At 46.2% G+C, this 71,415-nt stretch overlaps 4 protein-coding genes across 9 annotated transcripts in view; 3 read left to right on the top strand and 1 right to left on the bottom strand.

Annotated features, from left to right (window-relative positions):
• Positions 1-12,421: 12,421 nt before the first annotated feature.
• LOC119389768 (organic cation transporter protein) lies at positions 12,422-23,879 on the top strand. The gene is made up of 11 exons (XM_037657158.2): positions 12,422-12,708; positions 13,560-13,650; positions 15,049-15,288; positions 15,984-16,180; positions 16,917-17,159; positions 18,012-18,146; positions 18,907-19,007; positions 20,184-20,301; positions 20,765-20,837; positions 21,821-22,108; positions 23,139-23,879. The coding sequence occupies exons 1-11, from the start codon at positions 12,437-12,439 to the stop codon at positions 23,535-23,537; spliced, it is 2,157 nt and encodes a 718-aa protein (XP_037513086.1). The 5' UTR covers positions 12,422-12,436; the 3' UTR covers positions 23,538-23,879.
• Positions 23,880-25,969: 2,090 nt separating this feature from the next.
• On the top strand, positions 25,970-47,434 carry LOC119389766 (pescadillo homolog). The gene is made up of 15 exons (XM_037657156.2): positions 25,970-26,059; positions 26,415-26,494; positions 26,858-27,011; positions 28,510-28,619; positions 28,887-29,014; positions 30,093-30,226; positions 30,313-30,429; positions 30,501-30,557; positions 30,724-30,810; positions 32,754-32,884; positions 33,466-33,591; positions 37,144-37,322; positions 41,069-41,164; positions 43,723-44,084; positions 47,333-47,434. Exons 1-15 carry the CDS (start codon positions 26,036-26,038, stop codon positions 47,396-47,398), a joined length of 1,851 nt encoding a protein of 616 aa, XP_037513084.1. The 5' UTR covers positions 25,970-26,035; the 3' UTR covers positions 47,399-47,434.
• Positions 47,435-50,922: 3,488 nt separating this feature from the next.
• LOC119389767 (pyruvate dehydrogenase E1 component subunit beta, mitochondrial) lies at positions 50,923-53,981 on the bottom strand. The gene has a single exon (XM_037657157.2). The coding sequence runs from the start codon at positions 53,682-53,684 to the stop codon at positions 52,590-52,592; it is 1,095 nt and encodes a 364-aa protein (XP_037513085.1). The 5' UTR covers positions 53,685-53,981; the 3' UTR covers positions 50,923-52,589.
• Positions 53,982-55,970: 1,989 nt separating this feature from the next.
• Positions 55,971-71,415, top strand: part of LOC119389763 (sodium/hydrogen exchanger 1) — a 295,572-nt gene continuing 280,127 nt past the window's right edge. For 3 of the 6 annotated variants that reach the window (XM_037657149.2, XM_037657145.2, XM_037657146.2), the window contains exon 1: positions 55,972-56,392. The gene's annotated coding sequence lies outside the window, so the exon portion shown is untranslated. Of the gene's footprint in view, positions 56,393-71,415 lie in introns of all 6 variants that reach the window. The other 3 variants (XM_037657148.2, XM_037657143.2, XM_037657147.2) reach the window with 2 other exon arrangements.

Below are 71,415 nucleotides of genomic sequence, written 5' to 3'. Positions count from 1 at the left end.
TACCAGACTGTAAGGTCGTTCACAGTATACTACAGATGTCTTGGTTAGGGCTCCCAGTCGGCTAAGTAGTATTCACATGTGCTGAGGCTTTGGGCGGTCAGGACATGTGATTTATCAGTCCCCCTAAACCACCCTGATCAGGCCGCTCCGACTTCCATATCGTGCAAAAAATGCGACAGCCCCGTGCACGCACTGCGGGCTGCGCTGCCGCGCAGACCTCCACCACTTAATATGACAATGTTCAAGGAGAACGTCCATAGAGGCTTTGCAATGCACGGACTACCGTCAAGAGCTGTTACGGATTCCATCGCGCAGTCGGTCCAGATATTTGTTCTTCTTACATCCTTACTTTCGCGACATTTGCTCACTTTCATAGCGTAGAGTAAGCTTTAAACCTGCAGCATGGTCAACCAGAAGCGTGGCCACGAGAATACGAGTTCATCTGCACCACATGCCCGGCCGCATGGCAGCGTCGTATTTAGAGTATCTAGTAAAATAATGAGCGCACTTTCGTGTGGGAGATCGCGCTTGCACTCTAGTACAGCATTGTTGTGAAATCAATGTGTAGATCATAACCAGTTTTCCACAGCTTGATGAGTAGTAACGAACGAACGATTGATTGATTGATTGATTGATTGATTGATTGATTGATTGATTGATTGATTGATTGATTGATTGATTGATTGATTGATTGATTGATTGATTGATTGATTGATTGAAAAATTGAAGTCTAGTAAAGAAGAAATACAGAAATCCCAATGAAAATGAGCTCTCTCAACAACTGCACCAAGATGCCGAAACTACAAAGAATTACAGTAACGCGCAGTCATTGCAAATAAAATACTATTATAACAAGTAATCGTCGCAGCATCAGCAAAGCTAGTAATGAGTGCGATCGACGAACAGATGTAAGAGCCCTCGTCACACAGCGTTGCACGAAATATAGTCGGCCGTTATAAATAGTTGACATATGTTGTAAGTCAATATCTGTTCTTTTTGCATACTTTCTTTATTGCAGTACTGCAACTCCTTGAACCCATACGAAAATGCAACCATCGACGTGACACAAAACGTGGTGGTCGGGACGTCTAAGAATATTAGGGCCACGGACGCCCTGAGCACGTTCGAATCCCGAATCACCATCAACTCCAAGGTAAAGCGTGAACACGTTGCATGTATGCGTCTTTCGTATATTGTTGCTGGGGTGCGCTACGCCGACGCAGAGGCGGGAGAGGGAGAGGTCTTTACATTGAAAAGTGGCAATCTCTGTCTGGAGCACTGTTGTTAGTGCAATCAGTTGCAAACTTTTCTTCGTGATCATGATTGCTTAAACGTAATGCTAATAATAACTAACCGCATGTATTCTTAGTTATTTTGATCATGTAGTTAGTTTGTTTGTTTGTTTGTTTGTTTGTTTTGTTTTTTGTTTGTTTGTACAAACGTTTGATGTCGCAAAATTGGGTTGATCTGACCGATTTATTAGAGAAGTGAAATTTAGTCGTTACAATTTTTCTACGTTACATGCGTTTAAGCGGAACATTCCTCGAGCCTTCAGTTACACCTTATCCATGACGTGCACTAAAGAGAGGGAGAATCCTGAACGGTGAGGACATCGAACGAACATGACGCATCTGCTTACAGAAAGCCCCCACCTTTTCACACACCCTCGCATGCGCGCACCTTTTGTCAAGCTTTGCTATAAAAACCCGGCACCGTACCAAAAGAATCGCTGGCGCGTATTCAATGGTAGCTTAGAGCTAGCACCGATTATCTCTCCCTCACACTCCCACAGGGAAGGCTAAGTGCTAAGAAACCGGTCTTCATTCACCCTTTTGCAAAGGCTAACTTCATCAGTGAAGGCTAACTTCACCGCAATAAGTTTCTATGTGCAGAGAAGCCCGCTTCGCAGTTTTCTTTGTGCTTCTGACGGTGCCCGTTCAATGGCCGTTGCGACAATTCGCGTTTCGCCGACGTGTATATGAGACGCATATGTTGACCTAATAAGTACTGGACAGCTAATTTGGTTTTTAATTGGTTGCTGATACCTTACTACAGTTGTGTGACATCAACAAGATGTTCGGGAACCTGGAGCTCGGCTTGGCCGTGTTCGACCTCGAGTGCGAAGACTGGAAACGCAGATGTCCGGCGCCCACCGCTGGCATCTACTCCACGTACCGATTCCGGAATGTCAGCCTACAAGCACAAATGCTGGCGAAGTCCGGAGTGGCCAGCGTGTGTCCGTAGATGGTCAACAGCACATGCATTCCGGTGCCTCGACGCTTGATCGTACCTCGCGTATAAACGACAACAACGCAATATTCGTGCAACGAAGTTACGCGCTCCCTTTCATGGATGCGTGAGCTCGTGAACAGCGAGCAAGGAAACGAAAACTAACCTGTGCTTCCCGTTTCGCAACTGGAACACCGCACCACTCCAGTTGCGAATTCTGTATTCAGGTGCCATTGGTGCGCTTTACGTATATGCTGACAATATTTGTTTTCTCTCTTGTCTAGAAACACGACCGCTGGTGCGAGTTCAATGAACTACGAACACAGGGCATTTGAACGCTGTTGTGACCAAGATGACGAAGACTCGTGGTGTTTTCTGCGTGTGTTTGTTCATGTGCTACACCGTATAGATATGGGTCACGTACACTTCTTGCGTCCAGTGAAGGCATACGCGCGGCCTTTCTGATGTGCTCATTTGCGTTGGTTCATTGCTACGTTGTTGTTGTTTTTTTTCACTTGTATTCCGGGACACTTAAGGTTTAAACGCGATCAGCATATGTTCGAAATCAGATTAGAAGGAGTAGTAATATTTGTCCAGCGCACCTAGTAACATCCCTATGGTGGTTCTTCGATTGCCAATATGATATACTGCGAACAAACGTGTGCGTTTAAAAGAAATAGCCTCACTTTGTCGCTTGGAAGAGGGAATTACGCAACGTTACACATGGTTAGGTAAACTACGCAGGGCTTAGTCTCCCTTGATTGGAGGAGGGGGGGCTCACAGGCGGTGATATATATATATATATATATATATATATATATATATATATATATATATATATATATATATATATATATAATGAGAGACGTGCCGTGGCTCATACGCCATACTTTTATTCTATCGCACGAGTCACTTCTTCCTCGTCGGCTTCTACCAGACATCACTGCCTTTATACGTCACAGGATTCCCCCTCCCCCCGAAAGAATGCGCGAGTTTAACAAAACATGAGCAAGCAGAGTGTTAAAGCTAAAATGTCCAAACGCGGAGTAGTTCGATGTCACAAGGGAGTTCCGTAAAACTAGCACATAGAGATTCACAGGAGAGACCAGCAGTCCAGGAATATCAAGGAGAGCTCTGGGGGGCGAGGCTGGCTGTTGCGCTCGGGACAACACAAGTATGCCTTGAACGTTGACACTGATGATGACATAGCAGGTATTTGAGTGAGGAATGGACCAGGTTCGAAGACTTTGCAGGATCGACACCTCGGATTTCGTAGACGTCGTATTCTTCGTTGTGAGTGGTACACAAGCCGTGCATGCAGTTCGCGTGCCCGTTGATTGAGGCTGATTGGGCGCTGCCTCTCTTCCTGCAGAGTAGAAGGGGTGGTTTCATGTCTTTTTGAGAGCTTTATGCGATGATGTCGCAGTTGTTTAGATCGAAGGTGCAATCTTGATTGTTGGTGCAGAAGGGCGGGTGTTTCGGCGGTGTCTTCTCCTCGGGCTTCTTTTCAGAATAATTTCTTTAAGGCGTGACCGAGGTTTCGATGACGTTTTCTTTCGTCGTCGCCCATGTTGAAGTGTGCGCTGTAGTTTGATTTCGTCCACTTGCTTGTGCTGGTCTTGCTGATGAGGGAGCCCTTTATGAACATGACTCTGAATTTTTTCGCAAGTTGATGTGACGTCCACTAGGTAGCTGGTACACGGTGAGCTGTTGTATTGCTTGTCAGGCTGTGAAGGCTGGGTCAATTGTGAATGCGTGTCACTTTGCGGAGCTGTCGATCTGAGAACATCCGACGAAAAACCATGCTCTGGAAAGTCGTCGTATGGTCTGGCTTCGTGCAGGTTCACCAGCTCGTTGAGAGTGAGTGTAGGCATCTTTTGAGGTGTGTCGTCAGGTTTATCGGCAATATTGACGTCAGGTGATGCAAAGTCACATTCTGGGCCTTGTATGCGACACGAAGTGTCGAGCGCACCTGGGGCTTCAGTAATGGCTTGGAATCTATCGGGTAATGAAGAGGTAGGCAACGGCAATTTTCGCGCCGAAAGAAAACCTTGTGGAACGTTGAGTCTTTTGTGAAAATTGCTTGAATGCACCTCAGAGAGCTGAGGCTTTACTTTGCATGTTGAAGATGGTAAATTCACGCTCGGCACTCGAATACGTGAAGACTCCCTGTGATTGTGACGACTGAGTTCGAATCTATCCAGATGGTGGGCTATAATCGAGTCTTCGTCGTAGTTTTTAAAACGGGTGGTCATTTCTTCTTTGATTTTTGCCCATGATTCATTGTTTTCAAATATGTGTGTGAGGTAAAATCGGAATGCCTCACCGGTGACGTAGTCATTGAAGTTGGTGACCATCTCCCGTTCCGACCATGATGCAGCGGTAGCGTGGAGCTCGAATAGGTCGAACCACTCCTGTACGGGTCCATCGTCCGCTGATCCGGTGTACTTGGGGATGTCAAGGTCAGTCGATGGTTCGGTCATGATGCTGGTCGCTGTGTTCAACAGGATCTGCTTCGGTGGTCTGCATGCGGTGAAGGTGTCTTGCTGAGGTCTTTGCTGATGTGCGGCTGATGAGGCGGCTGCCAGGTCTCCATCCTGTCGACTTGTGTGACGCTATGAATGAGAGACGTGCCGTGGCTCATACGCCATACTTTTATTCTATCGCACGAGTCACTTCTTCCTCGTCGGCTTCTACCAGACATCACTGCCTTTATACGTCACATATATATATATATATATATATATATATATATATATATATATATATATATATATAATTCAATCAAGCACCAAAAGAAATCGGCATTTTGGAAATGATTTTGCAAAAATAACTAGGGATCTAAAGCGTTAAATATATCCGAGCTCAAAGCGAACAACATTAATTAACCCACTGCATTGAGAACCTGAGGCACGGCAATGATACATAGTTTCACACCTGCTTGCCTAAAAAAAGTAGGCAGAATACAGGCGTCTTTGTCATTACACCAGACTTTTTCTGCACTAAACGATTGAAAATTGACTGGTAACCTAAAGAGAAAAGGTGAGCCTTCAGCGACCTTCAGCAATTCACGAGTGTGCTTCGTGAAACGGTATGCTGTGCCAAGAAGCTTAGTCGAACAAGGTGGTGATCCGTGCTGTGCAGCGTCTCGGGGAGTTGCATTCAGCTCTAAGAGGATACCTGTTTTTTTCTGTTCTGCTGACGGCCCATCAAACGAATAATCGCGATTAAATCGTTATATGGAAAATCGAAGAGATAATCTTCCTTACAAAGCACTACTGCCAAAAAAATAAACTCCAGCGCTTTTCAAATTGTCCCCCACCCCGACTTTAGGCCCTGAAACCAACACCAGTCGTCATGTGTTTTCATTTTGGAAGGAAGTTAATTTTCTGTAGTACAGGCAAACAAGTGGACAGAGGAGGATAGCGAACGCTGCCAGCCCATATATAATGAGACGGGTGTGCGATGCCCGAGAAAATCCGGTTTATTAGTAAACTGTTGCAAGTAAACTGCAAGTAAACTGTTTTGTAATATTAAGCCTTGTCAGCCTCAATCTGGGAAATACCGCGTGATGGCTATGAACAAAACCGTTCTGAGCATGACGACGACAACCACCTCACTTGTTCTTGCCTTCGCCTAGGCTAGCGCGCGAGCCACCAAGTGTGGATGGTGAAGATCATTAAGAGCACTACTTGCTCGCGGGAGCACGATCACTAACACAAAATTGAGACAAATAAATCATATGAGAAGTCGACTATGCTTTATAAACTGTACCGAATTTTAAAGATTACTCTTAGGAAAAGATATCCTGGATGGAAATGCGCTCTCCAGAGGTGGGAACTTCCATAATGCATGCAACATTAAAGCGTGACGCGATGTACAGATTAATGAGTAGATTTTATTCGTAACATGGCTCGTGTGAATTAGGCTCCCGCACGTGACAATTCGCTCTTCACCCACTTTTACTTTCATTCTTTTTTGCACGTTTAAACCACAATAAAGAACCAGAATAAAGATTTCCACTCTATGTTTTCCCTAGCTTCATTGTCGTTTCGTTTCTTGTAATTGTAACTAACGAAAAATTATAGACCCTCAGTTTCCCTTGTTACACCCTACTCATTGGTGGAATGCAGTGAAATTTGAACGCGATAGCGGTAAAGAGCTCGTTTCGCAGAACTTCTGGCGTCGGTGTCGTTGGTTGTGAGCAAAAAATCAGCGTTGTCCGTGACCGAAAAATCAAGAAAGATTAAAATTTAAAAAAATAAAAATCTTTAGTTCGAGTCAGAATCGAACCCAGGCCTTCTTCGTGACAAGCAGGTGTCCTACCACAGAGCACGCCATTTTTTTCATGGTATTTATTACACTGAGTATTAGAATGTCCAATAAGAGCACAAATAAAGCAAACAAAAGTAGAATCACATAGCGACAATAAGCGCTCAAGCGTTACTGAGGACACACTCGATGGCTAACACAACGTGCAGTAGAACAGTGAGAGTTCTTCACATCGCATTATATAGAAAAGGTGGTATTGCTTGAAACTGCAATAGAAAAAAAACTATATGAATGTTATGTAGTGGGAGTAGTCTCCTTAACGCATTTAATATTGCGTGGCAGAAGCGTAGAATCGTGCCAGGCGTCAAAACATGCGACTTGCGCAACGAGAGGGTGTTTTAAAGGCCCACCCATTACAAAGCGCTTATACATATTTAATCATCATCAGCAGCAAAAACATCAACAAAGTGAGCGGATGCGTAGGTTCGCGTGTTGTCTCCACTGACCTCCACTAGAAAAGTGCTTGCCTTACAAAATTTATCCGGATACTTACACTAGCAGCTCGTGCCCCCGTTGCGGAGAGATAGCAAATTTAGGGCACATGCTCTGGCGATGTCCTTCGTTACTGGGCAGTGATGAAGCCAACCAAGCTAAGTGATGCTCCGCGATCAGAAGCCGCAACAACGGGGATCAGCTTTGGGCCGTCCAGAGAGCCCACAATGCGGCGCTCAGGCTTAGCCTGCCCGTCATAAAGTGGGAGGAGCCCATTGCGCACTAGTCGCGTCTATCAGGACTACTAATAAAGTTTCGTCAACCAACCAACGGAAGCGAAGTGGGCCCTTCGCTGATTCGCAAAAAGGAGGAATTATGGCGCAGTGGGCACTGCGCAACTGTACTTGCCGTACGCATTCTAGGATAGTTTGAAACGGCCAATGTTACACGCACAGACGTTCGTTTGCTTGCGGTACGGTTGAAGCATGCACCGAGAACTGAAGCGAGGCTAGCAGTTGAGAAGGCGATGCGCACGTGGCCTGATTACTCTATCGCGTTGTAGAGGTGAAACTCAAGCGTCCTCCAAGTTTATTTTGTTTGCCAAGGTGCACTGTTATAATTCACCTCGGCGGGAATGTATTCATTGGCCTCGTGGAACTCGCGGAACATTAAAGAAGCCTCGAGGTCATTCAAGGCTTTTCAATATGACGTGTCGCGATCACGTCGGTTCAAATGCGTACCATCACTGCAGTGATTCCACTCCTGCGCCAACTGCGCCAAAGTGCGCCAAATTGTATTTACTGCGCCATCCTGATAATATCGACGAAATTTGCGCCAAACTGCGCCAAAGTCTCGGGTTTGGGGACGTCTATCACCGGCAATCGCACCGCCGGCGCGTCAGAACATGTGCAGCTCGATCTTGGGGCTGCCAATAAAGTCGCAATCATGGACCAAGAATTGTTCCGCTGAATAAATAGCGCTTGCGCGTGCGTTCCGAGTAAGCCACGATGCCATGCACGGTGCCGACGCAGCTTCTGTTCTGCAAGTCGGCTCGACAGCAAAACGCGCTCTCCGCAGAGGCTCGTGATGTCTAGGCCTATCGGTAGCGAGAAAGTGCGACGGCGATTCATCGGCGGACGTCGTCTGTTCCAGAAACGCTGCTGATAGCTCGATTCAAGCGTCGCACGGCACGTAAGGAAAGCAATGTTCAGTAATAACTACATGAGTGCCGCTAAAATGTCTGTCACTTCTGTTTCCGGACATCGCGGAATGAAATCTGGGATCGCTCGCAGTAGATATATAGGACAATATCGAATTTTCCTTTGCTTCGCGTTTATGGGAGCACGCGAACGGTGGAAACGCGTTGACACTTTTCCTCAGATATACTTTATCCATGGATCTTCATCCAGAACAGCTTTCTTGTAATTCCTTCCGCCAGAACGTCCGAGTTTGTAATCACTCTGCGGTAAATACACCCTAAAAGGCCCTGCCGTTTCGAGCTCACGTGCTAGGGTCCCAATTCGAATGTTTTACTTGTTTTTTTTTTAAATGTCATCTCATTAGTAAAATCATATCTCCTGGTCGGAGCAGCGGCAAATGCGCAGCTGTCAGTAGCGGGCCCGTCGCTGACGGCCCACAGTGAAGCGGCTACGCCATGTTACACGTCCGCCCCTCGCTTTCGGGGGTCAATAGCTAACGGTTAAAAAACTCAGTTTCGCTTAAGAGCGAAGCAATGAATGCGATACCAAAAAATTGTATTGTGAAACGAAGTAAGACTAGCAGCTAACTCTTTTGGATCCGATCTCGCGTAACTCAACGCTGGTTTAAGGGAATATGGTCCCTCCAGGAACCGAAGCGTTTTCTTGCTCTGAGTTCTCCAAACGCGAAGTAAGCGTTGAGAGCACAGCAAGTTTACGAGCCGTCTCCTGATGCCTCGAGACAGCGCGCGCGCAAGCGACTGCGCTCTTCGAACGATGCGCCCTCCCCCCCCCCTTCCGCTCCCCTGGCGTCCCTTCATGCTCCTTACGAAAGACTGGTGGGTCGTTTCCTCTCTGTTTGATGAGCAATCGACGGCAGGCCCGCACGCGGGAAGATGTTATCTCATGCGCTGTCCGTGCGGCGGAGACAGACGGCCGGTTAGTTTAATCTCCGCTTCAGCCGCGTTCGTGGCCAGCGCTCGCGAGCTTTTACCCGCGGCTAGAATGCGCGTGATGATGTTATTATTTTGGACTTTATACGGAAAATTACGGCGACGGCAAAAATCCGCCGAGAGTGTCCATATAATTGCTATCGCAAGGGTCAATGTACGGGCAGATATTGCCCCTCCCCCCCCCCCCCCCCTGTGCGCACGCCTATGCTCCTGGGATGATTTTTTCCATGAGATTTGCAATGAATCGAAATATTTCTAGCCTTCATAAGAGCCCCATAATAATACTCAGGTGCTTGAATGTTAATGCAATATGCTTCTGTATTGCACTCCAGGATGTAAAATTCGCTGCTCCAAAGTGCTCCCAGATGCAAAATTATCTGCCCCAAAGTGCTCCAAGATGAAAATTTTGCTGCTCCAAAGTGCTCCAAAACAGAAATTTTGCTGCTCCGAAAATTGCTCCAAATCAGAAGTCCTCGGTAGCATCACTGTCACTGACGTCGGTTTTACTGCACCTGAGAAATAAGAGCTGGCGTACTGGCCACACACATCTCAAGAAAAACGTAAGCGACGAACCGAAACTGTCCTGCAGAAGTGGGGTTCGTTGAGCTGAGGTTGTTGACACATTTGTAACTGGCAAAAAACAGCGCCAAAGGAAACGAAGAACAAGCGAAGCGAAGGACCATGCAGCGCTCGTCTTGTGTTTTTCTTCGCTTGTGCTTCATCTCCTTTGCCATCGTGCATCGACAGGCACATTAATTTAAAACGCCATCCTCCCCGTCAAATGAGAAGCAATGAGGTGAACCGAACTTCACGCATTCCGCCTGTCTCTGGTCAGAAGGTATTGCCATAGGCGTGTGCAGGATTTATCATCAGGGAGGGCGAAGGTTCATCGCAGCGCCCCCCCCCCCCTCCCTTCTAAGTCAATATATGGGGCAGACTTTGCGGCCCCCTCCCTCTTAGGTGACTAGGGGGGCGGCAGCACCCCTCCCCCCCCCTGCGCACGCCTATGGGTATTGCTATAAGTGCGTCGTATGCGAAAGGGTCTAAAGGGCTGACGTACAGAACAAAATCGTCGTGTAGTTCATTTAATGCTAATACTGCTCTTAGCCCTCTTAAGCTGCTGCATCGACGAACTATTTACTGAGTGGTAACTCGGGACCTATGCCGTGGCGAATAGGGACCACGTGCGCCTTATTTATGCAAAGATGACGTCACTGGGGGCGTCAAACATGGGGGCAGCTTTTAAGAAAGCCCCTTTCATCGGCCGCTTTAAGCGGCGTCCCGGCGGGCCGACATTCAAAACGCCCTGCCTCACCCTTTCTGCACCGCTGCGGAACGACGACCGCATGCTTCGGCAAGCCGCCACTGCACATCAACACATGTATGTGCGTGCGTGTTGTACGCAGCGCGTACACACAGACGCGCCACGTGCGACCAAGTCGCACGTGGCGCGCCTTGCTCTCAACCGGCTTCGACTATTGTCGTCCGCAAGCGACCCGTCGCGTGCGCCCTTTGTTTGTGCGCCCTCGTGTTCGTATACGTACGCCACGGTGGCGCACCCTTTCTTCGTCAGCGTCCCGAGACGCGCTCGAAGTCTAGCTGTCCGGGGCTTCTGGCCTCGAGTCGTGGTCTAAGCGACGCCAGCCACGTGTGACCGTGACGGCCGCGCCCAGAGGTCAGTGCACGGACCGTGCAACGGACAGGTAGACGCGGTAGCGCGTCGCGGAGACACGACGACCCTTCCTTGATTGGCTCGCCACTCGCCTTGCACTGCGAAGAGTGCTGACGAGGGTGTGTAGGCCACGGCGACACGTTCGCGACGTATACGCACCTAGAACGTGCTAGACAGTGAACCTGTGAGCAGGGCGTGACAGGGGCGGCCGTTAACGAGTCGTAGTGTATACTTGTTAGAAAGTTTAAGACGAGCGAAATGGACAGTGATCCTGAAGGGGAAGACCATTGAGAATGCCTAGTAGAATTACCCGGATACTATGCCCAGTTTAACGTCACCAACAGCTTACATGCTCGGGCGGGTTTACGTAAAATGAACTTGTCACGAAATTTTGGATACTTGTAAGGCCGACTTTCTTCAGCGTGCACTGCACGGTGTGTGGAAAAGATCGATGGTGGTTCGCCGGCGTCCGTGCTTCGCTTTGAGATGGATTTACGTGTGGACCATTGGCGGTGCTTTCAGCTTCATGCCGTTACCTGGAAGACGCACCTGCTGGGAAGCACTCAGCGGAGGCGAGATTCCAGAGCCGCTTAATGTTCACCCTCACTCGTCAGCTGGACTCTGAGGTGAGTTCCACTATAGACACCGTTTAAAACGAGCTTGGCACAGACCATCCTACCTTTCAGCATGTGGCTTCGGTGTGAAGCGCGTTAAAGAAGTTTCGTGCTGGACCATCGAACCCCGCCTTAATCGACCCTGCTCAATGTCGTGTGTTGTCCTTTTCTTGTACTTATTACGTAAATAACTACAGAAACTTGAAAGGAAGGTTGGAACTTCACACTGAGTGATTCGGAGATAGAAATAAAGATGAGCAAGTTTCGTACAGCAGTGGTTTATTATGCCCGCAACTACGGCGAAAAAAAAAAAAAAACATGTATTAGCAAAGGAGGCACCATAAGAAATGAAATGAAAACTCCGCGGTGGCATAGTGGTTGTCTGTTAGTGCGGCTGACCAGGTCGCGGGTTTGATTCCAGATCACATTATACTCGGCTTGGCAACCAAAACACGTTCGTTTCAGGAGAGGTAACGAAAGGCTGCACCAATAATCTACCTTCTAAAGTATAAAAAACAAAAGGCTACTCTTACCGTAATAGGAGGATAAGCTAGAAAAGACGTAAAAATGACATGATGCTGGTGGCGACGCCACCTGGAAGCTGGTGTACCAACTGGATGTGACGTCACGGACTATGACTTCGTCTGCTTGTACTCGTATACAAAGTGTTTGTCTAGCGCACTAGGCTGATGATCAGTGCGATATCAACGACTCAGTAACATACACATTCATTAAGTGTTCACCTATTATGTGAAGAGCGTAATCCTAATTCTTCAGTGTTGACAAATAAGGAAGAAGGTTGGAGGGCGAAAATTAGGCCATTAGCCGGGTATACAGTATATAGGATACCAAAGAGTGCTTGCACTGAATTCTGGCACCATTTCCTCATAATTCGTCACGTTCGCACTTGAGTCCCACCAGTAGTTTTACACTTGATGACTCAGCCGACAATATCTCGAACGTAATGACCTTGGTGGAAAAACTTCATCGAAATGACGAATCACAGACATGGTGGTTGCCGTGTCTGGGTCGACGCTGTCGCCCACGGACCAGTGTCTGTTGCTGCTGGGTCGCCCTGGCCGGTTCCAGTGGCTGGTGCTGTTCCTGCTGGCAGTGTTGCAGAGTCAGTGCGCGCTGAACCTGCTTAGTGCGGCGCAGCTGGCCAGACCCGTCAGGCACCGCTGCCGGGCCAGGCCCAATGCCACCGTCGGAGGCAGCGACCTCTGGCCCGTAGTGCTCGATGGAGGCGACAGGAGGTACCACCCGTGCCTACTGTACCGGTAAGATGTCGATGAAGTACAATTCAAGAGTCATATTTGCCCAGATTCATTCATTCATTCATTCATTCATTCATTCATTCATTCATTCATTCATTCATTCATTCATTCATTCATTCACCCTTAGCTCGCACGCCACCACACCGGCGATCTGCAGCTCGGTGAGATGTATTGCAGTCTTCCCTCGTAGATTAGACTCTTGCGTGACCACGAAATTTGGTTGAATTATACGGAAGGTCGAATTAGCACATGTAAGCAAGTGGACGAATTTAAAGTTTTCATTACTTAATGTACTTTGCTGTTTTGAAGACATACCGTAGCGTAAGGGCGCAACCATAAAGAGGACAGCCAGTTTCATATCACTATTCTGCAGCTGGCTTCAAAGACGTCACAGGCGCTCTATTTTGTGCAGTTGCGACCTTGCACTACAATATGACTAAGTATAAGCAACAGCTATCATGTCCTTCTTCAACGTATTTCATTGGAGTCGACAGACTATTTTAGTACATGTGTACAATAACTACGTATAGACACGTGTAAGGGCCATACTTTCTCGCGATTTTGACGAAGCAGGATTGTAGAAATCCTGGCATATTTGCCCTTGAAAAGCGGCGAGGTTCGCTGAAGCGCTTAAAACCGACATTGTCGTCCTTTACCATTGCACGCGACTTCCAAAGGTTCATGGTGTCAAATGGTGGCACGTTTGTCGCCGTGTTGAGTTGCGCGGGACGGTAGAAAGCATATGGGCAAGGGGAATGTACAGTTACGAATAATTAGCGCTGTATGAGGTGATAATATCTGTTCACTGTCAAACGTCTTCGATGTCAAACCCTTGCTTTTCGTTGTACCTGCAGGGATCCCACCAACCAACGGGCTGGTACGCAGCCTTGTCCGGATGGTTACGAGTACCTGGCTGTCGACAAGTCGGAAAGTGTCGTCAGCGAGGTACATGCGAAATATTATTTGTCACGGTTTCTGGGTAATTTTCAGACCATGATTAAACGAAACAAACACATTATCGAAAACATCGCTCGTGTCTAAATGACGCCTGTAGCATTGCTGCAGTACGCTTGCGCCAGATAATAGGCACCCGATAAACATCTATATAAGAGTTGAACAGAGCAAAATTCTGCGCCGCTATACTTTCAAATACTTTTTTCTTTATTAACGCAGGCGCAGTGCCACTAAAGGAAACCATGCGCACGCGTAGGAAATGGAGTCACTTTGGCATTATACCGCGTTTATCTCATTTTGACTATACCGGCATAGCTGGATCCGCACGATGCACCGAAGCATGACTGAGCTCAACGCCATGGAATCATGCCGCATACGAGGGCATCGTTTGTAGAACTGCTATCGACGAGATTCGTTGCAATTGAGCCAGGCCACACTTGCCTGTGGGCAGACTCAGCTGGCCCATCGGGCAAATCCAACTAATGGAATGTTATTCATTGAAGACACTATTCGTTCATTACATGATGAACAGACTCTTCCCGTAGCTGATAAGCCTAACAGGACCGCAAAACCATTGGTCGAACGTAATCGACGGCGCTGAAGTTAAAGTTGTGACGGTCTCATGGTGCCCAAGTTATGTGGTATATCATTGATGTGTTACTGCACTTATCTCTGGCCGGCTTCAGTTGTCGTTTTTTCTGTTTCAAAATGTATTTAGAAACGCTTCTTTGACCATAGGTGTAGCAAAAGGACTTTGGGGAGTTCGACCCCATCGCCCCGCTTAATAAAATCCTGGCTACTTCACCGTCATTGATGTCTCGATCAAGGATAACTTAAAAAATAAATAACTGTGACATCCTTTGCAGTTTCTAATAACCAGGCTAAACACTGTAGAAGCACTTCAAGTAGTAGTGCAAATTACGAAAATCTTTCGAAGCGGAGTTAATATCCAGCTGCGTTCATTCGCCGGCTACTCTAAGCCTGTTCGTGGCTTTTCTTAAAAGGCGTTTTTATTTGTTCATAAATGTGCTGATGCGGCACTTTTCTGATGATGTCACATTATTTTCATATTGTAAAACAATGCTTGCTCGGTACTCGCTAATCTTCCAAATACTTGCAGTACTTGTTCGCAAACAAGGCAAGGCGTTTTATACTGACCGCATGATCATCGCGTGTAGGCGACCCTGATATCTCTTACCTGACTGTCATTTCAAAAATGAGAGAGAGGGCGAGGAAAGAATGAAGTGCGATACCTTGCTTTAGCAATTTTCCTTCGTCCGAGCAGTCTGTTTTCAGATGAATGTGTTTTGGACAGCGACTGTTCTGTATTAGTGCCCACACGCATGCCGCTATTGCTCACGCTAACGTTGCAGTGGTGGTCGCTCGCAGTGGGACCTGGTGTGCGATCGTTCTTGGCTGGCCGACCTGGTCAGGCTCTACCTGAGGCCTGCATCTTCTGCCCTGGGTGCTCTGATCTTCTGCGCATGCGCTGACCGCGTTGCCTCAGGTCGCAGGACGACACTGTTCGTGGCGCAGGCGCTGCAAGTGTCGTCGGCTGTGGCCCTGCTCTTCGTTCCCCGCTTCCTCGCCTTCGCGCTCATCTACGCTCTTCAGGCTGCTTGCTCTATGGTGAGCTATCCGGTATGGCCTAAGATATGGCCTAAGCAACAGCAAATTTGGTGGTTGGTTGGCCCAGCTTATTCATGCTTACTATGGGATAGTGCGGCATAATACGTGCTTGATGTTTGTGTGCTGTTATGTTCAGTCACCCTTCTGCTCAAAATGTTGCATGATCAATGTTGCGACGACTGCAGCGCAAACAGGGAACCTGCAACAGCAGCCTATGCCTTCTACCGAGCGTAACGTGTAACTGATACAGAGAATATCAGTGCGATGTTTCTTCAACTCTTCCGAACCACGTGGTACGCACGTTTTAATCGTTTGGTTGTAGCGCGGGTGTGTGTTCGAGCTTTTTCCAGGCAGGTGGCTTTATGGCACTTGTTTCTGTCTCGTCCTATAGTCCGCCATGCGTTGATTAGGTCTTTTATTTGCGCGTGGGATCGTCAGTATGAACCAGCCGACCGATATTGGATGAAACGTCACTGTGGAAGACCAACAATGCAAAACGCTTTCACCATTGCACAAGAAAAAGCATTCCCGATGCACATTTTGGAATCTGTATTGAACAAATCTGTCATGAAGAGGGTAAAGAAGACTGATTGGCGCCTTAGTCACCTTGTTCTTTCTTTTGCACTGGACGCACTGACCATCCTCCTCGTAAAGTCACGATAAGTATTTCAATACAGTATCGCGTGCATACACAGGGTAGCCAGCTGGTGTCGTTCGTGCTCATGCTGGAGCTGCTGCCGACGCCGTTCCACGTGCAAGGCGCGTGCGTGCTCGCCGTCGCCTCGACGCTCGGCTACGTCATGCTGGCCGCACTCGCTTCGCTCATCTCTTCCTGGCGGTACGTGCAGCTGGCATTGGCCGCACCGCAGCTCGTCTCTCTGGCATTCCTATGGTGAGCGCAGCGCGAACGTCGCCCCTGCATTCATTCATTGAGTCGACGGGTGCTGCGTTTAAACCGAAAGTGCGGAACGCGATGCGTTTGAGTGGACCTTACAAACGTTCTCTGCTCAATATATATGCGCACAACTGAAACGATTTTTACCGGCTGTGGCAGTTGCGAAGTTCCCAATAAGCGCTTGTAAGATAACGCGCTTACTATATAGTATGTATAGCTGCATACTTTGTTGATGCTGTGGATGCATGGCGAAAATGGTGATGAATAACTCGGCTCTTTGTAATGGGTTGGCAGCTGTCAACCACCCACTCGTTATACAATCCATATGGTGTGACGCCTGGTGCAATTTACGCTTCTGCCACGCACTATTCCACCTGTTAACGTGGCTCGTTGCCAGACACGACGACTGTAGTGTCCTTTTCCGGTTTCAAGCACTGGCGTGGCTCCGGCAGAGTACTTGAGTGCTATGCACGTATTCTACCACACGTATCTGAGTTTAATGTCACGTAAGTTTTTACCGCACGCCGCATTTTCAAGGCCAGCGTCTGATGAGGCACTTAAGGCTTTCGCCTTAATGTTAGGGTCGCGTCTCGTTTCGTGTATTCGAGTAGTGCATGAGACGGTCGTACCCGTATCTTATGCGATGCAAGTGCATCACATAACTGGCACATGCTGACGTCTCGCAGTCGCACGTCTGCGATGTATCCACCTACAGTCATTTAGCCTTGCGCAGGCTGGTGCCTTACTCGTTGCCGCATCTTCTGCTGCGGGGCCAGCTGGCCTCGGCCGACGTGACGCTGAGACGCATGGCGCAACTCGGACGTGTGGGCCTTCCACCAGGTTCCGTCAAGTTGCTGCTGCAGTACGCTGCTGCATCACGGTCGCTTATCGCCGGTGCTTCCGGAGGTTCGGCTCTGAGCCAAGTCTTCATCTACAAGCAAATCCGGCGCTACCTGCTCACCCATTTGTACCTCTGGTGAGTGTCAGTACTTCCAGCTTCATTTCTTGTATGGCGACAGTACTATATCAAATAGTATTGCTGCACGTTGCGTTGCGCTCCATGTTGGGAGATTTGAACTAAAGCTGGACTACCAGGTTGCTGTGCACAAGGGACTCGAGGACATTCCCTCGCGTTACACCACAAATGATTGGATGGAGGTATAAGACTTTACCCTTTTGATCGGACAACAGTTCACGTCACCTGGCCGTAGTATGTATTATCATTTATGCCTAGGGAAGTACTGACTCTTTGTAGTAAAGGGCTAAATTTCATTCCTGCTTTGATTTTTGCCACCAGTCAGCTAACCTCCTCTGTTATTTCCACCCTTTTAAAGTATATATTGCCTTCACTGTCCCTAAGCCCCAATGCCTTGACATACTCAACCCCATTGCTTTGAACTGCAGGGTGAAGCAATTTACAGAGAAGTATAAGCTGTTCACTCGTTTCCTCCTCTTACACACAAACACTGCATAACATACCTGTCTATTCGTAATTGGCTCGGTGCGTCTTAAGCCGCAGTACTCCCGTCCTGCCTTCAAACAACAGAGCTACCCCTAAAATTATCGTACATCTTTTTTTTTTTTTTTGGCAATTGCCTGCTCTTTTGTAGGTTACTAGCGCTTATTTAGCAAGCATCCCGATCTTCCACAGGCCCCTCCGTTTCTTTAACCTTTAACAAAGCCTCGAATATATAGCTACTTCATATTCTGGATCACATTGGAAGAACGAAGGAAACACACAAGGAGAAAGGACACGGGACGAGCACGTGTGTCCTGCTGGACGTGAAAAGCCAATCGAGTATAACTATTGTGCTCACTGCGCATACAGGGCGGTCGTGTCCTTGTTCCTGGCCATACGTGTGTCAGAGATCGCCACGCTGACGGGAAACAGATCGGCCGACCTGTTCACTCGAGGATTCCTCTCCGTCGGTGTTCTACTGCTCGTCTTCGTGCTGGCCAGTCGGTACGTATTGACTCGATATGACATTGGCGCTATAAGATTGTACGGAGCTCTATCCGCGGCTGTATGCTTGTCTTCAGCAAACACGAAAGACGTTCAATTTGATCCTTTTCATAAGTCGTTAAAACGAACGTGTTTGTTTCGGCTGTGTACATATGAATCTTATATTTCACCCCCAAACTGCTGCTTTGCGCAAGAAAAGCTAGATTTTTTTTTTAACTGAAGCGAGAAGAGGCCAGCCTGGTGCAAACGAATCCACCAGATAGCCTGCTTAACTGTTGAGAGAGAACGAACACAAGAGCAAATGAAGCTTGAGGAAAGCTCGAAAAGATTCCCGGCGCACAGTGGGCGAGCGGTCATCAGTTTCCGAGATTCGCGGTCGATAGTTTCGCTTCGTTTCACCGGTCCCGTGGCTTTCGCTATTCATTAAATAGTGGAAGCGAACTGTTCTTTCCAAAAGGCTATGAATATTGCCCGGGATTTTTTCTCATCTAGCTAGTGCCTGTTCTCCATCTTTCTGCCACTATTTTCTCTACTTCGTGTGCTTAGTACTGGCGTAAGTGATGCCGCGCGCTACTGAGACACAGAGCATGAAAATAAGCGTAAGAGGAACAGGTACGAATAGGACAAGCTTGTCCTGTTTGTTGCTGTGTTCCTCTTACGTTTGTTTTCTTGCTGTATGCCTCAGTAGCGCGCTGCATCATTTAGCTATGCACAACCAACTAGCCGCCACCTTGGCTGATTCGACTCCCATTCGACGCAGGATGGGCACTGTCCGCATCCAGACTCTGCTTCTGGCGCTCGGCGGGAGCCTGTTTGTGGTCGCCGCCTTCTTTGAGCACAGGCGCGTCGCCAGCGAGAAAGGTGAGCGATAGGGATCGCCCAGACTCGTTCTTAGTGCACTGTGACGTCAACAGAGCGCCGCTGCCCAACCACCTGTTGCTTGCCGTTGCGGCCTGTCGCTCTTTCTGCCTCTTATTGCGATATCGGTTATCGTGCGCTGAGGGTACTTCCTATATGAGCACAGCTCGCGCTAAGGTGTTAGTACATGCGAAAAAGCACTCAGTGAAGCGAGTACACTTTCGCGAGAAAAACTTTGCGACGCCTCGATGACGGTCGTTATCAATAAGAGCGCCACCAAGTGCCTTGGTGCTCTGTGCAAAAGAATAACAGTACTTATACGACGTATTACGAATGAAGTGCTATTGCAGAGTTGATAACATTTTGACGCCTCACTGAAATAACTGCTGTGCATTTGTAGACAACTGTGTCCGAAGCTGTAACAGCACATTGCACTGTACACTATAAGGAAAAAGAAAAAGAGTATGTGTGACTCCTTTCGGTGAGTCTTGACTTACCACGTATATGACTCTCTTTAAAGAGATACGTTAACTCTCTTTTGGGTCCCAAGCACGTGGCCTGGAATTTACAATTCTCAAAGTCGGCTAAAAATCGCTCCCTCTTCTCTCGACAAATGATGCTATATACTCAAGATCACTGCGTCATATACTCAAGTTCCGCGTCATTGGCTGGTTTTAGCATTTTGAGCTGAGTTGTTACCGTGGTGGCCGCGGGATGCCGCCACGTGCCCGCGCTCGCGATCACACTGAAAGTTAGCCGCACGTTCGAACAAAAAAAAAAAAGTGCTCAAGGTCATGACGCGCGCTGACGGAGGGCCGCATCTTCTTGCCCCCTTGGCATCCCCCTCCCTGCGTAGATTTCAGCGCGCTTGCTAGTACGAAAAGAGAGAGAAAGCGCTTGAAGCGTGCGACAAATCCCTGTAACTCCGTTCCTACTTGACGGATTAAAAAAAAAAAATTTGTGGCATGTGATTCATGAAGCGCCATGCGCTATATATGTGCGACTATTCAACTATAACCCCAAAAAGTGTTGCAGGGCCCCTTTAAAGAGAACCATATACGTGGCAAGTCAGAACTCTAAAAAAAGAGTCAAAGGACTCTTTTTTTTCTTGGAGTGTAAAGCAAGCTGTCTTGGGGTTTATGTTGCCTGTTTTTCACACTTCACTTTGTATTCGTGCAGGCCTTACGATTGACCTCTTCTACTCCGGACTGTGTGCACTGTTTGGCTGGACAGCGGTGGTCGTGACCAAATCGACGATGCTCTTTGACATGGCAAAGTCCATGCCGACAGGGACAAGGTGGGTCGCGCGTGACGAAATGTCATGTTGGACAATTATCTGAGAAAGGACACTACGCAACTCTCAGAGCGCATTGTATACATTTCATCATAAAATCAAGGCCACCTGCTCCTTATCTCTATTTTAGACCGCAGTTAACTGATACTTGCTCCATAAAAGCGACCTTATTTTCATGACGTCAAGGCGGAGGTGAACTCCTCGGAACTGCTAGGTGTAATGTTGCTGTAACGGATAGCTTGTCGCGTCATAGCCTCCATGTCGTGGATTAGAGTAAACAGCAGGTAAATTTCCAATGGGTAGTTTGCGGCCCAATACTTCCCTTCTTTATTCGCAACAGCGAAAAGCATGCATTATTAGATCCATATTTGCTTACATTTAAGCTATTTAACCGGGCATTGACAGCATCAGTGTCCTGTGTTGCTAAAAACTAAACTGTGTCCGTTTTTCACGGTTCTTCCTGCAGGGCCTTTGGCCTGGGACTGTGCGTTGCAGTGGGCAGCCTGGCGGAAATCCTGGCTCCAACAATATCTACCCTGGTAGGCCTTAACATATGCATGAGTTTGATTGAATTTATTGATTGTTGGCCCGATAGCTTTAATAAAGGCAGTGTACATTGGTGTGGGCTACGACTAAGTTTAACCACCGCTCTCAGGGTCTGTTTGCTTGCTTTTCGTCGCCGTAGAAAGGCGGCAAATGCAGCCGGCATTCAAACTTGAGGCCTTGAACCCAACGGGGCTCTTCAGCCACCGAACTGTCGCGAGCTTGCGGAAGACTGTATCAGAAGTTTCAGAACACTGAAAATAGCTAACGGTAAGTCTTCGCGCTTATATATATCTTCGCAGCACACATTAAACCCGTACTTACTAAATTTTGTTTTCAGAAGCACTCCATTAATTTTATCTAGTAATTCTCTGTTGACTTCTGTAGTCGCTGTCCGCAACGCAGCACGTGAATTCTAGAAATCTGAACTATATATAGTCGGGCACCGCCCAGTTGTGCGAAGCGTGGCAGCCGATCACCCCCTCCTCCACGACTCAAAAAAAGAAAGAACGCTCACGCACTCGGCAATGATCTCCGGCCGTCCGGTTCATGACGTCAGTATATAGAGTGCGCATGCACCCATTGGTGCCGTCTTGTGTGCATCCGGCTTTAGGCACGAAATGCCGCAGACTTCTAAAGTTGTATTCGACTTTAGGATAGTTTCACAATAGCTTTCTGCCAATTAACATCGCTCGAATAATGAAAATGAAGCATGTGGATACATACATATCCTTTTTTATTTTCAACTTCACCGCCTCCTCTCAACAGGAAGTGCCAAATCAGACCCTTTGGTTATTAACCTTTGCGGTATTCTGTCGTTTCCTTGGGGGACACTCTCTCTTCATCACATAATTTAATTGGCTGACATCATTTTTCTGCAGCATGCATCGCAGAGACCTTTGTTTCGCGATCAGTCATGTTGAAATCGTATCTCGGCACCCTGAACCGGTGTCATCACAACGCGACGTCATATCCGTAGGGTGGCCTGCTGCCTTTCTATCTGCCAATGGCCGGTTGCGGCGTGCTGGTTCTGACAGCGGCCGGCCTCAGCCTCGTGTTCCCAGACACGTGGAAGCGGCCACTGCCTGCGTCGGCGGAGGCTGCCGACGACGCCAAGAAGTTCGCCAGGACGCGCCGTCGCGGATCGTACTCGCCTCCTGCGAGCCGGCTTGGCACAGCGACCGCCACGTCGCTGCCGCTGGCCGACGACGGCGCGGCCGCACTCACGGCGGCCAAGATTCACCGCGCCAAGCAGGCCAGTATACGTGTACGTACGCCTCCCCTCTCGATTGCCACTTTATGGGTTTAGTGACGAGAAATCTTCTATAACAAGGAATGTAGCTAGAGCCAACATTTCCACAAGGGGAATGGTCAAGTGCCCTTGCATAAACGTTGGTTCTAGCGACATTTAATTAACCACCGATATGGGTGATTGACTGGACTGTACTGGAAAAAAAACTTTATTTAGGTCCCGCAGGACGCGCTTAGGTGCTTGAAATGCTTTCATTTCAAGCATCCATATTTTCCTGAAATTAATATTACTTCAAGGGAAGCTAGGCTACGTTAGAGCCAGCTATAACATTATATTAGTACTGAAGTAACACACAAAAACTAGAAAAAATAAGAAAACTGCCTCGCTTAGCGTTTAGGGAGGATATGGCCAGCGAAGTCGCAACATGGCTTGATCTATCACGATTAAATGTTTTGTGGTCAGTGTTCCTCCGAAGCTGCGTCACTTAACGACGACTTTCGACGCACTATGGCAGGAAGTTAGGCTTGATATCGCTCCTCCTCTCTCTCTCTCTCTCTCTCTTTCAGTCACTCGTCAGGTGTGACATACACATCAGGAGACTGAGGAGAGATACAGGATTTCCTTCCAGAACTGTTGCGAATTGTTAAAACCGATATGTTTGACCGCTTGCTTAGGACTGATCAATCCAAAGTTCTTTGTTGTGACGTTTACGTAATGGCCTGTGCGTATGACCCCTGCAGGAACAATATAGTCCAGGAAGCACTCGCCAGATAGACATCATGCGTTTTCTCATTGTAGGAGGCACTCGGAATATAATATAGTTTCCCTAATTACAGTCTTCACCCATCTGTATGGCACTTCCCCTTTATTCTCGTTCACTCTTTCTCCGTGTCTAACCCTTTGGTGTCGCTTGTTGAAGCGTGGCCTCCGCGATTAGCTCCGGCAGCGCGCCGTTGCTCCGGCGAGCGGCCCGAGCTAATCGCGGAGGCCACGGTTCAAGCGTTAGCGGGGCGAAATTCATCTTCTATTTTCTTCCCGATTGCAGAGTACGCGGACCACGTCCGAAACGTCCTGCAAACGGCCTCTAGACTCCATTGAATCGAGCGGTACTCCGCGGAGCACTTTCGCCGCCCAGATGGTCTATCCGGAAAAAGGAAGCGTATACTTCCAGTCCTGCCGAACCGGGCGAAACATGTCGCTCTCCAAGACGACCACGCGGGCAAACTCTGCGTCGTCGGGCGAGGACAACGAATCTGACGACGGCGAATCGAGGCTCACCGACCTGGAAGACGAGCTCAACCGGGCGTGGGAGATGGGCGCCGTCAGCTTGAGGTTGCCGCAGCAGAGGACGCCTCACCAACGCCAGCAGCACGTCATGCAATGCTTTGGCGCGACTAGGAAGAAGCCTTCGGAAGGAAATTTCATCAACGAAACTGCCTTCTGAATATGATGCGACGAACGGGCGGCCGCGCGCGTTTTGAACGCTCGTATTGCGGTAGAAGAATAACTTTATTGCTAAGGGTTTGGGTTAAGGGGTCATCAGCTCGATTGGTAGGGGCCCTAGTCCAGGGCTCAACTGGCTGCTGCCGCCTGCCTGATGTGACCAAGAAGCGCTAGCTGTACATCCTGGTCAGAGCTGGCGAACTGTGGTAACATTTTTTCAAATGAGCACATCTTCATACCTCTAACTAAATAACATACGGTTTCCTTTGGTCGATGTTCCCTTTGTTTTTGATTGACTGAAAGGGAGCGAAATCTCAAGACCGCTGCGATGCAAGAAACTGAACGCACATTACGCGAATATCGGAAGCTTTTGTAAATTTTATCGCGATAGGAGTCGGTGTTTGCTTCGTTCTGATTAACATCGTGAGTGTGCTACATCCTATCACGGTAAACACGTATGAAGGGGACTTGTACCAAACGGGTCGTGTCGCTGAAATTTCACTGCCTGGCAATCCGCTACCTAGCTTGACAACGCTTTTCACTACGTTTTCGTCGTCAGTAATTCGCGGTATTGAGAAAAATTATAGCATGTTCTTTTTACCTTGACAAGTTTCGTCGCAGGACGCCGCAACGCATGGAGACGGCTGTCAACGACGCTCATACAAATAAGACGCGAGGTGTCAGTTGTCATACTGAATAAAGTAATGTAATGTCTGTCTCAGTGGCAATCAAATGTGTACGACGCATTTATTATTCCTTTCACTTCATCACACAAACATGTTTTCAATTGTACTTTGCTTTTGGCCAAACAATGTCTGATATGCTTCTAGCTATGATGAGGCCCTGCAACAGTTTCTGGACGTAGTCTGAAAGCGTTGCCGATCGGTAGTCAAGGCTCCCTGAACATGAGTCAAATATTGCACTGCAGCCATCGGGCAAATAACTTGCAATTCGGTGTCAGAAACAGCCAAAATTCAATTGCTTGCTCTCTTTGGTAATGTCACCAAGGACGGCGGCAGCGACAGGTATTGGGCAGTAATGTAGGCAGAAATTTATTTCCGGAGCGGGGGGGGGGGGGGGGGGCACGTCCTGGGTCCGAAGTTGGAACTGGGCAGGCAAATGTAGTCTATAGCGTCATTTTGTGCTCTGTGCCCCGTGGCAGAAAGCATTTCGGGAAGGGCACGTACCCGGTGTGCCACCCCCTGGCTACACCAGTGGTATTGGCATGAGTTCATGAAGGGCATCGGCGGGCGATCTAGGAGGCCATGTGCTGTGTCATGCAAGTGCCGCGGCCGCCGACGAGGTGCCGCCATCGCCATGGCTATGTCCTCACAACAGGGCGGATTTGGCCTTGTCTGTTGTCGACCTGAATTTATTTGTTCAAGGAAATAAGTAACCCTTCACATACATAGGTAGGCGCTCTGCGTTTTAAGGAGGACTAGCTATGGTTTTCGTGCTATTTCATCCGTATTGGCAGGCTTTAAAAGGCCGGCTGTCTCAGACTTGCCCAGCGGCACAGTGTGTATTTCACTTCTTGCGAAATTATGATCAAGCTAATGAGAGCGAGCGAGTGTCGCAAAAACCAGTGGCATAGCCAGAAATTTTTTTTCTGGGTAGGGGGAGTGCCCAAACACCCTTTACCACGGCCGGTCTGATGCGCGCCCCTCCGGACCGGCCGTGCCTTTACGTAGGTTGGTGCGTGTATGTACCATGCGTGTGTGTGTACCGTTCACATGCCAAATCGAAAATTTTCAGAGGGAAGGGGGCGGGGTTATTTTGGACACTGTCATCAGCGGCGTAGCCGGGGGGGGGGGAAGGGGGCACACTGGGCCGGGCCCCCCCCCCCCCCCCCGAGAAAAAAAATTTTTTTTTTTGCCGTCACTCGACCACATGTGCCTGCACGTGCCTCACTTCAGATCAAGGTGGTGCCCCCCCCCTCCCCCCCGAAAATACCTGCCTTCACCCCTGACTGTCATGACACTGCCGAATTCCGGCCTCTGATTGGCTTAAATTGCCGCCATTACGGAATTTGGCAAGATGACGGAATTTGGGAGTTAGAACAGAACGTCACTGTCATCACAACGTTTGGCTTCCACACGACCATGCACGATCATCTTGACGTGACTGGAGACAAGTGCTGGAAGACGCTTGCTAAAGATGCTACATTCTACCACTTCTGCCTTTTTTTTTTAAAAAAAAGATGGTTCGAATGATCGCTTCCAGATCTTGCAGTCGCCTTTGGATTTCCCTCACGAACCTTGACCCTTTCCCTCACGAACCTTTCTATTTAAAAATGAAACATTTATCTACCCTTATGCTGCGCACAAACACACACATACACAAAAAAGCGCCCTGTGCTGAGCACTGGCCGCTAAATTTGGCGACATTGCTGGACGCTCACTTAAAACACTGGCTTACAAAGATCTTTAGAAATCCAGCCGCATCCAAATCCACATTCATTATTTTTGCGCAGCGTATGCACGTGTGTTGACGGCTGCGATGGCACGCAAACCCAAGAAGAAGGTAACTGTTGGACTTTGTTATTAAGTATACTTAACATTAGACATTTTGTACAGTACTGAACTGCACCTTATTCAGTGATCAGTGTATCGCTCTGCATTGTACTGTGATGCGACAGAACGGAATTGTAGCAGTGTGAAGTTGGCCTGCGTGCTTCCGAGATGTTTCATGTAGTGTCAGCTGATTTATTTACTCATTTCTTACTTAGCTGAACTGTTCGCGAGGTTTTATGTTGTATACGGACGTGGCGTATGTACAATAAACTTGTGGGACCAATCCGATGCTGTTGATCAGCCATATTTGACGATCATTTGAAATGTCAGCAATTGACGGTTCATTGTACTGCAAAATGTTGTAGGGAACTTCTGGAGCAGCCACACACTACATAAGCAGAAGGAGGGCTTGCAGGAAACTCCAGCTGTCATTGAAGGATTTCAGGTGAGGAACAATTATGCATTTTCTTCTTTTTTGTGAATCTGTGCCAACAGCTATGTAGGGACGAAACCGGTGTCACACAGCGCACTGTCGATCTCAATCTGGACAGAATTTGTCAAACACGACTGGTTCCTTACCGTAGTTTGCGAAATGAATCTAAAATGCGCCATGTGGCACACGGCCTAGCTTCAAACGCAATCGAGCCCGATTGGGATCAGTTTGCTCGATCTCGTTTGTTTCTCAAGATGCGGAAAGGAGCCCATCGCGTCAACAAAATTGGTCCTGGTTGGGGCTCGATCGCGATCTAAAGTTCCCGCGTTAAACCTGTGCAAAAAATGTATTATCCACGGATGTATCACTTTGCAGGAGGCTATGTATATTGAAAGGAATATACCCAGTAGAGCCGAAACATCGACGGCATGTCAATCACGGAAACTCTGCCCACAACACCTTTTACCTGGTAAAAGACATCAAGTTCATTGCCCATGAGCCCATCATCCAGAAATTCAGGGATTTCAAGGTAAGCGTTCTCCGCATCATTTGTTTTTTGTTCATCAAGCTTATCGTCCACTCAGTTTGTTGCAAGAAAAAACGCCAGGCCTGCGCGGAAAGCGCAGCACAGTCACAGCGAAAGCTGGAAGAGCGACATTTCTAGAGTCCGTTATAAATTCTCTTATGGCTACTAATACAAGTACATCAGCAACGTGCCCACTACGCCACAAATCAATTTTTGGGACGTTGGGAAGCACCCACCATGACATTATTCGTTATTCTGCGGAGAAGCGAGGTACCACCTGTAAGGCATTATGTTCATTTTGTTGATGCGACGGTTGCTGACAAAGAGTTATGGCTGAGCCCTTTTTAATGGGTCGGAAGCTTTAAACGACCCACTAGTTACCTAATTCATATTGTGTGACACCCGGTCGTTATTTAACTGTCCCACCACGCTTTATAACATACGTTAACCGGAGAAACGGAGAGCGAGAGAGAGAGGGAATTAACTTTATTGAGAGCCTGAGGAAATGGATCATGAGAGCCTTATGGGCTTCCTTGGCAACCAATAGAAGTGCACTTGCGAGGAACCCACTACGGTATAAATCATCATAATTTTTGTGAAGTAGGGAAGCAGCCACTAAGCAATTTTTCGTCATTCTGCGGAGAACCGTGGTACTCGCTAAACACCTGTAAGGCATTATGTGCACTTTGTTGATGCTGGGGCTGATGACGATGAAGAATTAGCACAGAGGCCTTTGTAATGGGTTGGAAGCATTCAACAACCCACTCGTTGCCGAATTCCCATTGTGCGATGCCCGGTTACAGAATTCGCGTTTGTGTGACACCTGGTTATTATTTTACTCTTCTACCACACTACATTACATATGTTAATGTGGTTCCTTCCCGACATGAAGCCTGTATAGGGTCTTTTTGCAACGCAGTTTCAAGCACCGGCATGGCTCTGAGGTAGAACACTGGGCTCCCACGCAGAGTGCCCAGGTTCGAACCTCGTTCCATCCTAGAATTTTTTCTTATTTTCCTTTTTTCTTATTTCGTGCGATAGCGGTTACGGACACCGGCGGCGGCGACGGCGGACAACTACGGCGCCAAAAACGGCCATTGAAATGATCTCATAACAGCTTTCGCTGTAAAAAAAAAGAGAAAGCGTTCACCTCTAGTATTCAGCAGCGTATACAGCTAGCTCCCTTATATTCAGATTTATACCGCAGAATCTGTTTTATAGGCTGGCCTCCGTGCTTTGTTATAGTTCTGATGTTTCTGTCTATCTTTTTAGATATGTAGAGAGACAAAAAAGAAATACACTATTTAAATTTTCATATTACGCCATATTAGACTTGCATGGACTGTGGAAGTATTTCGGAGGAATGATTTCTTTGCACAAACATATTCTAGAGTCACTTTTGGTGCAGGAGTTTGCGGCTTCTGAAGGGATTCGTTGTGTTTGTGATGTGCATGTTTCTTCTACTTTTGCATCTCCGCATAAATGTTCTTTACGTCCCCAGATATTCATCAGGAGACTTAGGAAAGCTATAGGCAAAAATGAGCGAGACACTGCTGAGCACATTCGTAGCAACGAACCTGTGTACAGAGTTGATCACATTGTGAAAGAGAGGTAAGCTGGCATGATTTTGGAAGTGTGAACTTTAAAAGCGTGTGTGTGGGTTCCGAGCATATCTGTACTTTGCATGTATTTTAAAGAGGAGGTCTTCTGAGTGTAAAGCACTTCTTAAATATGTGCCATGCTTGGATTGAATCATATTGATTTTTTTTTTCCATACTGTGGGGCATTATAGACAGTACATTGACCTTTTTTAGAAACTAAAATTTGTGCTGCTTCGTCATTACGAGATTGTGATGATGTGTTTCCTTTGTCTGCCAGATACCCTACATTTGTGGATGCACTCAGGGACATTGATGATGCTCTCTCCATGTGTTATCTGTTCTCGTCATTTCCAAAGGGAAAAGTTGTGAAACCACACCTTGTTCATCTCTGCCGCAGAGTCATTGGTAAGTTGGAAGGTCGAAACAAAACTGTGATTACCGTGTGGAAACCAGTTGGGTAGAAAACCGATGGCTTTTGGAAGGAACTCGGAAAACTTGGGCACAAATTTTCAATAGTGTATCGCACTTTTTTGTGCTGCGGGTTGTTTGTTGTTAGGAGGGACCACTACACTAGTTTTTGAACACTCATAACGACTGAAAGTCTATCTCCATTAAGCGTTGCACCAGCTGCATTTTCTTGTCACTTCAAAATTGTAGCTGTATTTGCTCAAATGCAAGTAAAATGCTTCTAGAAATAAGCTGTCTCTATTTATGTGGGCCATGGAAAATTATAATAATGTTTATTATGATCTTTCCTCTACTTCACCTGCAAGGAAACTTAATTGGTCATCGTGGCTGCCATTTTGGAGTACTGTACCACAAGCATAATACAGTGTCGTGCATTAACTGATTACGCTAATTAACTTCACTGACCATTTTAATTGATTATCTCTGGCAGCTCTGTGGAACTCCGACACAACATTTGGGATCAATCAGTCAGTTTCATAATTACATAATAGGATCATTACAATGCGTGAAATATACAGACGAGGGTCCCAAAGTACTAGATTGCAACAGGACCTTTGGTGAAGTTTACATATAAATAATGCAAGGATTAGCAGCTGTTTGAACTCGTAAGATGTCTCATGCCATCAATGTATGCTAGCATACTACAGTGAAGTATCTCGTCTTGTGGTCGAAACCTTGTCAGCTACCTGTTCATAGGCTACCATTGTGTGTGTACACCCATTGTGCCTTACTGTTCTTGCTAGCATCAATGTATGCTAGCATACTATAGTGAAGTATCTTGTCTTGTGGTCGAAACCTTGTCAGCTACCTGTTCATAGGCTACCATGGGTGTTGTACACCACTTGATGCCTTACTGTTCTTGCTAGCATCAATGTATGCTAGCATACTATAGTGAAGTATCTTGTCTTGTGGTCGAAACCTTGTCAGCTACCTGTTCATAGGCTACCATTGTGTGTGTACACCCATTGTGCCTTACTGTTCTTGCTAGGCATTCACACACATTGTGTTTTTGCAGTGGAGTTCATGCATTACGTGATTGAGACACGTGCACTGCGCAAAGTGTTTGTCTCCATCAAAGGTTTCTACTACCAGGCAGAGATCATGGGTCAAACGATAACGTGGATCGTGCCCCACAATTTTTCCTTCCGGGTAAGGTTTTGGATTCTTAAGGGGCGATTGTGTGTGTGTGTTAATGTGTGGCTGAGTGGCTGTTGTTATTCTTGTTATCCATCCAGCAACCAGTAGATGTGGACTTCAAAATCATGGTAACGTTCACCGACTTTTACGTCACACTGATGGGGTGTGTAAACTACAAGCTGTACCACTCACTAAACCTTCATTACCCACCGAAGGCAAGTTTGGCGATTTCCTCATCAAATATCCGTATGCCGGCTGGTTTTATAATATTTTGTCTCTTTTACAGCTGGAAAATGAGCCTGTAGAGCCTACTGAGGCCGACGATGAAGACGAGGTGTCAGAGGTAAATGCCCATCCACTCGTGCGTCAAACTTAAAAATTTGCGCCAAGGTTGTGTTCTGTTTGCACCATCAGAAACTAGGCTTTCGGTGCAGTTCAAACTTTTGCTGCTGTCAGCTTTTGATGATAGACTCTTGATACTGACAAATGGTCATTATACTCTTGTGCAGCGCATTGCTTCCCTGAACAGCAAGCTCAAGTCGGTCCTCACCAATGCTGTGGCTGATGATGCTCCTCAGATGGATGACTTCCCTGAGGTGAGCCATGCTTCGTTCGTCTTTACTGTGTTGCCAACTGCCTTGCCAAATTCAATGCCCTATAGGGATCCTGTGTTTACCAGAAACTACTGCTGCCCTTTCAGTGGCATGCGTGAACGGGCCCTTGGACGTTATTGGAACTAGAACTAATTGGATGTTCATAATGGCTTGTATCGGCTTCGTTGCTCGTTGGTGCTTAGCATTGATGCAGCAACCATTCACTCATTCCTAACTGCATTGGTATGTTGCCAACGATGATACCAAGTTGCTTCTAACAATCACTGTTTTCTACATGTGAAATACAAAGAGTACAAGTGATATGCAACCGCTGTTGCTACTGTGCCCCAATCCTAGGATGAGTTTTCTGACACTGCAGTCAGTATGCAAAGGCGACACCTCAAGTTTTCTATAGCATTGTGAATGTGTGTTGTCTGCCACATCAGCTTACTTTTCAGGTTGTTTATTCTGTGTGCAGTGCTTGATGGTCGAGTGGCGCCTGTGTAGCGCTGTAGGACAGTACAGCTTTTCATTTTTTACGTTATTGTAAATCTTTTAAATTGAGATAGTAGAGATGCACCGCATGCAGAAACATTCAGTGCCCAAGTTACTGCATGTAGTGACAGTTACAAGACCTGAAAAAAATAAGTTTTAATGATTGCCGGGTGATAAGTTGCTTAGTAATTAATAAGCTTTTAATCTTATTACCTTTGCCAAGTACTGTGCGGACTAACAGCATTTCATTCAAGATACATTCATGTCAAAGTGCTTTTGTTTTAATAAATACATCTTTACACTATAAGGTAGGTATATATACTATTGACTGCTACCCGCCACGGTGGTCTAGTGGTTATGGCGCTCGACTGCTGACCCGCAGGTCGCGGGATCAAATCCCGGCCGCGGCGGCTGCATTTTCGATGGAGGCGAAAATGTTTGAGGCCCGTGTACTTAGATTTAGGCGCACGTTAAAGAACCCCAGGTGGTCGAAATTTCCGGAGCCCTCCACTACGGCGTCTCTCATAATCATACGGTGGTTTTGGGACGTTAAACCCCAGATATTATTATTATTATTATTATTATTATCTATTGACTGCTGGTATTGATGGCAAAAAACATATTTCGTTGAGTATATCGATGCTCAACTGTACGATGTTATCTGGTTCCTCACATGACACTGATGCTGTGCTGTGCTTCTGTTCAAAATGTGCAAAGGATGTAGAGTTTGCATTTTGTCATCCTTTGATTATTTGTCATCCTGCTCAGATATATAGTGTACTGCAAAACCTTATGACTTCATGGGCTCAATAGTAGCTAGTTAGTGAATCTACGAATTTGGGTATATTTGTGGCTGCTAGCAAAGTGAAATGTTGTGTTTGTGATGTTTGGCTAACTTTAATTGGGGATCCTCGTTTGTGTTGTTTTGTCAAAATCATTTCTGCCTTTTCCAAAAATGTAGTCAGTTTACACAGGCCTCCTACATGGCACTTCAGTCACGCGTGCACATTATTCTTGCATGACTTCTTATGTCTCAATTCTTTTGTACAAGATGCATCGGCTTCCCTGCGTGCACCGTCTCCGTTCTTTCACTCGCAAGCTTACTTGTGACATAGTGCAAGTTTGTGCAGTCTAAGTGAATCAAATGCACCACGTTTTGTGCGCAGCTGTAACTGTCAGGCAAATCCTTTGCTTTAGCCTTTAGCATAGTGTCCACATTCCTACCCTTAAATGTTTACATGCCCTTCAATTTTCAGTGACATTTTACAACTTGCAAGATTCACAATAAGAAGGGTGCACTAAAATAAAGGGTCTTACTGTACATCATTCTCAGACTCACCATGCTGCTGCATGATGCTACCGTTACCTTTAGATATAAAAATGAATTAGCAGCGTCCCAACCAGCTGCGTAAGGAGGTGCTATTTCTCAGGAGCCTGTGTACTCATTTCAGGTTGAAGGCGAGAGTAGTACAGACATCAAGAGCGAAGAAGAGAAGCAAAAGAAGTTTCTGAATCTTTTCTCTGGACTGAAAGTGTTCCTGGGAAGAGAGGTGCCTCGGGAGTCACTCACGTTTGTGCTGCGGTATGACACATTCATTATGTCACAGCAACTAACATGTCCTTAGGACTTCATTTTTCTGATGATGTGCTTTCATTTCACAGGTGTCGTTAGGGACTGCAGGATCTTTCCTCACACTTTCTTACCTTAGAAGCATATGCCTTCTCTACGTACCATTTCATTCAGCACATGCTTGTTATGTACTTGAAGATGCAGGGATTCGTGTTTAAAAATCTCTCATGCAAATTTTCGCTGTTGTGAAGACTGTCATGCTATGTTGTATGTTTTGTCACATTGTGTGTTGCTATTTCTACTGCATTAAGAATAACACTTGCTTCATAGACAAGCAGGTAAATCGCTGCGTTCAGCTGTTGCTCCTGTGGGTTCTGTGCAGTGTGCCAAAAAAATCAACCTCAAATGAATAGCATGAAAAGTAAACTTGCTAAATAACTTGCTAGAGAATGACCACTGAAACAGTGTTGTTCACTGATAATGACACTCCACTTACTGACACACAGGTTATAAAAGGGATAAAATTGATCATGAGTGAATGCTGGTGCAAATAAAAAAAAATTTTCAAGGGGTGCATTTCCTTTTGGCTGCAGTTCTTTCGGTGCAGATGTGTCGTGGGATGAATCACTCTTCGTCGGTTCCACATTTCCCGAAAGTGACCCCACAGTGACTCACCAGATCGTCGACAGGCCAGAAGTGAAGAAACGCTACATGAACAGGTATGGCTCATCTTGAAGCAATGTTGTTGGTAGTCCTGCAGTCGTTTTTATATACTAGCAAAGACTGACATACAGCTGCATGCTCTGTATCAGTCAGTACTGCAACCTGTATCAGTGTCCCGAATTTTCTAATTTTTGTTTTGACATGAATATACAACGCCGTCTTTGTTTCTGCAATCCGTAAGCTTTGTTTTTTATGCTCTGTTGTACTAGTTGTTGGAGGTCGGCTTGGCATATGTACTGGTGCGGTGGTGAAGAGCAAATGCTAACGCATTTGGTTTCAGAGCCCCAAAGTGGGCGTGTGCTGAGGACATTAATGAAGTCACACAAGCATTGTTGGTGGCGCCATATTTACTTGCATAATCATCATACTGCACTTTTTTGTTTCTAAAAAAACTGTTGCAGACATGTGGGAGCTGTCATTTCAGGGGTGAAAATTTCGGAAAAAGAATTTGGATTGTAAAAAATTCAAACAAGCTCCAGGTTGGAAGTCCTGCGATAACTACTGTGAGCATAACCAATGAATCAAGTTAAACAAAGTCTTCCTTTGTAATAAACGTACATGTTCACTATGCAATGCATGGATTGTTCAAAGGAAAGTCTGATGCGTACGCGAGGGATAGCAGAAAATGTTTTTAAAGAAATTCTCTTACGGACTGCTTGTTTTAGCATCTATAACGCCTAATCTTGACTGTATAAAAAGTTTATCTGGAAGTGCACTTTGTCTGAAGAAGTACCAATTTAATGAGAAATGATAATGAGAAAGGAGCTCAATGTCATGCAAAATTAGGGGTTTTCTCGAGATTAGGGAGCAAGTCTTAGCAGCGCCGTCTCATCTTTCCTGCTACTGTGCACTGTAATCTTGGCGGTGTTCAAAAACTTAGAGTTGTTGTCATTCGATTTCCACCCTCCTTGCTAACAATGGCTGCATAGGAAAACGGTAAAAAGAAGAAAATAATGAAGGCCTCTGATGAAATTCGCCCTGTATGTGGAGCTCTTATTACCTTTGCTACAGCAACTTGTGCACTGACACTGCCAGTGGAGTGCCTACTATGCATGCTTTGAAAGCATCGTTGATCCACCATTTCCTGCCGGGCAACATTGTGATTACAAACAACAGTGAATCGATGCTCATCTTACATGATTAAAACTGGGATCTTGTACAGAGAGCAAAGCGCCACCCTAGCTTGATCATATGATGAAAAATAAGTAAAAGTGGTGCTTATTGGGAGAATAAGATGAACCAATTAGACCCTGTTTCACTGAAACATTCGTTAAGGGCCCCTAAACCACCCAGAGATTGAAATTTAGTTGTGGTAACGCAGTTGTACACAAGTCTTCAGCGAATACATAGCCGCGAGAATTTTTAAAAACGGTGCCGTAATATAGGAGCTACACGCGTTTGATGATCCAAAAGCTGCCCTTGCTTGCTACGCTGTGTTCATCGGCTCGTCTCTCCTCCAGGCTGAGTGCTGCTCTTCGCCGTGCGAGGAGGAAGAGCACAGAGCACGAAGCCTGCGAGCAGACAAACATGTTCTTTTTGTAGATGACGTGACCAGACGCAAACGTTGACGTCATGGCGAACTTTGGGGATCACTGAAAGGCTCGGAGAAGACAAGGGATTGGTTTCTGGGAATTTGTGGTGCACCTGTGGCTCGTAGCGCTGCCGTATTTGGCATTGTTGATCGTGACGGCATTCTGAGCTCGATGCACGCATTTGCTTGAAGTGTTAAAAAATTACCAGGTGGTTTAAGGGCCCTTTAATGTATCATACAATCTAAAACTGCATCAGCAATCTCGTGTCAGCATAGCAAAGCCTTGTGTCCTTAAATCATAACTAAGGATGACAACACAGACATTGTGTTATAATATTTAAAGCTCAGTTGACTTTTCGTAGTGACAGGAATGGAAATGGAAAGAAAAGCGTGCCTTTTCTGCACGTCAGTTTGACCTTATCTCAAGCTTTGAGATGCTACATTTAAGTAGAATGATTGAATAATTGTCGTCTGACGGCGTAAAGGTGTCATAGAGTGTAGAATGCCATTGCAAGTACAGTAAACTCCTGATAATTGAAACTCGAGGGGACCTCATAATTTTGTTTGAATTATCAGATGTTTTCATAAATATGACTCGGGGCAACATACCAACTAGAGTTTTGATGTTTATTGTTTCTCAGTACCGCAGCAGCATCATTGATAGCGCTGCATGATTGCCAGTGACGTTTTTAGACGTCAGCGATCATACTGGTACCCATTATACACACGTGTGCACACGTGTGTAATTAAGCGGCAAGATTTGTTGTGTACTGCGACAGCTTGTAGCCCCTTCTCATTCTTAGGATGCTATTCTGCATGACACTAGTGTACTGCGGCGAAAGGGACTTTAGGAAGCGTTCGATACGCTATATATACCAGGACCAGACTGTCTCGGTTTTGTTTTTCTTCCTCAGTCAGCATGCAGTTGTTGGTGCGTGCCGTTTAGCTAGTTTGGCCATGTTTTGGGCAAGCAATCTGCTTTATTTGCGACTGTTAGTGACATAGAAATGTGAATGTTATCTAGAAGCAATAAAGCCAGCAGATATTTCCAGGCATGGACTAGCAAAAAGTTTGGGTGAACCAAATTTGTGCACTGGACAGTTTTTATTAAGTGGCTTTAAAATACATTGAAAACATAGTGGGCCAACCAAAAATTTCAGATTTGTCTGAATTAACCGAAAGTTTGAATTATCGCAAGTACTGTATTTGAATAACATGTCATAAGTACTAAATTTGATATTTTTTTGTCGTGTGGGTGTTGTAAGCATCCGTTTAAAGGGCATGTTAACCATGTTCACGAGCATACTACGTCAACCGCAGTGGGCTATTTGTGGTCAACCGCCAGCTGCTCCACTAGCTCTTCCGGCTAGGATTTCTCCCCCGCACCTTCACCCTTGTAGAGACTACGGGGTGGCCCGTTATCAGGAGAGGCATTAGCGAATGTGGAGAGCGTCAACTACCGCACCCTCAGCGGCAGCACCGATGCTTCCCGCCGCTGTTGAGTGCAGGACTACTTCATGGGCGAGGTTCTGCCCCCGCATATTGAGTAGAATTCCTTACACGTCACCCTTCGTAGAAGACGGCTTTCAAAAGCCGCCTTCTGCTCGAGGGCGCTTTCGTTTGGCGTTGCCGTCGTCCATCTCCTGACTGTTCTGACGCACACGCAGCGAACGACGAGCAAAAAGGCCCGCGCCCACGCCGCGCGGTCGCCGCGTCCCCCGGAGCGCGCAGGAGAGCTCCACGGCCGCGGGAGAGGGGAGGCCGGGTGACGTGCGCGGGTGCGTTTCAGTAAGGGGAGGCAGAAGGCACCCTCGCGCGTGTTGGCAGGCGGCTCCTCGGGAGGCGAGTTAATTACCGTCCGTGATGCGTAAACTCGCGCGCTATAAGACATTGACTGCCGGCTACCAAAATGGTCAGTAAATGCTCGGTGGGGGAAAAAAACCTAAAATGTGATATTTGTTTTGTCGTGTGGTGTTTACGTCGTTTAAAGCATTGTTAACATGTTTACCTGATGCAGGTACTACGTGCAACCGCAGTGGGTCTATGATTGTGTCAACTACCGCAAGCTGCTTCCAGTGCAGGACTACTTCATGGGCGAGGTTCTGCCCCCGCACCTGTCACCCTTCGTAGAAGAAAAAGAGGGAGACTACGTTCCCCCGGAGAGGCTGGCCATGTTGCGTGTACAGAAGGGCGAAGGTTAGTATGCGCTCTCACTTTCCAAGCACAGATGTTCGACAATGCTGTGCACTACATTATGCTTAATTCATTGTTGTCATAAATCACAAATCTGGAAAGCACAACATTTTAATAGTGTAGAAGGTTGCTTGTACTAAGTCTACTTAGTTTTCACTTGATTTATAGTGCATGTCACTGGTGTTTGAGCAACAAAGAAAAGGAGTTGGTCTACATATGATTCATATAAGTCGCCGACCGTTTATTCGGACTCGGCGGGAACCACCGAAAAGTCCGAATAATCGGGAGTCCGAAAAAATGGATTTACCAGAAAAAAGCACCTGTATTGACCCAGCAGCCAGAAAAAACTTGTCAATATGCGTCTGTACACATGCACACTTACACGCGACATAGTCGGCCTGTATTTCAGCCAATGTTTGGCCACTCCTGTGGGTCGGCAATAGCACTGCAACGGCCTACACTAAATCCGCCTTTGATGGCCGTGGTGTGGGAGGCGCGTATCACGGCAGTCACTGCCCACATGCGCTGGTTCGAGTAGCTGACGAATGATCTCATTGCGCAACTCGGTGAAAACTCCCAAGCAACTTCGGATTGAGGTCGGCCACCTTCTACCTGGCGAATAATCGCTGCATTTTACGCCGTTGTCAGGGCCCTGTAGTTGCCGCGTTACTTTAGTTCCGACGGCGCACATGGAACGGGCGGTGTCGGAGCAATTTCAGCAGATCAAGCCTCGCACGCCAAGCAACAAACAAGGGAGTGAGACACAAAGCTCGGGACGCAGATCAGGCCTAGCCACAGAAACATCTGACAGCGCAAACCCTCAAACGCCAAAAGGGAACGACGTTCGGCTAGTTTATGTTGCAGCGCTTGTGTTGGCGCACTCTCTTTGTACGAGTTAGGATCCGCGTTGTACGCGCCGTCATTCACCTCAAACGTCGCACCGTTAGCACCGAGCTGATTCAGATCTCGGCTTGGCTTGGCTTGATGTTGGGCCGCAATAGCCGTTCAATGGATACTTGACTGGCTAAAGCCAAAAGGCAACGGTTACGCGTAGCTAACAAACAGAGCCTTCGAGATCGGCAATTTCTGCGTGGATTTTGACACTGGCACGATCTCCAGCTATCGCCAGTGCAGCATTTCAGTGCTGGCAACCTAGCAAAAAGGTAGTAGCAGGAGCCACTTCTGTGTGGACTCGTCTAGTGTGCCGCGCGGTGCACGAGACGCTGCCATATTGTAAACATTGCTGACAGTTACTGACAGCTTGTTGTGGTGTTCAACGTCGCACTCGATCAGCCAGCTGGAGTCCGAAAAATCGAACGGCGCACTGTGGGGCGTCCGAATTTTCAGTCGCGAGTTTACATTACTTCAATGGGACGAGTGGCGGTGCCGCGAAGGTGTCCGAATAAACGAGCATGTCCGAATTTTCAGCGTCCGAATAAACGGTCGGCGACTGTAGTTGACACGTTGTACAATCATACGCAAGACATGTGGTTGGGTGCAAGGCCTGACAGGACCTTTGCTTTAGTGGGAATAGTATTGTTTGGTTGTAAGGCTCAACATACGTGACAGTGGCCAATAAAACAAGCATACATTTTAAAAAGGCAAATAAAAATAAAACTTAGTTCAAACTAAATAGAGTCCCTTTGAATACAGCATCTGATGACCGTTTGAAGCACAGCAGGCTAGTGTAGGCCTTACCACGTGCCCCTGAACAGACACTGCCTGTGCTCTCTTCATTCAAGCGGTGGCTGAAGGAGGGGAGGGGGGTGTTGATGCTTGTGCTCGTCTATTGTCAACCTTGCATGTGCATGTGCAGCATAGTGGAGGGGAGAGGGTAGACACCAACAGTAGAGTGGTACAGGTAGAGGGAGAGAGGAAGGTGAGAACAAGTGTAAGACAGCAATCACAGCATGAATCATCCAGTCGTGCATGCTTCGAATGGCAATGGCTCTAGCAGCGGATTGCACTGGCAGCCGGTGCACTCTGTTTTTCATATACCTGTGCAAAGGTTAGTCATGTTGTGTGCACTGCCTTATGGCATGCCTAATGTTGGCGAATCTCGCTATCTCAGTGCGTCAGAGACGTGCTGAAGGGAAAGGCAAAGCTATAAAACTTCAGTCTTAAAGGCAGCCCAGTCCATGGAAGTGAGAAATTTTGTTTGAAAGTAACCATTGGGTAGTCCTAAAACCTCAAGTCAGTTGGAGTTCTTCATATTCAGATTCATATTATTTTGCCAAGGACCAGCTGTGCAGTTTGAATAATCTGTAAGTTCAATTTAGAGATTTCAAATTGTCAAGAGTCTGCTGTATTATTAGAGACGATGCAAGGTGCTTGAATGGACAATGGCACAGAGGAAGACACAACACTGGTGTTCCTCCTCTGAGCTTTCCATTCAGGCGCCTTGCACTGACAAGGCCGATCCTTGGCACTGATGTCACCATGTTTCTTTGACTGTGTGTCATACTTAGATTGTGATCATGAACACGGTCATGTTGTATGGGCAGCAGTAGCTGTTTGAGCAACTTGAGAAAACCTTAGGAATCAATTAAGATATTTTTAGGTGGGAACTGCCAGCAAGTCCTTCAGAGGTTGTTTTTGTTAGCCTAGGTGGCACACTGTTTATTGGAGCTTTAAAAGAAGTAGTACTTATTACGGGCTGAGCGCCTCAAGGATGATGCTGTCCCATCGCTCGACAGCTCTCTCAGCCTGCATGCCAGAAAGCATGAAGAGAGCACCTGGTCACATACTGAAAGTGCTGTGATAATTCAAACCAGATCACTCCATATAGTACTGTCAGCCATGTCATGAAGTACTAGGTAACTTGACAAATTTGTGCTTCTGAGTTTCTACAGTGACACTGCACCACCATTTAGCTGGCCGTGGTAAAAAAAAAAAAGCACACTTTCTTGGTCATTGGCAGCTACCATTTTGTCTCAATTTTCTAACCAGAGAGAGAAGCATAAGCACAAAAGAAGTAGCAAAGCAATGCAAGGAAAAAGGGCTATGTGTTGTTGGCTGTCTATGCCACTTGACTGTTGCCTGCTTCTTCATTACATATTGGTCTTTTTGGCCTCTTGTCCTAGCAGCTGACATGTTGGCCTAATAACAACGCTAAGCACTTGTACTATCCTTGAGCAAGACCTTCTGCAGCTGCCTTATGACAATTGGTGCCAAACTGTGATCTGTGGACCTGCGCATGTCCTCAAGTGAAATGCTGGACAGGACCACTGTATAGGAGCACCAATGAAAGTCTTGCCCAGTTAAATGACATTTAGTGCATGAGAGAACCTCTGCAAGTCATTTGTGGTGACAAATCTTGGACCATGTTTTTGCCAGTGATCGAGGCCAAATAAGAAACAAAAACCTCGTTCAAGGTATCTTAAGCATGCTTCGTGAGCCCTAGTGTCTTTCCCTATTGAATTTCAAGTTTATTGACACTCTTGATTCTTATGCATTAGGGCATGAATTTTATTGATAGCAAATTGTTACTAGCATACGTATAAATCATCACAGATGTGCTCCTGGCGGCTTAAGATAACATGTGTCAGTTATGGCTCTTGCTTGATTACCCCTTCTCTCTGCATACCTACGCAGACAGAATATGTAGTTGAGGTTTTTTAACTCACTGGCTTTCGAAAAGGACCACGAAAGCCAATGGAGTGAGAACTGACTTTTTGTGTAATAATGCGCCATTTCTTTTTTCTTTTTTTTCCCCCTCTTATTTTTGTGATATCTCCTGCAAATCGAAGAACCTGTGGTCAGTGAAGAGGAGAGCATGGAAGAAGAAGGCACAGCTGAAGACGATGGCACTGCAGAGGAGGGCAAGAACAGTGATGACATTCCAGGTGAGGAGTGCACGTGCAAGCAGAGAACTGAACGACCCGAAGCGCTAGAGACTTGTATTTACAATGTTGTAAAAACTCCACCATGTTCATATTGATTGCTAAGCAATGACTAGGGATGGGCGAATAGTGAATTTGAGGTTCGAAGCGAATCCGAAGCGAATAGTGATTTGGTCGAATAATTTCGAATCGAATAGTTAGAATAGTAATTACCGCATATTATTAAGAGAAATGAGCAATTATGTCATGACCCTTGCACAATATTTTTAAAGATCGGAACTAGGTATGAGTGAATGTCACTTTTTTGTCTAAAATGAAGTGGAAGCAGCCTTGAATAGTATCAAGATTTGAATAGCAGTAGGGTGTAGAGCTGTGCACGGGCCGTATTTCCGAGCCCGAGCCCGGCCAGGGCCCGCTGACTTTGTCGAAGGCCCACCCGAGCCCGACGGCAAAGGGCTGCGAGCCCGACCGGCCCGGCCCGACGCACGAAAACACAATCCCGGGCCCGGTCCGGCCCGGCCCGGCTTTTTGAAGGTTCGCTGCGAAAACAAAACATTGTTTTCCGGTAATTTGGCATTTTATTGAGCATATCAAATATGATCAAACGACACACGACGAACAGCCTCTATGACACAGATTACAAACTGTCGTGCAAAAACAGAGAGCAGTCTAACGATTCCGGCTCCAACGAATTGCGGCGCTTTTGCATTATGTAGCCCGCCGAACTGAAGTTATGTTCGCTGCTTGCACTCGTCGCCGGAATTGCTAATATCTTTTTTGCCAGCCTGGCAGGCTTGGGATATCTCTGCTGCTTGTTTTTCCAGAAGACTAAAACTTCAGATGGACAGGAGGGCGATTCCATGGAGAGATAATCGGAGAGCTCATCTTTTGTAACTGCTACATTCTCACCACTGTCGCACCACTCGCTGAACAACTGCAATGGAAAGGAAAAGCGGTAAAGGGTGGTCGCGGAAACGGCGCTGTATATGCGTGCTGGAAAAATAATTCCCACTCATTCTCTATATTTCGGGCTTGAGTCGGGCTTTGCGCCGGGCCTGAGCCCGGCCCGATAAAACTCCAAGTAGCCCGAGCCCGGCCTGGGCCCGAGGTAAAAATACGTCGGCCCGCCCGAGCCCGGCCCAGAGCCCGTGCACACCTCTAGTAGGGTGCAAGTTATAAGTGGTGCAATACATTACAATTTAAAGATTACTATACTTATTGCATATAAGCCCATATAACACGCTTTTAAACTTAAAAAAAAAATATGAACATTTAACCTTGAAGTGTGGCTTCGCGGCAGTGCAGATTTCCCCTGGATGGGTTGTTTCACGGCACAGCAAGGAGACACTGCAGTGAAACCATCTTTACAGGGGGTTATGTGCGGTCAAGTGTATACATATATTCGTTCATTTTGAATACTTCGAAATTTCGAATAATCTAAATTCTTATGGAAGCGAATTCGAATACTGTAATATTCGTTCGAATATTCGAAACGCCCAAATATTCGCCCATCCCTAGCGATGACACTTGAGTGTGGAGTTCGTGAAAAACTGATGAGATACGAGTGGAACCTTGTGCAGGAGAACACACTGTTCTCTGTGCAACCTGTTGGGGAACTGGTTATTGGTAGGAAAAGAAAAGGTGAAATCATCTTCTGTAGCCCACACTGAAGCATAACATAAGGGGAAGCGAGCAGGGCATGCAAGAATGAAAGAGATAGGAGATTTGAACCTGTGTGCAGAGAGAGGTGTCTATGAAGAAGCGGGGAAGGCCGTGTTGACTTGCAGTGTCTGCTGCGTAGCTCTCTTGGCCGATGCGATAAGGGCAGAGGAAAAAGGGAATGTGCAAGAACTTTGGAAGGCATGTCCGTTACCACATTTAAGCTGGAAGCAGGAGGGCGTGAATCAGCCCGACCGTAAATGCATGCTCCTTGAGGTGATGGTCGTAGCAGCTGAGCACATCAGCAGCTGGCTCTTACCTTGCAGGTAATCAGCGGCAGATGCAAAAGCTGGGTGATCTGAGGTAGCTAGTAGCTACAGGTGTGCTTTCTGTCTTCCTGTATGCCTTGTGTAGGCAGTCACGTTATCCCAAAGTTTCAGGGATACGGTGGTGCGAGGGGCAATGTGATGCAACTGTTTTTTGTAATAGGCATAAAAATTTTGTTCGATATAACGATCTAGTGGTTTTTAGAGTTGGAATTTGTGCGAGCTCTTTCCTGTTCAACTAAATAGAACATTGCCCGGACCAACTGTGCAGCTTGTATTAGAGGTCAGTTTGAATTAAGAAACTTCAAATTATTGGCATTCTATTGATTTTAATCTGTACTACAGTAGTCACACAATGCCAGACCTGGCATCATTGACATTATCATGATGTCATGGCATAAGTTACTTCATATTCTCTTTTGCATTTACTTAACGATGCTGCATTGTTGGTTAATACTGATTGCATTTAGGCACTGTTGAAGTGCCAGTGTTAAACATTTTCGCTTCTGTTCAAACTGCATTGACCAACTCCTGGATGGCAGTTCAGTGCAATCCTGTCACATTCTTACTCGGCAGAATCGGAAGATGAGCAAGATGACGAGAGTGATGGCGAGGACAGTGGAGTTGATGAGGAGGAGAGTGAGGCTGAGGAGGAAGAGAGTGAAGATGATGAGGAAGAGGTCAAGAAGAGTGCGAGCAGGAAGCAGCACACTAAAGCAAAGAAGAGGAAGCAGCCGGATGTGGAACCCGAGCCCGCTGTTGCGCCCAAGAAACCCCTCATTGGCGTGAAGGCGGCCACAGTTGTCCGTGAGGACCCTGAAAAGGTGGCTCAGAGGATCAAGAGCGAAGAGAAACGCCTCGCTGTTCTCATGATCCCGAAAAAGCACAAGCGGCTTTACGACAAGATCGTCTTCGGCCAGAAGCGCCGAGCTCGCGAGGTAAGTCGATGGTTGAGCTGCTTGGTTTTTGTGCTAAAACCGATGAAAGGGTTTATGTAGTGTGAGCTAACAACTTCTTGTCAACATGCAGTTTATTACGTACTACCTGTGACTTGCATAAAGTACTATTCTGTGCCATTTTCCCATGGTCACTCGTAACAGCTTGAATTGTTTACATCACGCGCTCCCCAAGTCTGCAGGCATTGTAATAGCACTGTCATGCACTCAGTCAAAAATGAGGCACTATCACAATGACACTGGCGGTCTGCTGCTTGATTTTCATTACTCTGCAGCTCTGTGACGAAATGTGAGCACACAAACTGCTGAGGCGCATGTGGTGTGGCAAAAGCAGCTGTGGTTCATCTTTACTTTGGTTATGATATGAACAGCTTGATATACTACACTACAACCTGATTATAACAAAGTCACATCTGACACAAAAATAACATTATTACAGTAGAACCCCGCTGTTACGTTCCTCACTTCTGCGTTTTCCCGGCTGTTACGTCGTTTTCTGCCGGTCCCGGCATAGCTCCCATAGGATACAATGTATTGGGAACCCCGCTGTTACGTCGTAACTGTCGGACCGTTCCCGTATGATACGTCGCGAAGTGCGCTCGGAGCCGACCGAGTGACTACCAAAGAGAGCGGCCATGGTGCATTTTCACGCAGCTTGGCCTTGTTTGACCGTAATATTAGCCGCGTGAGAGGCGCAAGCAACAGAATCTTTCAATTGATGCAAACAAAAGCATGGCCTTCAAGATTCAAATTGCAAAGATGGCGTCTATGACGTAACTGCTCGCGAAAGCAAGGCCTTCGAGATTGGCATTTACTATTGACAAAAGCATAGCCTTTGAGATTTGTATTGCACAAACATGGCGTGTATGACGTAATTGCTTGCGAAAGCAAGGCCTTCGAGATTGGCATTCACTTCTGCCATCGCGTTGGCGTAGACTCATCATCATCGTTATTTGTCGGAGAACGGGAGGAGTTCGAGCTGGTTGGAGCTCGCATGGTCGTGCGTGCGGTTCGCGGTCGGACTCGCCGTACCGGTCGTGATTGCGTGTGCTTAGTTTTTTCATGCCTACAGCTGTTGGTGTTAAAAAAATCACATACGTTGATTACATTTCTGTGGATGAGGCCGCCCTAAGCTCCGCGTTTCTATCCATCGACTAGATCGCGGCTGGCGCGCCAATTTCCGTGCTGTCGTGAGAATTGAAATAAAATTCTGTACCACTAAATATTTTGCCGTTTTTCCTGTTTTTCGGCTCTTACGTTTCCCGTCTCTTACGTTTATTTCCTACGGTCCCTTCAAAAACGTATCAGCGGGGTTCTACTGTATATCCGAAACTTCGTTATAAACATACATTCACAACCCTGCACCTAATGAGTGCACTATTTTTCATTTTCTTCGTCATAACCGATAATTCGTTATATACGTGTTCGTTTTTATCGAGGTTTGAGTGTATTGCTTAACGATAATACAGCCATTGCAGTCTAAGTTTCCCCAGCAGACTGTTGAGAGGTAAGGCCAGCTGTGCACAATTGTGCTGTGCTCAGTCATATGCAATGATGGCTTGAATCTGCAAGTTATAGGTACTTAACTACCCCCATGCATGAAAATAGTGCATGAGCTTTATAAGGACTCCAACAAGTATTAAAGCTGTCCCACCAAGTTGCGGCACATATAATTATGACTTGGAGATTGTTCTGCATTGAGTGAATCTAGTGTGAGAGCAGTAGTTGATTGAAAAACTTGAGATATGAGATTGGGTTTATTTTACCACAAATGATACATTTCTAACAAAGATGAAGAACAAGAAGAAAAAAGATGTACAATTTATGGTGAGGATAGCAGGGTAAAAGCTACAAGATCTACTGCTTGACTAGCCCCGCCACCACGTCACAATGGCAGCAACGTGTGGTACAGAAAGAGTTTTAGTTGTAGGCAAAAATTTGAACTCACATTGCAAAATTCGGAAACATAAAAACGCTCAAGGTGTCGTATTTACACCAGAAAACGAAACATTCAAAGACACCATATTTAAAATTGAATTTTTGGGCATTACACGTGAAGTGTCATCTGTTAGTTTGAATTTGTTTAGTACATTTGGTAGGCAATACTGTAGTAGCTGTGAACCATAGTTTGTACGTGGTCTTGGAGTGTAGATGGATTTAGAGATAAGTTTGCTAATGTACGTATGTGGCAGCTGTTACGGATTAGTTCTGATCTGTGTGTTGTTGAGAGACAGTATTCATAGAAAGTTTCAATTTTAACATCTTAAATCTTGCAAATAATTGCTAATGAAGTGGTGTCCTTTGTCATTAAATGTGGTGTCCTTTGTCATTTAGTCGTTGCTTGACTGAATCCTCTGCAAATTCCTTAGTTATGACTGAATGTGTATCACTTTGGTACGTTTAAAAGTTAATGCATGTGCACTTTCCTTCTACTGCAAAGTAATTTAATGTGAGTTTGCGGCTCTCAGCATGTTTCAGTTGTGTAGCCTTTAGGTTTTCCGCACCTTGATGCAGAAGTGACATGGAATGTTGCACATCATTACATCGTTGAAGTAACAGGGTGTGAAATTGGGTTTGTTAGTGATTCTGAGCAGTCGCGAAAATGCGTTACAAATGGCACATAACCAAAACTAAAAACAAAGATTTCTTTGCCTATGTCTTGTTCGTAGTGCATTTTTGCAAGTTTACATTGAAGCAACATGAACAGAACAATGCTCGTACTGTTCTGATGGCACTAAGTCACTGGCACCATCAAACTTTAGTGTTTCAAACACCTGTTTAGACTTGGACGCGAGAGCTTAGACAAATAATGTGGGAAAAAATCGATCTACAGTGTATAGAATTCTTCAGGCTGTGAACCTTTAGTTTTGCAAGTGGCAGAATCGCTGATTTTAGGTTCTAGTATTTTATGACCCATTATAAATTGAATAGCTGCACCACCATTGTCGCATTAGTCTCCTTGCATAATTGGCAGAACTGAACTGTCCTAACCATTAGGTGTACGCAGAAGACTACTAAATTTCGATAATGTCTCTTCTTGCTTAATGTAAAATGCAATGCTTATGCACCATAACTAATTTTGTAACAGGATGCCTTTGACATAAAGTAAAAAAAGTAGTGACATTACCGTATGCTTTCCTTGTCTTCCAGGTTGGCTTGAAGTAGTTGTTACTTGACCGGTCTTGTGTTCATAAGACCAACTGTTCTCACTTCTTTTGTGCACATTGCAGGCGGCAGCATTGAAACAGAAGAGGGAAGAGATAAAGAAGTCTTCAAAGAAGGCGAAAAAGAAATAAAGGACTCTCAGAGGTCATCCTTGTAACATAGTAAAACACTGTGAGGAAATGTCTGTTTTCACAATTTAAACACTGTTTCGGAGCATTTGCCATTCGACACACATTGGCTGAAAGTCAAGATTAGCGTGCAATATGCCAATGTCATATTCTTAGACCAAAAAGAAGTAGGCACATTTTTGGCTGGGCATACGAGACAGCCGCACATGTACAGCAAGGACAGCGTGGCTTTTTGTAAGCCTGGTAAACAGTAAGCTACGTGAGGTAGTTTCTAAAAGGTGCAAACCTTATTGACTTTTCAAGTGCTCTTGCTGGATGTTTTCACAAGAATACCTTTCTCGGTGATGCAAAATTTGGCCCTGTGTATTCACAAACATTTCTTGCCTCCGGCCTCTTCTTTAATCCTCCTGCTATAATGGAAGGCAATTAATGAGCCATGACATTGCAATTGAGCACTTTCAGCAAATGCTTGGAAGCAACTGGTATAGGAGGGGTGTATCTTAAGCAACTGCTCATCACACAAATTGCCGTGGAGTTGTAGTGCAGCAACTTGAGTCTGAAAACGCATAAACATTCTACTCAATTGAGACAAGCAAGAAGTTGAGGTTGGGTGCAATTTTTTTCATTTGAAATTCTGTTTTGCTTACGTTACGCAAGTCTCCTTTTGTATCGTTTGTCTATTTCTTTTGACCCTGTACGTATATTTCTTCATTTGTGTGACTAATCCCCTCATAGCTCTAAGCCACATTTTAAGATTACAGAAACAGTTGTGGATGTGGTTGATAATGTTTTGGTAGGTCATTAGCTTGGCATTGAAAACATGAAATGCTTATCAGTAGTACTTTCAAAGTTGTGACTTGTTTTGTCATTTATGGCAAACTAATTAACTCTGTTTTGGTATGAAGTTATGACATGCAAGCGGAATGTGATAGATGTGTTCTGATTGGATGAAACATGAATGCCACACTAGGGTCATTGCTAGCGTTATCTCTAGCTAAGTGTCTATGGTAATGAAAAAAGTGAAAAACACTGCTTGTTGTTAGCTATTCAGAGCCCTAAGGCAGGAAAGAATGGACGTCATGTGGCCTTTCAGAAGCTAGGTTCACAGTGGGTGCTTGATGTACGATACTTGTCAAGGCAAAAAACACTCAGGCTATCGTCCAAAGGGGGTCAGCAGTAAATTACTATACAGGAATTTTACAGACAAAACAACAGATGTACATCAGACGTGTATGCTAACACAATTGGTACTGGACATCATAGGTCAGTAAATAATGTAGAACTCACTCAGAGTCACTCATGAAATATATTTTGCACTTGGGGCTCACTCGAACTCACATTCATCAAAATTTTCTTGAACCGGACTCGCTCGGACTCAAACTCACCAAAATATTACTCACTCAGACTCGGGGCTGGACCTGAGTCTGGGTGAGCCCGAGTGAGTCGACTCACGAGTCCGTTAGCGTATAATTAGCTTTTTCGACCATGGTGTCAATGCTATTTAACACCAATATCTCGCATAATCAGTGCTCTACTTGGTGTCTTTTGATGTTGTATCTTCAAATACGAGCTATCAGTGGTTGCAGTCTAGTAAGGGCATTTTTATTCAAAGGGGTGACTTACACAAGATATTTTTATCAAGAACTTCTCGCCAAAAAATTTGCCGGGAGGGTCGGAGGGGTAGGTTTTTTTGCCCCTCCGGAAGACATCTCTGATCAATAAAGATTGAGCTGGCGTATGAACGCTAGTGCATTGAAGTAGGTGTGAGTAGATGCGAGTATAAACGTGAGCTGACATAATGGTGATAGTGCTAAGTTGAGTAAATAGGACTATAGGTTGGCAAAAAATTTTGGAGCTCACTCAGACTCACTCATGAAATATATTTTACGCTTGGGGCTCATTTAGACTTGCCAAAATTTTCCTCAGCCGCAGTCACTCAGACTCACTAAAATTCTTCTCAGCCGGACTCACTTGGACTCGAACTCACCAAAATACTGCTCACCCGAACTCATTCAGACTCAGACTCGCGTCTTGATTCGAGTCTGAGTGAGTTGACTCACGAATGTGTTTGCCAACCTATGCTGGACATGAACGTTGGAAACTTGGAACTGATTTTGTGGCAGGAATGAAACATATGTTTTAATATACTTTATGAAGGTCGGCATACTGAACTGTTTCTATATGACTCCATCCTAGTACACTTGTTATTGAGCATGTTATGCAGCAGGTCTCACTAAACTTCCTCGTGTGACAGCATCTGAACGATAACATTGAATGACACTAAATTTGTCAGTCTGACAGGAGTATCGGTCTCTATGCTATGCGTGCCTTTTGTGATGCCCTACGATACCTATTCCATACTTTGCACTTGTGTTCTGCAGCTGCCAATGTTATCCACATTTTAAGAAAAACATTTGGCATGTTGCTACGTTCATCCAGCTATTATTCAACTTTCGCTAAATAGCAGCTTTGTGCATAGTGTCATGGAGGAATAAGTGTGAGTACGACCTAGAACAACCAGATTGGTTCTTATGTCCGATTACTTGGGAGTGATACGTATCATTGTATCGTAGCCAGCAGACACAGAGTGTACTCAGGCTTCCAAAATTAGGCCTGCGGATCACGGGATATAGGCGATACCAGGTGGAGCCACGTCGCGCCTCTTAAATTTGGCGCGAATTTTAAATGCAGACTGAAAGTACACACAGCACTTTCAAAGCCTGTAAAATGGAAACCAGGGGCTTGACATGCATGACAAGTATACCATAACAATAAGGAAAGAAAAAGGGAGGAAATGTTGCGGAAGAAATTTAGATAACTAAGCTATTTTCTTCAGGAGACAACAAGAAAGAGCGAGACGTTAAAATGTACAATTTTTATGGATATTTGCCTCTGGTTTGTAAAAAAATGAAAGCCCGAGGAAAATATCTGTCCGCAACATTTCCTCGATATACTAAAAATGAATGCAGTGCCGAAAACCCCGTTTAAATCTGACCAAATTTGGGCACGCTAGGGCTTCTCGAAATGCGCATGTATTCTCTATGGGAGCTCGCGCTGGTGAACCCTCTTAATAGCCTCTGAAGGGTTTAGCGGCATTTTCTGTAGTTAAGATTAAGGCAGTTTCGCATAAGGATTTTAAGTGAAGCTAAGCACCTTTCTATCAGCAGAAAGTGTGTAGTTGACATGAAAACTTAACAACCCGAAATGGTACTAAGAAAACGTTGAATTCCTGAGCAGTCTGTGATCGTAAACAGCAAGACCGTACTACACAGTGGTTTTCACATTTACCAGGATGGGCTGGAAACCGGAATATTGGACTGAAAAGATATGCGGCACTTTTTCTCTCCCAATAATGTAGTTTATAAGCATTTGACACTCGCTGTGCATTCCCAGCTCAGAGTGCACAATCTGGTCAATATATGCAGATAAGCTTGCAAAAGAACAGTTGTACTTACTGTAGTTGCGAAATTTTTTTTGCAAATCTTGACAAAATGAAATGGTATGTGTAGAGGTATAACAAAACAGCATTCAGGAGCCAATACTGTCGAACATTTTAATTTACAGACGGACAATGGCATTATTTTAGGCATACATGGTTTGGGAACATGCTTCAGAGCCCTGAGTTTGAGGGTTCAGCGTAGTGGTGGCAAGGACTGTTTTGTAGGTGGACAAGCAAACTTGGGAGCAGAGATATGCCTGATCAAAATGGTCAAGATGCAATCTAAGCAAAAGGTGTTCAGGAGAGGAAAGAGCGTCACTTGCATCGCCTTGGGTTGTGTCTTAAGCATTTTGATCAAGCATGATCAAGCTTGCCCAACATGTTTTGATAAGAGGAGGTATGGCATCAACTCGGGAAAAAAGATATGGTAATGCCTCGCACATTTCAAAAGTCAGCGGCACATTTTCTTTCATGTTAAGAAGCTTGCTTATCGCCGTGCAACGCTGCAATGCCAGGAAGGTATGCACACGACACTGTTGCAGCACAGGTCTCATTTGTCGTCATCATGCCTCAGCACAGATGTTGTGAGCTAATGGTTTCACATTTTGTGTGCATGTTTCCTCTGTGCATTTCACTCGCAATGTCTGCGAAATCACATCACATAACTCTGCGATTGTCTTTCTAACTTAGCTGTAGTTAAAGAATACCAGGATTTAAAAGACTGCTATTAAAACCCAGTTTCAAGACATGATTCATAGATGATGGAACTAGTTCACCTCAATCAACAACTTATGCATGAAGGACGTAAAACGGAGCAAGCTGAAGTTAACCAAATATGACTCGCATACAAGGACGAAGTCTGTATTCATAAAAAAATCGTGCTTATTCACTTTGTAATTAAAGTGGCCACACTGCAAAAGACAAACATGTTGACCAGGATTGAGTTCAAAGTAAATGGCACTGTTTTCTAATCACCTATCAAAATTCTGGTACGACCACCTCTTGCATAACTGTTGAGCACCTGAACAAAACCTGTACACTCGGCAGGCTGTAAATCTCGGCCCCGCAATCATCTTTGTGGCTTAAAGTTGGAACCTAAAATGATACATACAGCAGGTAAGCTGCGCTTGCTTCGATCACACTGATGGGCCCATTGCCGGCAGCTGCTTAAATCTACATAATCTGCAAGTTTGTCCCAGTAAAAAAAAAAAAGAGATGAAGGCTCAATAGTTTTTACCAGTATAATAATCCCCATGATAAACAGTTCATATCCATACCAATTTAGATGCTTAAAAGAGAGTACGTGGACTTCCAACCAAAAAATCAATCTTCTTGAGTTTCTTTCGACCCGAGTGCTTGCCAAGTACTTTCGTTTACTCGCTCTCTCGGCTGTGCCACACATTGTGCGCATGTTTGTGGATGACAAAATGCATGCAGGTGAAAACTGAATTTCTCAAGACGTCACTGCGTTCGAAGCAACAGATTAGGCTACAATGACACAGCTCGAGCTTTCAACAAAGGCAGCAAGGGCCACTCTTAGCACAGATCGCATGAAGATTGGGGTGGCGACACCTAGTAGTTAATCACACATGCCATTCTACAGGCTGCAGATTAATCGGCTGCGCGTTGCTCAGAAGCCTCATAGATCAGACCTAGCTAACAAAGCAGAAGACGCTGGTTGCATTAACAAAGTGCAAAAAAACAAATTCAAAATTCTGTGTCAGGACATTGGTTGGGATCTACAGGCAGTCATTTTCACTGTACGTTCAGCAACTTCTTGACGGCTAGCACCACGTGAGCTTCCGTGGGCACAGATTCATGCTCGAGCGTGGCTGCGTAGGGCATCGGTACGTCCGCGCCGGTCACACGAATGACGGGGGCATCGAGGTAGTCGAACGCGGGACTTTCGATGATGCTGGCGCAGATCTCGGCCCCGACGCCAAAGTGAGGCCAACCGTTCTCTACCGTAACCAGATGGTGGGTATTCATGACGGACAACTGGATGGCCTCTACGTCCAAGGGCCGGATGCTACGAAGGTTGATGACCTCGCATTCGACGCCCTGAGTGGCGAGCTGCTTAGCGGCGTCCAGACAAGTGCCCACCGCCTTGGAGTGCGAAACCAGAGTGACGTGTTGACCTGGCCGTTCGATCTTGGCTTTGCCGATGGGCACCAGAAAGTCCTTGCTCTTTACCTCGTCGGACACTTCGAACGCGTGGCCGTACATGAGCTCGTTTTCGAGGAAGACGACGGGATCGGGGTCTCGGATGGCCGACTTGAGCAGGCCCTTGCAATCCTCCGCGCTGTAGGGCGAGATGACTTTGAGGCCCGGACAGTGGCCGTACCAGGCGGCGTAGCACTGCGAGTGCTGGGCGGCTACTCCGGCCGCGTTGCCGTTGGGACCTCGGAACACGATTGGTGCCGCTATGTTTCCGGCCGACATGTAGAACGTCTTGCCGGCCGAGTTGATCACCTGATCGATGGCTTGCATGGCGAAATTGAACGTCATGAACTCGCAGATGGGCCTGAGGCCGGCGAATGCGGCGCCCACCGCGATTCCAGCGAAACCCATCTCAGTGATGGGCGTGTCAATAACCCGTTTGTCGCCGTACTTCTTCCAAAGGCCTCGGCTCACCTTGTAGGCGCCGTCGTACTGGGCGACTTCTTCGCCGATCAGGAAAACCCGCTCGTCCCGTTCCATCTCTTCGTCCATGGCCGAGTTGAGGGCATCCCGGACGGTAAGCTGTGCACATAACGCACGCGTTGTGCACAACGATCGTCGTCCGGAGGTCAGAGTTTGCAAGTTCAGCTTGAAGCTGACACCTTTGAGAACGTTGCGCATCGAAGCCATGTCGATGAACTTTTGAGTGATCAGACACAGAGTGATCGAAGCCAAGGTCGGCGTGAGGACGTGAATCGCGCGGTCACACCGGCACTAGCGGTCACTTCGTACCTCGGGATTTCCTCCGCCGAAGCTTGCCGTTCGGTGAAAAGCCCTATGATTCGCAATAATTTAAGCACGCCATCCTAAGTAAATTGACCTGAAGCGGCTACTGGAGAGGAACTTGCTACGGCGAGGACGCGACCACTCCAGTTGGGATTTCCAACTCGCTGATCGCAAGCAAATACACGACACGGCGCACACTTTGCCAGAGCAGCCAGAGGCTTTGCTTCGGCCAACTTACGCAGTGCGGCGCGCGATGCGCATCAGGGTTCTAAAGCTTGCCCCTAGAGGTCAGCACCTACAACGTTTCTATCAAACAGCGCGAAATTTGTTTTTCATTTTCAGTGATGTTTTCTGACGGAACAAAAGCTGAGTTTGTTTACTGCATCTCAGCTTTGTGCTCACGCAGTTTATACTTCATTGACATAAACCATGCTTACGAGCCCTAAGAAGTGTCTACAACTCTAGTAAATATCAAAGCAACGTAATCGTCACAGCGGCGTTGACGACACAGCGAGGAGAGGCGACGAAGATTAAGTACATGTTAAAAAAGATTATTTAGAGGCAGTCGAGACGGGCTCGCAATATAATACCCCTAAAGCACCTCTTATTAACCGCTGTCATAGGGCATCACATAAGAGGCTGCGGTACCAGCTGCCAACCCAGGGGCGTAGCCAGAAATTTTTTTCGGGGCGGGTGGGAGGTTTAACCATACTAGCCACCATAACCATACTTTATGTGTGTTAGTGCGTGCGTTTGTATGTGTGCGTGTATATATACGCAAGCAAAATTCAAAATTTTCGGGGTGGGGCGGGGGGGGGCAGCAACAAATTCAAGCTAACGGAACCATACTATAAGCTTATTTCTGCATTTCACCACTCCTGAAGACAGATCGAACTTGTGAATTATTATTGTTATTATTATTATTGTTATTATTATTATTATTAGTAGTAGTAGTAGTAGTAGTAGTAGTAGTAGTAGTAGTAGTAGTAGTAGTAGTAGTAGTAGTAGTAGTAGTAGTACACTAGAAACGCTCACATCAGATGGCGCTCGTTATTATCGACATCATGCGAAAAAATAGACTTTCAGGAATTCACGACTGAATGTTGTATCTCGTGCCTGTGTGGCACGGGTATATCATTGAGCCGTATGCGTGCAACACGGTCACGATTGACGAGGTTTTCTATCCAGGGTAATATAGGTAGGACAAACAGCAACCGAGTAATATGCAGGAAGAGTGGAGAAAGAGGATAACAACAAACAAACAAACAGGGAGGCTAGATTATGCAAATGCTGGCTGGCTACCCTCTGCTGTGGTAAGGCGGTAAACGGAAACAAAAATGGTAGAAGAAGGCAATTCTCAAAACCTTTCGCTCACCAAGCACAAGTCATCAAGAAGCATGACAGCGCATTCAAGGCGTTCTACAGTGAAGAAGGTCTGGAGCACTGTCCGAGAATTATTCCATATACCGACACGACAAAGGGCAATTGTCATAGGCGTGCGCACAGGGGAGGGGGGGGGGGGGGGGGATGAAACAGACTTTTATTAAGTTACTGACAATCTAGAGACATTTGTGACAGACCCCTGCACATCTCTTTCGTTACTTAAAATGCCGCCCATGCATGATTACGTTACGTGTAGATGTGGCAGGTTAATTGGTGCTGTTTTCACAAAATGACCTCAAACACACAGAACTATGTAGCGGGGATGGATAACTAAATTCATCAACTGTTTGGTGAGTCCAGTGCGTTCTACCAACTCCGCTACGCATCTTAATGCCCCATGAGTAGAGCTTTATGTAGTCTTTAGCAGTCTTTATGCCCCATGGCCTGGGAATGATCGCAACAGTTTGCGCGTTTTTCGAAAGCAAACTGCGTTCAAAAGTGGGACAGCAGACGTGCGAAGAATAGAGGCGCAGCGATTGTGCGAGACGTGCCGACCTTTCTCAAGGCCTTAAAAGCGAATAAGGACAGCGATCACGACAGCTTCGGAGCAGTGCCGAAGCAGGTGTTCGGGGCCCCGAGGCAAATTCCCGCTTCTTCCATTGAGCGGAGTGTCCACCTTCTAGTGCGCACTTCCAGGGTTTCGGCTCCGCGCGCTGCGCAAGAGGGAGAGACAGAAAGCGAAAGGGACCGTTCACTCTCCGCCTTTTGTCCTTCGGGAGCGCCAGCGCCAGCGCTGCGAGGCGCGCAGGCTCTCCTCAACGCCTCGACGTTTGCCGCGGGCTGTGCGCGCTTGGCGTGCGTGCGTGCGTGAGTTGCGTGTGTGTGCGTGCGGGCTGTGGCGCGTGTACCGTAGTCGTCGTCGGGCTGCGCGAGTAGCGCGGCGCGGACCCTTCCACAGACAGCGCAAAACCCTCGCTTCGAAGACGACGTGCGTGTGCGTGTGTGTGCGCTAGAACGCGAGGAGTGCCGTCGCACGTCGGGATGGTGTTCTGCGATAAGTGCGAACTTTGCTAAAGTAAAAAGCAGAAAAGGAACAGAACTTCGTCGTTTTCTCGCTCCCTTCCTCGACTTAACTACTTTCTGCTGCCTGGATTTACGGCGGGTACATCGCGGCGCTCCGGCAAGTGGAGCAGCCAGCCCTTCGTGGTCGTCGGATGCTTGCAAACACGGTCAGTTTCAGAACAACAGATAGATGGGCAAGGTGGTTTGGGTTCATAATGATGTCAAATCAAAGGCAGCGCTAGGGCGAATACAAAAGGACATCTCCTGTCTTCTTCTTGTCCTTCTTGTGTTCGTCCTAGCGCTGCTTTTTATTTTACGTCATTATGAACGGTCATTTTCTACTTGCAGCGATAACGCGCGTATTCTGTCGTCGCGTTTCGTTCTATTTATTTTTCCGTCTTCTCTCCCGCTGTCGCCGACTTTGCGAGTGTCAGAGCGCGCGTTGCCGCGAATAGACACCGTGGTTGCGGGCAGCTGTCCGCTGCGCGACAACAGTGCTAGACGGCGTCCCCGCTCGTCTCCCGGTCGCGACAACGTGTACGCACTTTCTTCGCGAGTTCGCGTCTCGCTGACGGAAACGACAACGGATGCCCCGTGTAAATGTACCGGGCCACGCGCTTCCTTCAGTCGCTGCTTCGTGCTTTACCGAGCGATCTTTGTGTGTCGTGCCTTTTAAGAAAAGGCATGGTGCTGTTTTTATTTTCGGTTAACTTGAGCGATTAGGATCGGACCGGGGCGCTTTCTGTCCTAGACAACTGGGAAGTCTGTGAAGGGCATTCGTTCACGGCTAGTGCGGTTTGGTTGACGGGGCAACTCATCGACAGCATTCATTGATTGATAGCCATGTGAACGCTCTTCCGGCTACTTTCCTGATTGCGATAACAACTGATCGAACTGTTATAGCCTTTGCATGTGTTTTAGGATGACCTTCATTAAGAGCTTAGCAAATAGTGATCCGTAGCTGGAGCACACTGTAGTTGCATTCAGGCGCGGCGCGGCTGGCCACGGTAACCGCCCCCCATACCAATGGCACGAAACCAACGTACGCCATAACTTTGCAATGTGTGTTTCGCGGTGTAAAGATCTGGCATGCAATATTCGGCTTGCGTTGTTACACTGACGATGTAGTACGCGCTGGGATCGATGTTCTAGGCAAAAATATCAGGAACGCATACTTAATTGTGCGGTAAGTTTCCGCAGTTCTTGATGATTTTAGAAAGAGAGCGCGACCAACTGTGAGCACTTTCTTCCACTACCGCTCTATTAGGTCGCACATGATCTGAGATGTGCGATGCATCCATACAAGGGACAATCGGAAAATATTAACCTCTTTTGAAGTACCTACTGCGATGGTTTCGCTTCTCCGCCTTTGACTTTCAGACCTTGTGGAATGTTACGCAGTCTTTCCACAATAAACTTCAACGTTTCAACTGTTATAACCAACAAACTTAAATGGCCTCACGATTTCACGACGGGTGGGGTGATCGATACCGTGCCGACTGTTTTATTCGTGAACAAATGGTTGTTGCCGTCTCCTTAACTTGCAAGCATGTAGGAAACAGGACGTCGCCAGGGGCGTAGAAAGAAATTTGTATTGGTGGGGGGTTAAACTAACCTTTGTGTATGTTCGTGCGTGTGCTTGTATAGTGAGTGTGTGCGTGCGTGCGTGTATGTATGTATGTATGTATGTATGTATGTATGTATGTATGTATGTATGTATGTATGTATGTATGTATGTATGTATATATATATATATATATATATATATATATATATATATATATATATATATATATATATATATATATATATATATACAAAATTTAAAAATTTCGAGGGGGGTGGTGGTGTCTTTCAAAGCTGATTATACTAATACATATGATTTCCCTGCATGTCAGATGTCAGTAGCGCGGGTATACTTTTTCCATACACTGGTGCTTTTACGTCAGCATTGTTCGTGTGTTTATAACTCAGGCACCGTGCCTCGGGATAAAAGCTTAGTGGCAACTTACTATTCTTGCATCGTACGAAGCTGTGGGTGCGTTTCCCTGCCGTGTTGGTGGAATCCAAGACAGGTCCCGTGAACTTCAATGATCATGTGCTAGATTTAAAGAAACGTTAGATTAATCCCTAGCCCGCCACCACCACGACGCACACACCCACAGCGACGTTCAATTCAATCAGTCAATCACGCTAGTCAGCTCTTATTTTTCACGCTTAACTCATCTTACAGTGTCACGTTAGGACTTGGGCGCGCAACGCGGTTCCTCAAAGCGTGTTAACCCGGGCAATATATTTCATCCAGAATCGCGCTGATGCTATAAGCCTAGTTTTATATCGTTATATATCGACCAAGTTATCGCCACGATTTCCCGAGCGGAACTGGCAACGTTATTTACCGAGTGGGGCTGAAGACGGTCTTTCTCCCGTTGCTTGTCTCCGACGGGGTTTTAGCGCTTGCAGTGACGTATATTCTCGCCACTATACAGCCTGTTCCCTGACAGCTACGATACAGCTATATCGGCGATTTGATTTAAGACACGTCTACGGAGGGATTTCGTGCACACTGTTGCGAGGGCGTGAAACGATGTTGTGTTGCGTATCTTGCCTTGCATGACTGCTTCCATCGATGCTTCCGGCCTGCGCACTATTCCGTGAAAATGAAGTGCGCGAAGCACTCACGGCACACGCCACATATATATAGCCCGATCTGGCTGTTAACAGCTGCACTGTGTTCGGAATGGTTATTATGAGCGATGACAAGTGTGTTACGACGATTGCTTTTGGCCAGACTCAAGTCTGACGGAAATAGCTGGCGCTGGGGCCATGACCGCTTCTATCGTTTGCCCCTTTCGTTTTGAATGATCCCTCGGACCTTTTGGATGCCCATGGTTTGTCGAGACTATTGAAGTGCGTGACCTTTCTTCTTCGTCTACTCAATGCATCTTAAAATCAATCAATCAATCAATCAATCAATCAATCAATCAATCAATCAATCAATCAATCAATCAATCAATCAATCAATCAATCATCAATCAATCAATCAATCAATCAATCAATCAAGAGAGAGAGAGAAGGCTCTTTAATGAAAAACAGAATTCTGCCGGCGTACCTAAAGGCGCCTACATGCTGCTCTGTATATCAATCAATCAACCAATCAATCAATCAATCAATAAATAAATAAATCAAATGCCCACTCGGCCGTATGAACGCTATACTTGCAAAGTGCTAAAGTATGCTCATGCGGCTTCTGACATTATTAAATGCGAAGCATTTCTTAGCGAACCTTTGGCACTTTGAGTGTTTCTATCTACGTATCTATCTATCTATCTATCTATCTAGCCGCCTACGTCTGGGTGTTCTCATGATCGCCCCCTTAGCTTGGCGTATACCAAAATTTGCATGGGAGGGTAAGAAGCTTTGACGAATGTGATAGTCGAGTCATGACATGAATAACGTTAAAATCCTGTCGCGTACGTCGTCAAACCCTTTCCTCCATACACGTGTGGCACATACCCATTTACCACGGGCCGCGGTGTACGGGTATGCGCCACAGGTGATTGACAGTTTATATCTACCCAGTAACGGCGAGAACAGACATTGGTAACTTAAACGCGAGAGCGTTAAGAAAAACCGACATCGGCAGCGTTGATCAGACGAATGGAAAGAATGAAAATTGGGGTCCCAGCAGGAATCGAACCCAAGCATTCTGCGTGGCAGTCAGCTATTCTACCACAGAGCCACGCCAGGTCTATAAACTGGTTTGGAAAAACAGCCTATGCAGGCGTAATGTCGGTGCAACGTCAATTGTTGTTGTGGTGCTGGCTATCCACTTTCACAACAAAGCAATAAACACTACATGATACTCCTACGATGTGTACTCCTACGATACAGGCGTCATATCAGATTAATGTCTGCGTTTCCAGTGTTGGCTCCGCTTTCATAGCAGTATAGTAAACATTACATTTGTATTTATATGATTCAGCAAGCTATATTGAAGCATTGCTCGACCCCGGAGGAATACATTAACGAAAGTTACGTATGATATTCACATCATCGCACCGTAAAGTGCACCTATAGTCAGCCAGAACGACGCAGTGTCCTCCTCATTTCTTACGAGGCTGGGCGATGGCCTCATGCAGACCGAAGATGATGCCAGATTGACTCACAGCCGCTTTATAGACTAGGCTACGTAGGCCACATACGCCCAGGTAGTCCACCAATTCGACAAGCGCCACCCACTGATGTTAGTCTACGTAGCACTATCCAGGCCTATAGCAGCCTCGACGGCCTACATCGACACACAATTTGTCGACGAAATGACTGAGGCATTCACAATTTCCAACAGCTGTAGTATACCTCATACTTCACTACACATGGACAGTGACAAGTATATGCACTGCATATCAGCTTACCGCTTCTGGTGTTGGTAATAACCACGTTACTGTGGCAGCGTTACCCAACTGTAAACAACTGGTTATATAACACATATGCGGCTCTGCAACATATATGTGTGCGTATAAAATTTATAGATATCCTTAGCGTCATTTTGTAACGTTTCGCTCAGTAAAAAAAATTACGACACAGTCACCTTCCCGCCGTGTGCTTCGCATAACGTCGACTCCAACGGTACGTGGGATCTGCCGAATTTTTTTTTCAGCCTTTAATTGACAAAGCCTTATTTACTTAAGTCAAACAATCTATCACTAGAATATCCAGTCAACGGATCAAGGCTTTTTCATCGTAAACTTTCACGTGAGCCTCGATTATTGATTTATTGACAGCGAGCTATTTGCTTTCAGGCGTCGATAGCAATCATGAAAGGCTCAAGACTCTCTTTCTCCCTATTCATTTATTTTTGTCGCGCACATTGTGCGATATGGAGAGCTGATGCTAGCGGTATATCGAGCTTGCGTGTTTGACGTCACCGGACACAGAAACACGAAATCAAGCAGTGCCACAAAAACTCTCGGTGATAAGTGCGTCGTGAGCACCATGCGTATGTATACATATATGCGTATACGTACATCCATTTGCAACAGCATGCCAGTGTCGGCGGCGACTTCAGACGGGCTTATCTCTAATCCAGTTTGCAAAAGTGAGTGGCGTGCGCGCGACAAAGGAAGCGGAAGCGTGCAGGTAAATGAATTTCTCGCACTTACAGCGCCGGCAGGCGGTAAAACAAACGCCACTCACCGTGACAAACAAAGCGGCGTGCGCGACCCGCGTTGCCTAAGTGAATTGCCCGGGCGCCTTCGATATATTTCCGCTGTGTCGCCTGTATACATTATAGAGCGATGGTGAGATCCGAGTTGGGCGCAAATGGGAGTCGCATGCGAGGAGCCCCAGCAACGCGCTTGATTGAAAGCAAGCAAGCAAACAAATAGAACAGAACAGAAAAACTTTAATGAAGTATAAGACATTCTTAAGGGGGGGGGGGCCTTAGTCGAGGGCCCCGCTGGCCTTATAGCCGCCCGTTCAACCTGGTCGATCAGCGCTTGCTAGCCGAGGCCTGGTCAGAGCTGGGCAGTCGCGCCTCACACTGTTCCAACGTGTGTGTTGGTAGCACGTATGTGTCAGGCGTGAGGGATGCCTTTAGCAGCGCCAGGTAATAAGAGGCCATAATCAATTGGAGAAAAATTCAAACCGCGGGGATTATCTCCACAAAAAGATTACACGCCATGTTCCCGACGTGCTCTCGAGGTTCCTGCCCCTGGTGCGGAGGAAGTCCTACAAACAAACAAACAAACAAACAAACAAACAAACAAACAAACAAACAAACAAACAAACAAACAAACAAACAAACAAACAAACAAACAAACAAACAAACAAACAAACAAACAAACAAACAAACAAACAAACAAACAAACAAACAAACAAACAAACAAACAAACAAACAAACAAACAAACAAACAAACAAACAAAACAAACAAACAAACAAAAGCCGGCAGATCCCACGCATTGTGGGAATCGATGTAATGCGAAGCAGCCAGCAAAGAGCTGCATACATCGTCTTGTATGTCATTGAGGAAAATGCGTGTCATGGTTTTCATGTTAACTCCTATTATTTATGTTCGTCACACAGTAACGTCGCGCAATACCAACTTCGGGGTCGATCAAGCTAGAGAAACGGCCGCCAGCGCCCCATGAGCGTGGCACGCAAGTCACTGCTGTACATGACATACGTGTCATGACTTTCATGTTAACTCGTGTTATTTATGTTCTTCACACGGTCACGTCGCAAGATACCAATTTTGGTGTATATCAAGCTAGCGAAACGGCCGCCGGCACCCCATGAGCGTGGCACGTAAGTCATGCTGTACATGACATGCATGTCATGATTTTCATGTTAACTCGTGTTGTTTATGTTCCTTACACAGTCACGTCGCGCAATACCAATTTCGGGGTAGATCAAGCTAGCGAAGCCGCCGCCAGCGCCCCATGAGCGTGGCACGTAAGTCATGCTGTGCATGACATGCGTGTCATGATTTTCATGTTAACTCATGTTATTTATGTTCGTTACACAGTCACGTCACAAGATACCAATTTTGGTGTATATAAATCTAGCGAAACAGCCGCCAGCGCCCCATGAGCGTGGCACGTATGTCATGGTGTACATGACATGCGTGTCATGATTGTCATGTTAACTCGTGTTTTTATGTTCGTCACACAGTCACGTCACGCAATACCAATTTCGTGGTAGATCAAGCTAGCGAAACGGCCTCCAGCGCTCCATGAGCGTGGCACGGAAGTCATGCTGTACATGACATGCGTGTCATGATTTTCATGTTAACTCGAGTTTTTATGTTCGTCACACCAGTCACGTCGCGCAATACCAATTTCGGGGTAGATCAAGCTAGCGAAACTGCCGCCAGCGCTCCATGAGCGTGGCACGTAAGTCATGCTGTACATGACATGCGTGTCATGACTTTCATGTTAACTCATGTTACTTATGTTCATTACACAGTCACGTCACAAGATACCAATTTTGGTGTATATCAAGCTAGCGAAACTGCCGCCAGCGCTCCATGAGAGTGGCACGCAAGTCATGCTGTACATGACATGCGTGTCATGATTTTCATGTTAACTCGAGTTTTTATGTTCGTTATACAGTCACGTCGCGCAATACCAATTTCGGAGTAGATCAAGCTAGCGAAACTGCCGCCAGCGCCCCATGAGCGTGCCACGTAAGTCATGCTGTACATGACATGCGTGTCATGATTTTCATGTTATCTCGTAATATGTATGTTCGTTACACGTTCACGTCGCGCAATACCAATTTCGGAGTAGATCAAGCTAGCGAAACTGCCGCCAGCGCCCCATGAGCGTGCCACGTAAGTCATGCTGTACATGACATGCGGGTCATGATTTTCATGTTATCTCGTAATATGTATGTTCGTCACACAGTCACGTCGCAAGATACCAATTTTGGTGTATATCAAACTAGCGAAACGGCCGCCAGCGCACCATGAGCATAGCATGTAAATCATGCTGTACATGACATGCGTGTCATGATTTTCATGTTATGACTTGTCATTTATGTTCGTCATACAGTCATGTTACGCCATACCAATTTTGGTGCACATTCGATGAACCAAGCGACCAGGAGAGCACAAAGTCGTAGGCGGCTAGATAGATAGATAGATAGATAGATAGATAGATAGATAGATAGATAGATATATAGATAGATAGATAGATAGATAGATAGATAGATAGATAGATAGATAGATAGATAGATAGATAGATAGATAGATAGATAGATAGATAGATAGATAGATAGATAGATAGATACGCTCAAAGTCGCAGAAGTTTGCTAAGAAATGCTTCGCATTTAAAAACTTCGGGCCAGGTTGAAAATTATTCGTTCAAACTAAAGAAACTTCGCTGGCTTTGTAAGAAACGAAAACTCGACTGCTGACCCGAAGGTCGTGGAATCGAATCTCGGCCGCATTTCGATGGAGGCGAAATGACAGAGGCCCGTGTACTTATATTTAGGTGCCCGTTAAAGAACCCTATGCAGGTGGTCGAAATTGCTGCAGCCCTCCACTACGGCGTGCCTCATAATCATATCGTGGTTTTGGCACGTAGAACCCGAGGAATTATTATTATTATTATACTTATTCGCCACAGTAACTGCCATGCGCACAGATTACACGCTTTCTATATTTTCTGGATTTCGCTAATCATGTCGCAACAAAAAAGAAAAAAAAAACGACTCGCGCTGCTGTCATTGCGATGCTATAGGTCAGGCTAGCTGAATGCTGGCTTCTTGATACGTGTTACCAACGCACGAAATCACACGAGACGCAATGAGGTATAAGGAAGCGGAGAGAAACAGAGGAGAGTTGGAAGGCAGGGAGATGGAAAAATCTGGTAAGCCATCCTACACCTCCATGGAAGCCATGAAATATTGTGGTAATGACTTGTGAAACACATCTCGATCATTTACAGGCCTCTTTGATGTCTTAAATGGGCACTAAATAAAACAATAAATTAGTTTAGACTTGTATATTATGCTCTGAAAACTCTAGTGCCGTTAATTTCACCACAATAGGTTTACTAATAAATGAGAAAATCAGTGGCAGAAGTTAAGTTTCACATTTAAATTTCCCAGCCAACACACCGATGGTGATGTGACTGATTTCAACGTATCTCCTCTTCGTATGCTTGGCTACATTGGTTCACCGAAATTTACTGAAACTTGGTATGTTAAGTCGCTGGCCACCTCTGAAGACAATGTGCTTCATTTTTACCGATTAGCAACTACGCAGGCCTTGATTGACGACGTGAAAATCTGTGACGTTACGGCGACTGTTGCGGGCACTTCAATGCGGCGTCGCCACCCGCATTTTCTTTTTGCGCGTTTTCTCGCTTACCGAGCGTCTCCTCGCAGCAAGCGTGGTGTTTGTGGTATCGTAAAAAAAATAATTTATTAATACGAGAAATATCGTTTTTCTCTTTGATGTATACCTTTAATGTGCAGGCGTACATGTCACAAGCCTCATTATGCTGAACTTGTGGAGGCTTTCCGATTGGCCCGCCCGGGTCTTTATAAAACAACTGAATCTATGTACAGCAGGCGTTTCCCATTCGGCATGCTAGAACCCGCCCCCCTCCCTTTTTTTACTTTTGACAGGGGCTCGACATACGTGTACTCATTCATCTGCATTGCGGGACAGGGCGAATCCTAGAACATTAATTTCGACCTCGGTAATTGGCATACGAGCGATAGCCATATTACTGCGAGAAATTGAGACGTGCGCGCCGTATTTTTTTTTTCGGCAATCGTCCCGACATTTCAATTTCATCCTTTCTCTCGACAGTCTCGTAACGCGAGCTCTCCGCATTTTACGGGAAATAATTTTTTTTTTCAGAGTTGTTAGATATCTGTCTTGCAGGCATGTATGTAGAATGTTTACAAAGAACGGTGATCAAAGCGATGTCTTTTGATCAGGTCTTTTCATGTATCCATGAAAAGGGCTGCAACATCGCGGAACTAAACAAACTAACAAACAGAAAAAGATTTGTCCTATGCGAGGAAGGGCTCGCGTTACAGATCTTGACAACGAACTGATTAAAATTGCGGTGATCGCTCAAACTGTGCGTTTTAAAAAAAAAATCTATGCACGTAGAGTGAGCATCGGTTGAGGATACATGGGCGCGGTATATAATAGCCCCCGCCCCACTTTCCATTTTATATTAATTTATTTGTTTTGTTTCAGCGTACGACGCTATGGCAACACTGGTTCGGACTTCGTTTAATATTTTTCGATGCCTCGTCTTCCCGCGATGGAGTTCAGTGATTAATGTCCTTGGCTTAAAAGGACGGTATTCAGTCATTTTATGTCGCACGGCATATGTCAGTAGCGCGTAAAAAAAAAATTGTCAGAACAACGTTGTGATGTTCACAGCGTCTTGTGCGTATAACTTGATCACGCAGTGTGCACCGATACCCGTTTTTGATGACAGTATTAAGTAGAGCTTTCAGTTATTTTCTGCCGTTTGTAACTTCTTACTTTTTTTTTTCTTTTTTGCGGAAGACAACATCGCCGTTAGAAAACCTACGCCCTCGCTCTATTCGCTATCGTGCCAGCCATGCCGTAAATTATGGTACGGCAGTGGCATAGCAGAGGTCGTTCTTGGTGGTCAAAAGATCGTTTGGCTAGCTGCAGATTTTCCGGCTGCATGCCTGCGCACTTAAATCTATCTAAGGTTGTTGTGTTTTGCGTTCGCGTAATAAACCGGTTATATGTAGCCTTATTTTCTTACTACTTTTTTTTTGTAACTTTGCAACTTATGTTTCTCTCTCTTTTTGCTGTTTAATGCGACAACCTTGGCAACTTCTTGCAACCGTGTGACTATAAGGATATGTCCTTTATCTGTCTCTCTCTCTTTTTGCTGTTTAATATCACAACCTTGACAACTTCGTGCAACCGTGTGACTATAGGGATATGTACCTTATCTCTCTCTGTCTCTCTGCTGTTTAATGTGACAACCTTGACAACTTCGTGCAATCGTGTGACTATAGGGGTATGTACCTTATATATACATATTTCTATCTGCTGCTTAATGTGACAGCCTTGACAACTTCGTGCAACCGTGTGACTATAAAGATATGTACTTTCTCTCTCTCTGCTGCTTAATGTGACAACCTTGACAAGTTAGTGCAACAGTGTGGCTATAAGGATAAGTACATTATATCCTCTCTCTTTACAGTACTCTCTCTCTCTCTCTCTTTTAATGACATCATTCAGTTATCTCTAGCTCCTTATATATATATTTTTTGCGCAAGCAGCTGTCTCTCACGATCCCTAAATAAAGAGGAGGACAGGAACAAAGGACATTTCAGAAAAAAGTAGTAAAAAGAAAAGTAGCATCAACCTGTTCGCAAATTTGTGCGCACAAGGATCTGGATACACTCACGTCACGTGACACGTTATCATGAACCACGTGCTGATCCAGGCACATAACCTTTTAAATTCTTGTGTTCGATGCATGATTACACTAGCGAAGTCTTTCTTTCCCGCCGTTGCTCTGTCGTTACAACGCTCGCTGCAAGAGGCGTGAATTTATCGTTATTTTTATTATATGTACTATCGATCGTGCGTACACACCTGCGTTACCATCGTCAACATCATCACAGTTGTATAGTGTGGAAGGATTGTGCGAATAATTTACTCCAGTCTAATCGCTCACAATTAAAACAAATTGTTTTTCGGGACGATTCAAGAAATTCTGCTAATGCGCGTACGAAACTGTACTCCAGTTTTTCTTGCCGATCGCATGACCTATATGAACACACGATGGTCGCTTGCTATTCTCATTCATTGGCGTCAGGGAGCAGCTCTTAATTCCGAACCGGTTTCGATCGAGGATGCGTTTCCTTCGACGAAGCGTACATCGGGGGCTCGTGCAAACACACCTGCGGCCCTTCAAGCCTTTTTGATTCGTTCAAAGCGCTTCCGGTGCTCGGCTACTGACCCGCAGGTCGCGGGTTCGATCCCGGCTGCGGCGGTCGCATTTCGACAGAGACGAAACGCTAGACGCCCGTGTTCTGGGCGATGTAAATGCACGTTAAATAACTCCAGGTGGTCGAAATTATTAGGAGCGTCTCTCGCGTATCCTGAGTCACTTTGGGACGTTAAAAACCGTCCAAGTTTTTGTGTGTCCAGTCTTGCACGAATTTGCAGCGTATATGCGGCCACTAGCTGTGCGACCTTTTATATGTTTTCTTACGCGTCTCCCTCGCGACCCGTACGATGTCGTCATTCTGGGTCTGGGATTAATGAGGAGGGGTCGCTGCACGATGGCCGGCTCGCGTGCTTGGAGGCGAAGCGTGCGCGTCGCGATTCTTCGATCGAACGGAGGGGCGCTGGCTTTTCCTGGAAGTGCGTGCGCTCGCTCGAGACGCAGGCGTCCTGTCACTTTCTATGAGAGGAAGAAAGAAAAGAAAGTAGAACAAACTAAAGTGGTGAAATAGAGCGAGCGACGCATTTACTGGATGATGGACATGTTTGCCTGGCCGTATGCGTGTAGCGTCCTCTATAATTAAATTGGTTCGATTAAAGGCAGTGGTCACAGTTTATTAACCTTTCTTACCTTTTAGAGAAGAGAGATATCTGTGTTCTACAAAGAGCGAGAACGCTAGAGGACGGTTCAGATTTAGATCAAGGGCGTAGCTAGAAATTTTTTTTGGAGGGGGGGTGGGGTAGGGAGTGGGGTCAACCATACTGTATGTATGTTCGTGCATGTGCTTGTATGTGCGCGTATATATACAGATGCAAAATTGAAAAAATTTTGGGGGGAGGAGCTGAACCCCCCTCTGGCTATGCCAATGGTTCACGTTTACGTTAAAGAACCCCATGCGGTCGAAATTTCTAGAGCCCTCCACTACGGTGTGCCTCATAATCATATCGAGGTCGTGGGTTCGATGCTGAATGACTGCAGTCCGAGAGAAAAGCGGAATGCGTTAAAAAAGGCTAAATAAGTAAAAAAAAGTGTGTATACGATGCTTCGTGAACGCATTAAAGAACACCCTATTTTCAACATTAAACTGTAGATCTCCCCTATGACATCTCACATAGCCTAACACAATTATTTCGTTTAAAAACAACTGAGTTTCATCGACGGGAGCTCGAATTTCGATTTAAATTGGTCCTTACAAAAATGTGGGAGCACTGCGGATGCGGGCATCTTCGTTCCCTGGGATTCGTCTAGCCTTCCAGTGGCATCTTTCTGACGACTGCAACAAAGTGACGTCGAACATCTTTTAACTTAGCTCATGCACATCAACTGCCTTAATGCTTTCCAAGAAAAGCTGACTGACTGAACCTTCTGCACTCAGGCTTTCTGAACTCGGAAACCTAACGGTCACGGCTTTGTCTCTCTTTATTTTTTCTATGGTTGACATGCTGACGTACTGTTCTCGGGATGACTTCAATGATGTTCTGCGTGCTCACTATTGAAGCGGACATGTCTTTCTATTACTCGATGTACGGTTTAGGGTTGCTAGGCTATTTTTGACAGTCTGCGCCATGGGAGTCGGCAAGGGGGTGCAAAAGGGGCACTTGCCTTCCAAGACGCATCAGCGCCTCCCCCTCCCCCCTCACCAAAGATAAAATACTGCCGACGCCCATAGTCTGCGCTGCTAGCCTATTAACTTTTTCGCAGTGCCTACAGGAAAAAAAAAGGATATTAAAAAAGAAATACGTGCCAAGGCAGCGCCTAAGTAGTGACGCCAGGGCTCGATGGCCATCTACGAAGTCGTTTCTTTGTAACCCTGTGCCTGACATTCAACTCTACCCTACCCCCACATCCGCACCCACTGATTGACAGTAAGAGAAAACGCCCACTTACGTTATAGCGTTGTATTAATTTAGAAACAGTGACAGCCAAAACCAAACGCCAGTGCTCCGAACTAGACAACTAGGCAATATGAAATAATCAGCGGCCGTCAGTTCTAGCAGCAGAAGTATAGGGACAGGGGCCTAACCGGGCGCGACTGGTAATGGCTGGTAGAACGAAAGAGAAAATGGAAAGAAAGCCAGTCGAGCGAAGAGCCATTTATACGTGCAGTGTAGAGTGGACAACCGCGTTAGCTATTGGTTACCCCCGAACACGCTCGACAGTAAGTGCCCGAATTCCGCTAGATCGATCAGCCTTTCTAGTTTTTCTATTGCGTCCATAAAGGTGACTTTCTTTCCGATTGTGACGTCAAATAACGGTCTCTCCGGAATGTCGGTAGAGTACGTCCACTTCCGGCGTAACGTCATTACTGCGCGGCAGTTCTTGTCCAGCACATACATTGTTCTGTCATCGATCCTCTCTCCTACATTCTGAGATTGCTTTCTTTTTCTCATTCAGCCCCGTTATAACGTAAGTCAATTATTGAGACAGCTAGCGACCGTGAAATATCTCAGAGGACGCCCACCTCTGGGCCGCCTTTTCTCCGCAAGTCTCTCCGTGCTTAAAATCGTCCCTGCCTCGATCGCGCAACCCTTCTGAGGAAACGCACCTTTTCCAGCGAGGGCGCGAGTTTTCCTTACGTTAACGCAAGGTCCCACGGCGTTTCTGTCCTCGACTGAAGCGTGCAGTTAGTAGCATCAGCATACACAGCGGCACTAACAAAATCAGCAGCAGTAGCAACGCCGGCGGCCGCGATCGGGCCTGCGGGACTCGCATTCGTGTCGCGGGACGCTTGCCCTCCCCTCTTTCCCTCTCGGCACGCTCTTTCGATCGCTTTGCGCACCCGTCCCGCTGGAGCCCAGCCGCGTCCTTGGGAATCGCTTCCCGACCAGGAAACGCGCCGCTTCGCCGAGTAGTTGCGTGCATTGCACCCACGCGCGGAGCCGAGAGAAAGGCCGTTCGGAGGACATTGCTAAACGAGAAAGAGATGGAGCGAAAAATTCAGATCCCTTCCATTAGGATGTGAATTATTTTCATTGTGATTTATTTAAAGTGCCGTTGACGACGACGACGACGACGACGACGATGATGATGATGCAAACTTCATTTGGGTCCAGAGTGGCGCCTTCCACGAAGTCCTTCTTCTTTAAGCTTCACACAGGCACATTGCATGTCAAGGTATTCCTTGAGGAGCGTGGTTTTTTCTTACCTTGGGGCTCAGACTGCCTTATCTGTAATAAGCCAGAAACTATTGACCATGTTTTCTTACATTGCTGGGAGGGCGTGTACTTTTGGGATGTACTACAGAGGACAATCAAGAAGGAATTCCCGTTAGATCAATACGGTATCAGGTTTCTCCCAATAGATAATGAGAATGGATTGCCGTTAGACTTAATAATGTTAACCGGCCTCCACTGTCTATGGCGGGCGCGTATGGCAGGATTTCACCGCGATCCAGATGCAAGGCCCGCAAGAATGTACTTTCGTGAGTGTATGTCGAAATTTGTTGAATTGCAGAAAACGCAGGAGATTGTACCTGAGTGGTTATCGAGAGTGGAACCCTTGACAGTGCTCAAGGAATTTTAAAATTGATGTCTGTCCAGTAGGACGGACAACATTTGATGTTATTTATTCTATGTGTTTGTGATGTGGTTTATGTCTGGAAGCAGGCAATAAAGCAAAAAAAAAAAAAAAAAAAAAGAAGACGCAGGGGAGACCACGCGCCACCCGGCTAGTCTTGTGTAATTACATTTGATAATATTCTACAAGAAGGCGCAGGATTCGC

Source organism: Rhipicephalus sanguineus, chromosome 4 (assembly GCF_013339695.2).
Source record: "Rhipicephalus sanguineus isolate Rsan-2018 chromosome 4, BIME_Rsan_1.4, whole genome shotgun sequence".
Classification (NCBI taxonomy): domain Eukaryota; kingdom Metazoa; phylum Arthropoda; class Arachnida; order Ixodida; family Ixodidae; genus Rhipicephalus; species Rhipicephalus sanguineus.
The sequence above is the reverse complement of the archived record's forward strand: the minus strand, read 5'-3'. Positions and strand labels throughout refer to the sequence as shown.

Bases quoted from the DNA above. Each gene is read 5' to 3' on its own strand.
- LOC119389768 (XM_037657158.2), top strand. From the start codon at position 12,437: ATGGTGGTTGCCGTGTCTGGGTCGACGCTGTCGCCCACGGACCAGTGT. The intron at 17,160-18,011 runs GTGAGTGTCAGT...CTGCGCATACAG, and splicing joins CTCACCCATTTGTACCTCTG to GGCGGTCGTGTCCTTGTTCC. The intron at 20,838-21,820 runs GTAGGCCTTAAC...TCATATCCGTAG, and splicing joins CTCCAACAATATCTACCCTG to GGTGGCCTGCTGCCTTTCTA.
- LOC119389766 (XM_037657156.2), top strand. From the start codon at position 26,036: ATGGCACGCAAACCCAAGAAGAAG. The intron at 26,060-26,414 runs GTAACTGTTGGA...AAAATGTTGTAG, and splicing joins CACGCAAACCCAAGAAGAAG to GGAACTTCTGGAGCAGCCAC. The intron at 30,227-30,312 runs GTAAGGTTTTGG...TTATCCATCCAG, and splicing joins CCCACAATTTTTCCTTCCGG to CAACCAGTAGATGTGGACTT.
- LOC119389767 (XM_037657157.2), bottom strand. From the start codon at position 53,684: ATGGCTTCGATGCGCAACGTTCTCAAAGGTGTCAGCTTCAAGCTGAAC.